At 39.7% G+C, this 70,747-nt stretch overlaps 7 protein-coding genes and 1 long non-coding RNA gene across 9 annotated transcripts; 2 read left to right on the forward strand and 6 right to left on the reverse strand.

The window, feature by feature from the left end:
- Positions 1-2,115: 2,115 nt before the first annotated feature.
- Positions 2,116-6,982, reverse strand: LOC144209429 (uncharacterized). The gene is made up of 9 exons (XM_077735729.1): positions 6,759-6,982; positions 5,556-6,303; positions 4,767-5,009; positions 4,608-4,700; positions 4,322-4,518; positions 3,319-3,402; positions 2,953-3,023; positions 2,288-2,423; positions 2,116-2,216 (listed from the first exon to the last, which is right to left on the reverse strand). The coding sequence occupies exons 1-9, from the start codon at positions 6,966-6,968 to the stop codon at positions 2,193-2,195; spliced, it is 1,806 nt and encodes a 601-aa protein (XP_077591855.1). The 5' UTR covers positions 6,969-6,982; the 3' UTR covers positions 2,116-2,192.
- Positions 6,983-7,364: 382 nt separating this feature from the next.
- Positions 7,365-10,187, reverse strand: LOC144182520 (UDP-xylose and UDP-N-acetylglucosamine transporter-like). The gene is made up of 10 exons (XM_077710262.1): positions 9,961-10,187; positions 9,438-9,551; positions 9,231-9,333; positions 9,103-9,152; positions 8,917-8,998; positions 8,720-8,780; positions 8,479-8,588; positions 8,276-8,351; positions 7,883-7,958; positions 7,365-7,785 (listed from the first exon to the last, which is right to left on the reverse strand). Exons 1-10 carry the CDS (start codon positions 10,035-10,037, stop codon positions 7,557-7,559), a joined length of 978 nt encoding a protein of 325 aa, XP_077566388.1. The 5' UTR covers positions 10,038-10,187; the 3' UTR covers positions 7,365-7,556.
- Positions 10,188-10,473: 286 nt separating this feature from the next.
- LOC144181511 (vesicle transport protein GOT1B) lies at positions 10,474-12,310 on the forward strand. Its single transcript, XM_077710060.1, has 5 exons — positions 10,474-10,685; positions 11,442-11,533; positions 11,601-11,779; positions 11,859-11,940; positions 12,113-12,310. Exons 1-5 carry the CDS (start codon positions 10,661-10,663, stop codon positions 12,149-12,151), a joined length of 417 nt encoding a protein of 138 aa, XP_077566186.1. The 5' UTR covers positions 10,474-10,660; the 3' UTR covers positions 12,152-12,310.
- A 5,843-nt stretch (positions 12,311-18,153) lies between these two features.
- LOC144190375 (uncharacterized) lies at positions 18,154-43,378 on the forward strand. The gene is made up of 3 exons (XR_013324979.1): positions 18,154-18,258; positions 18,487-18,603; positions 43,364-43,378. It is a non-coding gene; the product is annotated as an uncharacterized LOC144190375 (long non-coding RNA).
- On the reverse strand, positions 22,318-27,272 carry LOC144192240 (potassium voltage-gated channel subfamily A member 1-like). Of its 2 annotated transcripts, none has more exons than XM_077711352.1 (2): positions 27,024-27,272; positions 22,318-26,591 (listed from the first exon to the last, which is right to left on the reverse strand). In XM_077711352.1, exon 2 carries the CDS (start codon positions 26,379-26,381, stop codon positions 24,903-24,905), a length of 1,479 nt encoding a protein of 492 aa, XP_077567478.1. In that variant the 5' UTR covers positions 26,382-26,591; positions 27,024-27,272; the 3' UTR covers positions 22,318-24,902. The 2 variants fall into 2 exon arrangements, with proteins under 2 accessions (XP_077567478.1, XP_077567486.1); XM_077711360.1 differs by having other exon boundaries at positions 22,318-26,665.
- Positions 32,159-33,565, reverse strand: LOC144181081 (shaker-related potassium channel tsha2-like). Its single transcript, XM_077709375.1, has one exon. The coding sequence runs from the start codon at positions 33,563-33,565 to the stop codon at positions 32,159-32,161; it is 1,407 nt and encodes a 468-aa protein (XP_077565501.1).
- LOC144209026 (galanin receptor 2a-like) lies at positions 38,809-39,720 on the reverse strand. Its single transcript, XM_077735175.1, has one exon. It carries the CDS (start codon positions 39,718-39,720, stop codon positions 38,809-38,811), a length of 912 nt encoding a protein of 303 aa, XP_077591301.1.
- Positions 43,379-43,848: 470 nt separating the features above from the next.
- LOC144188420 (parathyroid hormone-related protein-like) lies at positions 43,849-46,382 on the reverse strand. Its single transcript, XM_077710682.1, has 3 exons — positions 45,972-46,382; positions 45,739-45,858; positions 43,849-44,236 (listed from the first exon to the last, which is right to left on the reverse strand). The coding sequence occupies exons 2-3, from the start codon at positions 45,840-45,842 to the stop codon at positions 43,849-43,851; spliced, it is 492 nt and encodes a 163-aa protein (XP_077566808.1). The 5' UTR covers positions 45,843-45,858; positions 45,972-46,382.
- Positions 46,383-70,747: the final 24,365 nt, after the last annotated feature.

Below are 70,747 nucleotides of genomic sequence, written 5' to 3' on the forward strand. Positions count from 1 at the left end.
CGCAGCCTCCTGGTGTCTTCTTCCATTCACAGTCTCTTGTGTCAATGTGAGCTCTTCATCCTCTGCTCACCACTCTTAGTGAGGCAGTGAGTCAACACCCCCGCTCTCTCACTCTTTTACACACACACTCGGAACATGACAAAGCTTTTTTTGTGAGTGGTTAACACGTCTGCCTCACAGTTCTGAGATCGAGGGTTCAATCCTAGCTGGGTTCTGACCTTCCTGTGACTACTTTATATTTTTTGTTACCCCGGGAATGCGTGGTTTTTCTTTGGGTACTCCACTTGCCGGCATTTTTATTAAATATTTTGTTTATTTATTTTATTATGTATTTTTTGTGGGAATTCCCTGGTCATTTTATGTTTATTCAGGTTTTGGGGAATTTCTGAATCACTACCTGTTGATTTTGACTATTATTTGACTTAGTATTTGATTTCAGAGTACTTTATGGGGTTTTTGGGTGTTATCAAATATCTTAATTTAATATCTTAAGCTCCAGTTTCTTACCTAAGTCTATAATGTCTCGTGTCTGTCTTGTTCCTGCAACCAAGAAATGTCTTCAAGACAGGATGAAATAAAGTTCTAATCTAATATAAAGTACACTTGTGATAGGTTAATTTTAGTGTACTTGTAAGTATGCATGGTGCTTTTTTGTTTTAGCATTCCCACCACACACAACAGTAGAAAGTGAAGAACTAATTTAAGGTATTTCTAGGAACCTCAGTCCAGGTACTATAGTGTATGCATAGAGATTACAAGCGCTGAACTTTAGCCTCCAAGGGTCCAGGATGAGGAACATAGTGACTCACTCCCCACAGCCGCTTCCTGCGACTCCTTGGAACAAGAAAGGAGAAAGTCACGTTGTGGTCGTCTGACTCAGCGTGCGGGAACGTACGACCGGGAAGTGCCCGATCGTGAACGTGAACGAGGCCTCGAGAGGAGGCGGGACGTGCGGGACGCCAGGGCCTCTCGGCACCGTGCCTGGAGACCTTCCACAACCTCGTTTTAGAGTCATGGCTAAAGAATGCCAAAGAATGTCGGGTGAGATGCCTTCACTGTGAGTCGGGCCTTTTTCACCTGTTGTCAACACGTGGATCTTATTTCCATTTTTCTTTTCTCTAGGGAATTTCCCGATTTTTCCACACCACTCTTTGAATTGAATTGGATGCTTTTATTGTCATTATACAAGTAGAATGAGGACCTTTTTTTGAGAATTATTTTGACGTTGATGTCAAATGTTTATTGGTTTTGTAGGTATTTTTTAACATTTCTTGGGAGTTCTCCAAGGATCATATTTAGATCCATTGTTTTTTTTTCTTTTGTTATATACAATACATTTACCTTTTTAATGTTTTTCATTGGAAACTATGAAGATGCTAGACATCCAATTTATTTGAACACCAAGTCCAAGAGGACAGAACATCTAGTACCGCCATTGGCTGACTACGAGTGTCCTCTAAGAGAGGGAGAATAATAAAAAGGCAATTTTATATGAAAAAACATGTTTTGCATCAGGTTTTTTGGTCTGTACTCTGAAGTGGAAATACCCATAATCCTGATAGCTGGCGACCAGTCTCAGAAGTAATCCACCTTTATCCTTAAAGTCAACTGAGATAGGCTCTATCACCCTCAAGAGGACAAGCGACATTGAAAACGAATCCATATTTTGTTTCCCTTGCTTAATATTCTCTGTATTATGCATTTGTATGACCGTGTTTTTATTGCACTGTTTAATTTGAGGTTTGTTCCCTTATGAAATAGCCATAAAATTAGTTTTAATCATTCTTTAACAAATGTGTGAACTTTGTTTTTCTAGTATACACACAAATAATCAAAATGAGGATACTAGACAATACAGCAAATTAATAAATTGAACATTTAGTCGTTAGTTCCCAAAAAATCCTGAAAGCAATACAATTGTCTTGTGAAACAGTTTATTGAGACCAGTCCCATTTTCAAGGCACATGTTGCATGACATACACAAATTATGTCGAAGAAGTTCTACAGATTAATATCAAGTACTTGTGAAATGAAATACTAAGCTATTAAAACACCTTCCTCACATAGGTTGGGCACAATTGGGCAGCAAGTTGCATTTTGTGTAATAAAGGAAAGTAAAAAGTGTGACATGTTAACCCTCATTAATGGTCCCTAACTCAGAGATGTAGTACCCTTAATAATAACGATGAGTTTTAACCTGCAGTGCTCGGTTGACTCTGTAGAAGAAAGAAAAAAAGGGTTATGGTAGTTCTTTTTAAATAAATGTTGAATGGCAGATGATTCCTACTTTTTTAGCTTGCTCCACACACTGCATGTATGCAGATGCAATTCTGGAGCAGGACAGACTTTTTCCTGGATTCTCTTGGTAACATTTCAACACTTGACTCTGCATATCTCCACAAACTGGCTGGATGTTGAAGCGCCTAAGAAAAAGGATTTGATTGAAATATATTACAGATCTCCACATCTTTTAAAGTAGGGGTCGGGAATGTTTTTGACAGAGAGAGCCATAAACAATTTATATTTGTGTTATGTTATTTCTTGGGAGCCATTATTAGAATTGAAAATAAAGCAAAAATACATGAAAATGTTGGATTTTTTTGTCATTTTTTTATTTTCTGAGTTTATGGGTGTGATAAAAAATGTACACTTCCGATATGTTCATCTGAGTGTGCACCCATGGAAAGAGCCACATTTGGCTCGTAAGCCACATAGAGCCATAGGTTCCCTAACCCTGTTATAAAGTGATGGTCATTTTTCTGAATGAGAAGAGGCGCTAAGGACTAAATACTAAGTGAAAAGTGTGATTTCATCACTTAAAATATGATTTCAATCTAGGACAGGGTGATATTTTTTTTCCAATTGGGCTCTCTATTTTGTAATTTTGTGCATAATGTTATGTAGAAAAGTACACCAATATCTGGAAACGTGTATTACTGAATGGATCCTCACATAAATCGCCGGTGTGCGTCCTCTTTGCCTTTCTGGAAACTCTCAGCAGTCGCTTTGTAGAACTGGGTGCACTGAGAATATGAAAGGTCACAATCAAAACAGAGTAAAATAACCAAATGAGAGACAATAAAACTTTAAAAGTGATGTAAAGTTTCAATTTATTTCCATGAGGAAACATATCTTTGAGTTATAAATACATTAAAATAAGAGCTTGCTCACGGAATGACAAAATTAGTCAGCCCAAGTACCAATGTATGTAATTTTTTTTCCTATTATGTGGCTGTAGTTGGCTGACCACAAAAATGATTTCTAAGCCCTGGCGCCCTCGAGTGGCCAAATACGGATATTGCATTTCCAAAGACTTACCCTTGCTTCAAGTTTGGCAACGTGTTCTTTGTAGAGAGCGTCTCGTTCCTTGAGGGCTTTCTCCTTCTCCTCCAGTTGGTGAGCCTGCACCAGTCAAAATTAGTTGCTAAGTAAGTTAGTAGTAAGTAGTGACCATGGTAATAAAAATATAACAACCACTAAACTCAAGCAGTGGTAACTTGAAACAATCATGTTATATGGGAGACAAGCTTAGCTAGCATCAAGCTAACGTATTCATGAAATGAGGTGAAATTAGTGATTAGTTGAACAGTTATGTGTTTAAACATACTTATTCTTCTTATTTTTCATTCATAAAGTTTAAAAGGTGAGCAATAAAGAGCCTGAAGTAATATGGAGACTAAGTGACTTTTGTGACAGGAGGAAAAGCTAGCTACCTAGCATTATGCTAACAAACTCGTGAGGTAAAATCACTGTGTGATTGTTTACAGTTGTTTTTAATTTATTTAATTAATCCAATGTGTAGTTAGGGCTTTTAGAATAGTAAATGACCAATAACAAGCTTGAATTTAAATTGTATAGTTAATTCCTCAACAAACAGTTTTTAATTGTGAAAAACAAATGTCTAATTAATTCATTCCTAGCCAGCCCAGGTATGTTAGTATTTTTTTTTTTAAATAAAACACAACCAATAACGGCAATAGACATCTGTTTCGCTTTGACAGTCAAATTGGATTGTGCGTCTATCGCTGTCAATAGCAACCAATGGACGATGGGATGATCAGTTAGTTTGGACAGTCCAAGTTGAAATGAAATTCTAAGCACATTGTTGCTTCTCTACCATCCTACCTTCATCTCCATCCACTGAGACGGGAGCAGGGCGTAAGAGAGAAAAAAGGGAGATAAGACAGGACAAAAACTAAATCTTTGACTTGTGTCTGTGAAGATTGTCAATGAGGAATTTTGGAGTAATCCATTAAGGTAGAAACATGACAACCTGCGTTTCACTTGTGTGAACTAGACTGGCGTGCGTGTGTGGCCTTACGTAAAGCTGCATTGTCAGCCGCTCGTCTTCCGTCCTGTGGCGCTCCTTGGCGATGGCTTTGCTAATGTTGGCTGCCTGCTCCGGTTCGTCTGCCTTCAGTGCCGCTTTCACCCGCGCTGCCACTTCAGCCGCAGCCCATGATTCGGCTGCCGCGTGGGTCTCCGTCTGCATCGCTTCCAGCCTACAAAACAGGTACGCTGTGAGGCCGACACATTAACCACTCATTCGCTGGGCTGCCCCAATTAAATTCAATTCAATTACTGCAATTGTAGTTCTGCCCTCCTACACTCCATCGCCCCCTGTAGCTCTCTTTCCATCTCTTCCTGTATTTTCTGCCTCAGGTCCTTCTCAAAATCTTCCAGGTTCACCACCGAGGCAGCTTTTGGAAGCAAAATCACCTATGTAAGTAAAGCTGTTGTGAACTATAAGATGGTGGCATGCTCACCAGCCGCTGAGGGCCCCGCTGAGACAAACGCGCTGACTTCTTTCTCCACATCAGGGAACAGCAGCGTGGTGGCGGCCGGCTCCTGTGCAGGTGGTGGTGGAATACTTTTGCCGGTTTCCTCATGAGTTGGCGCCACCACAGCCAGGTCCACACCAGAACAAAGTGGTGGAGACTGTGGGTGTACAGGAGCCAGAAGAACGGACTCCAAATGTGATGGACAAGGTGGTGGAGTCAGAGGCTCAGCTGGATGGAGAAGAACGGAGTCTACAGGTGGAAAAAGACAGTGAGTACCCCTTGAGTTAAAGTTAAAACATAATGAAATGAAAACCGATTGAACAATACAGTCACTGATTTACTTTTGAAGTAATAACAATCATTGGAAAACAACACAAGAAAATGTGGATCAATATTTAGAACAAAGGGATGAATAAAACTGCATCTATTTTGCTTAGCTATAGTCCAGTTACACCTTTCTTTTACCCCAGCTGGCACCGGCACAATTGCTAACTACCAAATGGTAAAAAGCAGCTGGATTTCAGTGCCAAATTAGATTTCCACAAAATGATTATTATTATATTTTTTTTGTCAGGGTAACCAAATGGTGATCGGACCTTATTAAGACTAATGGAACGGATTTGAGAATTTACATATAAAGTACTGATCTACTTATGAAATTTCAAGTTAGGAAACATTCTGGAACCAATTAATTTTGTAAGTACAGTTATGACTGTATCTTCAAATTGATTAAAGGCCAATGCCTAATCTCAAATCAAGACGTAGCAGGCTCACCTGAAGTTTGCACCACAGGAGGAGGAGGAAGCATACTTGGCTCAGATGGAGACTGGCAAATGGGTGCTACAGGTGGATGAATAGATGGAGCAAGCTGTGTTGTGTTTGAAGATTCAATATCGACTGTTGGAGTTGTAGCAGGTTTAGTTGGAAGAACTGGCTCTACAGGAGGAGGCGAAGAAGGCTCCGCTGGAGGCATAAGAACGGGGACAACACATGGTGGATGAGTTGTAGAGAGTTCTGGTTGTACTGGTACTGTTTCCACAAGAGGAGGAGGCTTAGATGGAGGAGCTGGCTGGACAGGAGAAGGAGGTGAAATCGGTTCAGTTGGAGGTACAAGGACAGATGTTGTAGGTAGAGGAGGAGGTGAAGCAGGGACAACTGGATGTCCAGGATTTACAGGAGGAGGAGGAATTTTATTGGGCTCTGCTGGAGGTAGTAGGAAGGAGTCTACAGCTGGAGGAGGAGTGGGCTCAGTTGGAGGCGCGGGTGCATGTTCTTCGGGTGATATAGGGGAGTGAAAAGTGACACGAGAAGGAGGGCTTCCGGGTGCAGTAGTTGCTTCTTGAGGAGGAGGTGGTGGGCCAGTACTGAAACCAAGAGGAAAAGGCTGCTTCACAGAGGGAGACGGGATAATAGGCGTTGTCGTGGTGACAGAGGTGGAGTCAGCATGAAGTGGAAGATTCGGAGATGGTGACCAAGGATTGATCAGTTTCTGTCTCATTCGTTTGATGACTCTGTCTGACAACTGACAACACACATAAGGTGACAAGCGTTATTATTGCTACATTTCAAAATAAGTTGAACCAACTATACACGACAGTATTTTATGCACACAAGGAAAACTTTGTGACTCCTCCTACTTTTGAGTTTGATTAATAAGATGCACATGTATATTGCTAAATTTCGAGCAGATGTATTTTTCTCAATGTAAAAAGTACTATACCAATAAAGTGTTTTTTTAACATGGTTGCTGAAGTATTTATTTTCCAAGCCTAGTGTATGTAACTCCCTCTATAATTAGCTTCAACCCTGTACCCCAGTGTCCCTCCAGGGTCATACTGCTGAACAAAAAGCTATTTGATGGAAATTAATAGCAATAACAATCGTTATCATACAGGTATGCATACCTCTCGATATATGTAAATGAAGATGAAGACGAATTGATGCTTAATGAACCAATTTATAAGGCTTCCAACTCACCCGAATGCCCTCCACCAAAGTGAGGCCTGCAAATTCTCCATCAGCAGGATGGAGATGACTCGGGCTGTTTCCACCCATGAAATAACAATTTGATCTCCACGAATCTTGTTTTGAAAATCCAAACACTTGGCACGTCCAAAAATCCAAATCAAGCAAAAATATCCGCCCTGTCTCTCCATGCAGCTGAGAAAGAGTAATGTCAGTTCCCATTGGTTGGTAAAAAACGTAACTTAACCTCGTGGTTTATCATTGGTGCTCAAACCATTGCGCCCGGAAGATAACTTTGTGTACATAGTAATTTGAAAGAGGAGTCTCATTGGCTAAAGACTCATGCCAATCAAACTTGTGCCTTCTGATTGGTCTTTAGTTCTTCCGCCTGAAGTGTATAAGAACATCGTGTCCTGAAGTCCTTTTGCTTCAAATCAATTTATTTAGAGTTGTTATCAAAACAAACAAAAAAAAATACACAAATATATATATATATTCAAATATATACATACATACACATGCACACATACACGCGCACGCACATGCACACGCACGCACACCCATTCAATCGCTGCATTGATTTATATGTTATCAAAACAAACCAGTGATCCTGATGACTACAGGGCATTTTTCTGTTTTATCACTGTCAGCAGTGGAAAGTACACATTTTAAAATGTACAGAATAAAAGTAAACAGTGGTCAAAAAATAAATACTCAAGTACATCTGTCTGAGAAATCTACTTAAGTACAGTAGAATTACCACCATATAGTGGCTAGTCTAGAATCTAAAAATGTCCACAGCAGCCATGGTCACTCGGCCTTCTTCTTTGCCCCAGTGATGCCGCTCAAGACTTCAGTGTAGATTAGCGTGCCCATGAAAACAACTGCAGTGCCCACCCAATGCCACGGAGTGAAGGGATTTTGGAAGTATAGGATGGAGAAGATAAGGCTCAGGAATTTCCTCAGAGTCACCACCAGAGTGACGGTGAGTGAGGCACATTCGGTGGTCAGGATGAACACTCCACGGATGCATACGTACCTTAGGGGTGGTTGGTTAAGGAAAATAGAGTGAGGAAAAGAAAGACAAAACCAATATTTGCATTTGCATAAAGAAACCTGAGAACATAAAAGGATACTGTGTGATGACGTTGACAAAGAGGTAGAGCCACATAATCGGAACGTTCATTTGAATGACAGGAATGAGCACAGGGGCTGGAAAATAAATTGTGATCATTTTCTTTTTCACAGGTCACATTACAGTCATTGTAGTTCAGTGCATTTACAGCAATATTTTTTGCTGATAAATGTTATGCTACGTGTGTCAATGCATTTGTTTTGAAGGGCTATTTTTTTCTTGTTTAATGGTCTCTTTAGTGCAGAATTTGACTACACGTTTAACATAAATCCAAATTGTAATTCTCCCCATATTTTCATTTAGAGCAGAGATTTCAGACCTGACAGCAATCCATGTTTTTCTTTTATCTTTGTGGGGCTGAAATTTTATGATCCTGTCCATAAATGTGACTCACAGCTATGACTGAAGTGGATGCAGTGGTTGTAGATGTCTGTGGAGAGGAGCAGGAATCCCGGCAGTGGAAGGAAATGCTGCAAGGGAAAAACAAAAGAGACTGGAATTAAGATAAACCCAATAGGGATTGTATTGTCCCTCAAAACAAACTGAAAAAAACATACCGGTAACATAGCTGTATCCAAAATTTGACAAACTACTCACGTTATAAAATAGAGCCTCTTTGGAGTGTTTTCCAAACTTCTTGTACAAGGTCTCCTGGAAAATTCCCATTCGTGCTGACATGAGCAGAGCAAACGTCAACATGGCAATTCCTGAAAAGACAATGAAGATTTTTTTTTTTGCCAAGTGGCATAAACAATAGTCAACAAAGTACTGTGGAACCTTGTGTTACGAGTATCCTAGTTTACAGTTTTTTGCAGTTATCAGTGGCTTGTTTACTTACCTATAAGCCAGCGCATGAAGGCATAAAATCCTTGCTCTTCTGAACCCTCGTTAGCCATATTCTGCAAAAATAAACAGCCCATATATCTGCGATTCATATATACATTTCTTTTTTTTTTTTTTTACACAAGACTCCAAATGATCACTTAAATTTGCATTCGATGGAACTTTGCAGTGTAAACTGAGCAACTGTCTCACCACTTGCTTTGCTGACATGATAGTGCAGATGAAGATGCCAGCAGAAACTAAAGCAATGGACAAATATTTGCTGGGTGGATACCTGCCAAAAGACCAAAAGACAGAGTACTAAGTCAAGTAGCTTGATTAGAGCTTGGAGAGATATTTGGTAGGGAGTAAGAGGGACAAAGATTAAGTGATGCGGACCGTTTCTTCAAGATGATAATACCCAGGATCATGTTGGCAATGAGAGATCCCTGCAAAACCACAACACATCACACAATATTGGCACTTCAAGGTGGCGTATTATGAGAACCTAAATCTATTTATCTTACCGATCTGAAGATCATGTGTAGTGGCATGGCGATGTTGAAGTTGAGAGCGTAGTTGTTGACCACGCTGACCGTGAAGAACATGCTCACCATGATCACATAGTTCCTTTAAGGAAATATGACAATAAAATTAGGAAGCAAACCACATTATGGTCCAAAATTGATGTTCAATATTCATTTCAATTAAATTTAATGTTTTAAATAGCTTACTTGATGGCGATGACAGGCTTCTTGGTACCAAACCGTGTTTCAAAAATGAATCCCTCCAATGCAATGAAAACAAACTGTGCAAATGTGACAATGTTGCCAGATCCTGGGAATTCTCTGAAGACACCAAAATAGATTAAACATTAAAAAAAAAGCTTTTGCATAAGATGACAATAATAAGAGAATATTTTCATTAGGAATTTTAAACTTCCAAGGATTTGTATGTAATGATATGTAATGTAAATGAATCTCAATCAAAATAACTGGCAATTAATTTGATTATCGATGACGTTCGGCAATGGTTATTTAATGTTGAATCAATTATCCTATGATACAGCCCATTTTCTTTTCTAATTACATAAATTGAATCAAGAGCTTGTTTATAAAAGAAATCCAACTCTTAAATCGAGGTACTACTTGCATTATATATGGAATCGATCCTTTCAATAATGTGCTGCATTGCATAAACCATCTAAAGTGCAAGAAGTCCTAACTTGCCATGCAAGTATGTTTGCGTGTCACTAACCTGACAAGCAGCTCCAGGGTGACCACATTGCTACAACACCCAATAAACACAAGAATAATGGCAAAAACAGTACCCATGGCGGTCCGATTGCACGGGTCAATAGCAAGCTTTAAAAGTGACGGGTTAATAAAGTCATGATCATTGACAAGCTCGCATTTGACTCCACTTTAGCGGTTGCCAGATTCCTTTTAAATATTCTACTGAACACGTCAAGGAATACGCGTTTCCGGGTCCACCAATGCTTAAGGGAGTTGTAGTCCCCTTTTCCACCCAATGATATATTTTTGTGGGGCAAATTTCTGGTCATTTATGATACTTTAAAATGTCGTCATGTCTGTAAAAAAAAGTCTAAATATTGGGGAGAACAGTAAAAAAAATGTTGCAAAAAATTATATTTGTTTTAAACTGCGCATTCTGTTTGGCTAAGACATTCACTCTGTTTGTGCATGTGGGATTTCTCCATAGAAATTACATTTATGGAAATAAATGTGAAATCTGCATTGAGTTTGTCCAAAATAGACGATCTTTGGACACGAGGACGTGGCGTCACGGAACGCGTCGTCTCGTTCGCTTGCAGCTAGCTTCTCTCCAACCAATGCCCGAGGAATCAACAGTTTAATCCCCGCCAACGTCAAGTGCCACGGGCTTGAATTTGCCTGGAGCCTCTTTTACTAAAATACACACGCCAGCTGTGGCCATCATGATTTCGCTCACAGACTCGCAAAGTAAGAGTAGTGGCTTTCGCGCTTCTTTGTTTTTGTATTTTTGCGTGGAAGCCGGTTAGCCCTGCATTAGTGTATAGTTTACTGAAACGCTATTGGCTGAAAGGCTCGTGACATCACTGAAAACGCGGAAGTAAACGATGCTGCGCTATGAATTTTACATATTTAACAAATATATATCGGTATATTTTGGATTTTTATTCGCTGGTTTGAGGAGAAAATGCTTGTTTTGTTTAAAAGAAATTCTTAGATAATTTATGTTTGTTATGTTATTTGTTTAAGTACTCTTTTTATATTCTTTGTAATATTTTATTCACAAAAAATATTGATTGTCAGTGGTTTGTCGCAGACAACTGGTTAGGGTGAAGTGGCAGTTTTTCTTTTTTTTTAAATTAATATTATATATGTATCGTTTTTTTAAACGAGTGTTTCAGGGGTGCTGCTGCATTTTTTTGTAAATATTTGAAGGTTGAAAAAAGGGTAAAACCTTATTATAAAGATGTTTAGTTTAAGCTATTCATTTGTCAAATACCGTGGAGGTTTAGTGTAAAACTGGCTGATGAATTAAACAGGAGTTATTTTCATGCAAATCATATTATTTTGGTTAAAATAGTCCTCTTAGCTTAATGCTAAGATATAATGAGAAATCCTGTAGATGGGCGAATAAAAATAGTATTGATGTGGTATGTCTGCGTTGGTCAATGTTACACATAATTAGTTCTGTCCTTTCATGAACATATTTTCACTCTTTTCTTGCAGAAATCGGAATGGGGCTGACAGGATTCGGGGTGTTTTTCCTGATTTTTGGAATGATGCTCTTTTTTGATAAAGCTCTTTTGGCCATTGGAAATGTAAGTTGATCTGAAAGTTCCCGATTCATACAAGTGCTTCCTCATCTTCTACTTTTGCCTTCTTCAGATTCTCTTCGTCGCGGGTTTGTCTTTTGTCATCGGCCTCGAGCGAACATTCCGATTCTTCTTCCAGCGGCACAAAGCCAAAGCCACCAGCTTCTTCCTGGGAGGAGTGTTTGTCGTATTGATCGGCTGGCCCATCATTGGCGTGGTTCTTGAGATTTACGGCTTCTTCCTTTTATTTCGGTCAATTTTAAACACTGTCAAGATTTTCATCTATATTCACATACACTTTTCTCAGACTTTGCTTCTCTGATTCTCACAGGGGATTCTTCCCGGTGGCTGTGGGTTTTATCCGACGAATCCCGGTGCTCGGCTCTCTGCTCAGTTTACCAGGGATCAGGACTGTAGGTATCCCGGGCTACATAAAACTAACCTTGTCACTTTGTATGTAAAATACGAGTTAAGTGAGACCCTATGGCTGCCCATCACTGATAGACCCTCGCTCCAAACTCCTTTTTCCAAGACACGTCCCCATCAAAACATCTTTATTGACCTTTGTCTCTTTTTCTCTTTCAGTTGGTGGATAAAATTGGTGAGAGCAACAACATGGTATGACATCAGAAAACACATTTTTGTGCTACTATTTATCTGGATATTGCCAAACTGTGACTGATCCTGCACATCCTAAAACATTCCTCATTTTTAAATACGTAAGAAAACATTTTGCTTGTTTTTTTTCTGGACTGAACCTAGCTAGGGCACCCGGATTGATCTGTAAAAAAAATTCTGAAAAGGTCCCCCCGAAAAGCATTGCTTTTTCTTTCTTATCTTTTCCTTAAGCTGCATTTTCCATGGATAGTATTCATATATATATATATAAAATAGTGTTAATATGGGTGTGTCCTACACATTATTCATGACAACTTGCAAAATTAAGTAAATGTGTTACATACTTCTCTTCATTGTGACGGAGTACAATGAACTTTTGTATTTACGGTTTGGGACCTAAATTCATTTAGTGACAGATTTTATTTACAATAATTATTTTCTTTTTCATTCCATTTTTGTATCTTTAAGCCTAGTTCTTAGTGGTAGTTTTTTTTTTAGCATTTATTTAGAAAGTTGCACCCATGATGTTTAAAGTTACAAATGTATATACTGTATACATATTACCATGACATTACCACTCTGTTGGTTAAAAAATGGGGAATATCCCAGACAAAAATCAAGTATTGTCTTCCGAAACTGTTTATTAACACCAAAAAGTAAGTGCCTGAATACAGGACATGTGTTATGTATGGGTCCAAAAGAAATGAAACTTTGAAAGAGTGATCTTTATTTTACATATAATACACGAGTGCATCATGTAAGATGAGAAATGACTGTACCAATATTTGTTTATATTTTCTTATTGGACAGTGAGAAAAATGTTATGCTGTTGTTGAAATACTGTACATGTCTTCAGATTGCAGTCGTATGATACAATGATGACAATGTTACTGTTACTCTTCTAAAATAAAGTATGTCTTTTGTTTTAGAAATATCTGTTCTGTATTTTTAATAATATATTTTCTTCCTTTCTGTGTGAAATATGGCGGAATTCAGAAGTAACCTTTTAGTGTATGTCTAGTATATATATATATATATATATATATATATATATATATATATATATATATATATATATATATATATATATATATATATATATATATATATATATATATATATATATATATATATATATATATATATATATATATATATATATATATATATATATATATATATATATATATATATATATAATTTTTATATATATTTACATATATACAGTAGAAAAAACATGAGACTGGTTTTATAATGTAAGTGTCCTAGCATTTTGTGTTTTCCTGTGTCTCTCCTAAAACAAATCCATTTTTTTATTTCCTAGGACTGAAGTCATTTGAGCTGAAGTCACCGACTGATCCATTTTGTGGTTAAACTCATCTTAATGTGTGTGACTCACAAAAGCAAGGTACACTAATTAAGCTCTAAATGAGAGGAAATATATAGTCATCGTTCAGAAATATCCCGGTCGTCATCACAGAAATTGTTTTCTGCATTGTCTAATTGATGAGAACAAACAGATGGAGACAAACACAGCTTTTAATTCATCTTTCTATTTTAAATGTCCCTTCATAGCTGTCATTTGGTCAAATGTTGATAAAAAACAACAACATTTTTTAAAAATCCAGCAAATAAATGTGAAAAGTTGACAGGAACTCAATAAGGTTAGTAAGTATTTGTACTATATTCCTTCTTGACCTCCCCATAGACCTCACAAATGTGTGTGATTAATGTGGTAGGTCAGTTTTCACAGCTTTTGTCAAACATGTCAGCAACTGTCCAGTTGTGACGTCAGCTCCTTAAATTTGCCTTCATAAACGCAAATTGGCTGCTCTTCTTCATTTTGACGAGCAGCGAGCAAGAGGGAGAGTGCAAGTACTAGATCGTTACATACAGGTAAGATTTTTTTTTCATACAGATATACTTGTTGCTGTTATTTTTTCTGTTTATTTTTTTGCAAAACCAACCACTAGTGTTATGATGAGGAAAATTAAACCCATTTCCTTGTTACTGTTTTGTCGATATGTCAACTTTATATGAACATGTATGCATTTTAAGTCTTAATGAATTACAAAAGCAAGCAAAGCTGCTTTTATTCTATTATTTTAACATTTACCCTTGCAGACATTTGCATTTATGCTTGAGATAAATATTGTATATATTTATATATATAATATATTTTCAATTAAAAAAATATAACACTATAAAAAATGAAATATTCAATAATAGATCAATTTAAATATTCACGACAAATGTCTATATTCATACATGAGTATTATATTTCATGTCTCCCTCAATATTTTGATGATAGCTTCAATAATACAAAATATACAAATTAAGGAAGTATTTCAAATATAACACAAAAAAAATAGAAATAAAAGATATTTCCATCTAGAAGGTAGGTTGGAATTATTCTCATATAAAGAAAATATTTTCCATCTTGTAACTATCAGCTAAATCCATAATTTTCAAATCTACTGTTAAATAGTTGCTCCAATTTTCTTATTTTGGTGTTTTATATAACTGTCCAAATGTGTATTTCAGCAAGATGTCTTTAATAGCTGTGTTACTGATAGTGATGTTGGCGTCTCAGTGCTGTGGCGCACATCAGGTAAGAGAACATAAAGTACACAACATTGATATCATATAATGGCATTTATTAAATGTGTATTTTCTCATTTTCAGCGACGGAACTGGACACCACAAGCCATTTTATACCTCACAGGCACACGTAAGAAAAAACAAATGACACCTTCTTCTATATAGGGTTGAATTTGGAATGATCATCTTTTCTTAATAATTTAGCCATGTTTGCTTTTGGGCTCTGTTACTAATTGTTTCTGAATTAGCACCATATATAGCACAAAAGCAGAATAACTCTATTGGAGATTGGTGTAGTAATTTTATTCTTATTTGTACAGATACTCCCAAACCACATGACAGACTCCTGCTGACATCCTTAGTGTCCTCTTTTTATGGGAAACTCTTACAGCAAAGGATGAGTAAAGGTAAAAATGTGACCCTGCACTGCCAAAAAGTACATGTTAAGTTTTTAATCATATGTCTCTCCAACAGGAATAAACAAGCGACTGGATAATGCAAATAAATATGAACTGCCTTTGGAATAGTTTGTTCTTTGGAATTTCCTGATTTACTGAATGGCACCTTCTTCAGTGTTTGTGAACTTGTAAAAAAAAAATGTAAATAAATTGAAAAAAATCATTCAAATATAAATTCTGCTTCTGTTCAGCTTTGATAGCTCGATAAGGCAAAATTAGTAAGTAACAACGTGTAAATAGTTACTTCCCACATCTGCTTTAAATGTTACAATCTAACACTTTTGTCACGATGTGTTATAACCAAAGCCCTGCGGCGACTATTTAGTTGTTAGCGGTATGTCGTGATCAACATGGAATGGGGTCTGTCCCTTGCACGATGCAAACATGATTGATTGGACATGGCAACCAGAATTGTATTGAAATCGAGGCTGTCTGTCGTGAAGACTTTTCCATGTCAGTGTAGTTGGTAATTAGGCCCTTAAGAAAACAACACACACATACAAACATTATGGGCAATTTTGACTGTCCAATCAGCCGACCCTGAATGTGGGAGGAAACCGGAATACCCGCAGAAAACCCACACAGGCCCGAGGACAACATGCAAACTCTTAACAGAAGAACCGACTTGGATTTGAACCCAAGACCCCAAAACTGGGAGGCCAACTCGCTAAACACTAATCCATTGGTTGTCAACCTCCTCGTGCCCTGCGATTGGCTGGCCACTAATTCTGGGATAGGCTCCAGCATCACCCACGACCCAAGTGAGGATAAGTGGTTTAGAAAATTAACACCAGTTCTACTTTTCTCATTGAAAAAGCCCTTGCAACCAATACAACATTGTTGTTGGTGTTTTATTTTATGGGAACTAAAGTAAATGATACTTCATTGAGGGTCCAAATATTGAGTTTGGAGTCATGGGTCATCAAACAAATTCAACTCCCAAGCCAAGTTCAAACACTGCATTGAATTTGAATGAAACCGTTGAGTGCATGTGAGACGGATTGTACGTGTCCACTCTCTAGAGAGGTATGCGAGTGCTTTTGCAGGATATTTCTTGCAGCGTGCACAACTCTCAGCTGAGTCTTTCCAGTAAATTCTGCCTGCAGTTGGCTTAATGTGCCCTGCATGGCGTGGAAAGCTCACATGCTTCTCCATCAATGGCCAATATGGAATGACTAATGGCTACACTGCACTGTACACTATGTGAGCCCTGTCACAATAGCATTTTAGGTGTATACAGTCTTTTCACATGCCTATAACTAAGATTTAATAAATACACTTCTTGATCATTGTACTTGTGTACTTGTGTTTTTGCATAAGCACCAAAACGTGAAGTATGGTATGTCGTGATTATAGATGTGGTTATATTAGAGGTGATCTTTGCGTTTTTTTCGATTATCGCGGCCATGTTTGGTCTACATAATCCGCGTTATTTGAGGGATTACTGTATTCATGTTTGTACTTGAATGAGTACAGTTTGAAACTTGTTTCGTGTTAAATTCCAACTTCTTTGGTGTAAAATGTATATTTTTCTGCATTGTTTTCATGACGTTAGCTCCATTTTCTCATTGCGCTGACGATACACCTGCGCACCGGACATCGTATGTAAACAGATACATCGCAAGGACGTGTGGGAGGATCGGTCACACTGTTCCGTCCAGTATCCGTACAAAAGCAAGGTTGGGAAGAAACTAAAGATTAATGTACTGGAGATATTTTTGGTACCTCCACTAAGGTTTCAAATTATATTTTGTCCACATATTATATTAACACTATATCTGTCATGTGACCCAGTTATTTGTAATTGTCATCAACCCCTGTTCCGGTATTTAAAAGCCGTGTTTGTGCATAACTCAGGATTTTAATGAAAAAATAGCCATACAAATAATGAAAACTCGGGGGAAAAAAATACGAACTTAACAGGCCAGATGCACACCGACAATCAGGCAAACCTCTGTCAAAAACACAGGGTTTAAATACATAGACTTGGGTTGATGACAACCACAAACACCCTGTAAAGGGAGCCAAAAGGGACACACAAAGAAAACACACCCATTCACCCAAAACCCCCGACAAATGAACACATGACACATGGTCTTAATTAAGGTGATTTGCTTTCGCTGGCCGCAAAAAAAAAGACGCATTGGGCCAGATCTGGGCCCTGGCCCTGGAATTTGACACCATAGAGCTCAGTGCTACCATGGCATGATGAAGCATAAAATGGTCCAACAGCAACTCTAAATTCAGACTTGCGTGCGTACTGTACAGTAAGAAATTGTGAGCCGTCTGGCGCTTGCCTTTCAGCTCGCCGTGTGCATGCCAGGAAATGACGGTTGTGCTCTTAATTATTAAACAAGTGTGTCAGCGAATGCAGAGACAAAGTGTCTCAGTGAGAGGACCTTTAAGAATGGGGGCTTCCAAAGACAGAAGGGACAGTGGGTTGTCCTCAATATACTGTCCACTCAGCACAAAAATCAACTCAGCTGATACCGTTGAAAGGAATAGACGTCCAATATATTTTAAATGGGAAGCCTGACATTGAATCATCAACTATTACTTATTTATTTATTATCATTATTTATTGATTTGTATCTGTTTGTTTGTTTGTTTTTGTTATTTGTGCACTTCCCTACTTGTTACAACATAAATAAGCACTTATTGTGTGACTGCTTAGTTATTTGTGTGTGTTGTTATTTGTGCACCTCATTGAAACTTTAAATCTCATTATACTTGTGTAATTACAATAAAAGGATTCAATTCAATTCAATACAAATGCACTTCAGATCTCCATGAGATGGGCGTGGCAAATGAGACGTCTTAATTCACAGTTGCAGTGCAAGAGTAGTACCAGTAGATGGTGGTAGTTTTCCACTCAGCTGGTTTCCCAACCTCCACAGAAGAACAGTGATGAAGAAAACGTGTGCAGAAATGTTTTTTATTTAGAAGCACGTGAATGGGGTTTTCATACTAAAACTATTGAATGCAAATCTGTTTGTGCAGAAATGAAATTTGCATTCATTTCAAAGGGGAAATCTATCTTGACTCATTTGAGATGTGAGTGATGTCTTATATGTGATATGATGTCAATAATAGGAATTTGCATCTCAAAGTAAAACTGAAATAACTTTTATTGTCCTTTTGCAGTGTCACCGAGTTAAATTCTGTCACATTTGAGAATATTTCCTAACTTTTACTGTCCTTTTGCAGTGTCGCCGAGTTAAATTCTGTCACATTTGAGAATATTTCCTTTAGATTGTATAACATATCAACCTTTTTTTCAAGGTATTGTGCATATCTGCTGAAAGAGTGAGCAGTGGTGGCTCTCATTCCATGATGAGGTCAGAAAAAGAGAAAAAGAAAGAAAGAGACTTGTCATCCGCCGTTCTCAAAACATTACAAGTAGGAATGAATCATTTTGCACCAATTTTGTGTGCGTGCGTGTGTATGTGTGCTTGCCCACTTTTTCTGGCCCGATGGTGGCATTTCCTCAAATGCTTCTATTTAAATAATGGGGATATATATAGTCATTTCTCATAAATAGTATGCATTTCTTTTACTAAATGAATCCTAAACAAAACATTGGGAATATTATAACTGAGTTCTTGCAAAATTATTAACACCTGCACATTCAATTGTCTGTCTGTTTATATATTTATCCATACATATATTGTATTCCACAGTCTATTATCAATTCTAGTCTGACAGGATGGTAATACGTACATTAGCACAGTCACCGCCCACATACACCCCCCCCCCAATTCTTTTTTTCATGTTATTTATTTTTAAACCACATTGGTTTTCATCACCATACTATATTATGCATTTTGCTTTCTTGCAATGCATGTGGGCATTTTTCACGTATTTGATATTGCATTGTTTTGTCATAAGTGTTGGTCCTTATACTTAAGTCTTCAGACTATGAGTATCGTTGCTGCATATCGTCAAATTAGGAGCATCAACATCTGGCTTGGCTAAACAAGTGGTAGAAATCAAGCTGAATATTTCATGTGGACAGCTGTTAGTTCGTCACTGAGTTGCATGGAGATGATCAATACGAGTACATTTGTCTTACATGGCAAGCGTATTGATCCATTGAAATGCTTCTTAGAGGACAACATGCTGACACAGGGATTCTTATAATTATGACTGTATTCTTTTGAGATGCAAATATATTCCCTCTTGATATTGAGCAGCTCTTATCTTCTATAAATACGTAAAAAAATGTGCTAATAATGTTGCACAAATGGTTTTGGTAAATTAATGAAGCTGTGCGAACATAACCTCAAAATATGCCGGGTCTACGGGATAACAACCAATACCTTTTGTATCACAACTGACTGACTTTTAATGTTCCAAATCTGTACTTATTTCTATGTCAGAATTTTGTGTGTGTAATTATAGTTTTTCTCAGACTATAACATATTTTTAAAAATCTCTCTCAAACTAAAACTTATTTTTTTCAGATCATCACAATTTTTAGCCTTGATTAGAAGTAAAATAACCTCATTTTTTAAATATAATATCCTCTCTTTTTTTCTGGCCGGACGTTTGGTCGCCCGGACGTTTGGTCGCCCGGACGTTTGGTCGCCCGGACGTTTAGGCAACGCACGTTTTGGTCGACCAAACGTTTGGTTGCCGGACGTTTGGTCGCCGGACGTTTGGTCGACCAAACGTCCGAGTACCCTCTTTTTTGTGTTCCATCTATTTTCTGATCAAAAGAATTTTCTCGTGACATCACATGAATACATCCATTTGTTGTGAAAATGTCAAATGTATCACGATATCACATGAACTAAACAGCAGCTGATCCTTAACAATTTATTGGAGTAAATAGAAGATGAAATTATAAGTAATCTGTTAAAGAAGAAGAAAAAAAAACAAAAGAAATGAGTACCCTTGCATAGATCACAGACCATGCCCCTGTCTTCACATACTATAACATAATCAGTCCTCAGTGAACACAACATGACAGTGGTGCTTGGATACAATCAGTTTGCTTTGCTTGAAAAGAAAAGTTCCAAAGTCCTTTTTTTAAATTATTGTCCCAAAGTGCCAACCGTCACCTCCGTCAAACGCCTAACTGCCCAAAGGACAAAGCGGCGTCTTCGTTGTATATTTTCCTGTAATTTTCATTTGAGAAAGTTCAGTGTGAGGAACTAGCCCTTTAACGTCCTTGCTCGCCTTTTTATGCTAGCGAAACCCTGAACGGACGCCACACTAGAAGTGCCACTGGCCTGCGTGCGATGAGGTCACAATTCCAGCAAATTGGGGCTTACATGGGCGCAAGGGTTTCCTTGTCCAAATGCTAACAGGTGGAATAAAGAAAACAAACCATGTGTGATAGTTGAAAGGCAAAGCTCATGCACTCTTCTGCGGACCATGCAGTGCGTTTCCGGAAGAGATTCAATACATTGGAGCAGCTTCAGTGACGGAAATATGCACAAAAAGTAAAAAAATTACCCCCAGGGTAACATCTGGCTCATCCATGTAGGTGTGTCAGAACTGAAAAATCAATATAAGCAATACTGCCAAGCATACTGATCTTGTTGTTAAATCCGACTGCACATACCTCCACATTTTCTCATTTTCTTATAATGACAATATTCCCTCCCGAACAGGTTTATTACACTGCTGATAAGTAAATATTGCGACGTCGTTCCCTTTCTAAATATCACTTTTTTTTCTTCGAAACTAATCATGTGAAAATATATATATTTTGTTACCCTGCCCAATGATTTTAGAACACAACACGATTGAAAAGGATTTAAAAACGAAGAGTAGCTAAAAATGTTCCTGTTTTCATTCTTCTTCTTTAGTCAAATGTTCACAGTGTCGTGATAACCCACTGCCACCATCTAGTGGTGCACAGAACTATTACCTAAAAAATAAACGTAAAACACAAAAATAACACAGGAACCAAACTGTACATTAAATAAATAAAAAAAAATGGTAACATAAGGCCAAGCCAATGCAAGAGAAATCCTTGTTTACAACAAGTATAAGGACAACTTGAGATACAGTAAATTGAGCAGCTGACTGAATTGGGAATCGTAAAGAAACATTGCCACTAAGGAGGTGATCGTTTTTATGAGGGTGACAAAAAAGTCATTTGTTTCAAAATAGCCAACAAGGAGTTAAAGCCCACTTTACGTCTCAATTGCTCAATTCTACTCGGAAGCACTTGTTAGTGGCGTTTGGTGATGGTGCAGCAATGTTTCAGCCGTGCTGCAGATGTGAATAGCTCACACACTTTCAAGTAGCTCTCGCCCGCAGCTTTCAAAAATAGGTTTTTAGCTATTTTTTTTCAGGGTAGTTGGACGCTTAGCACCATTCAAACACAATCGGAGCAGCTCAAAGGAAAGAACTGATCCATCGAAATGACAGAATCACATGGATGCAATGTTGTCCATTGTACAAGGTGTTCCAATTGGTGATACATTATAAATGTAAAGTATAATACCAGGACTCCACACCTAGCTGACATTAATGTAAAAAAGTAGCGGGGATAAACAAAATGTGATTCTGCTCGAGCACCATGAAGGGCAGCCACTGCAGCAAGACTGTGACATTCAAATAACACTGCAGTCAATCTATTTTTATTTTATTTCTCTCTCCTATATATTAGGGATGTTGGTGGAAGAATACATAAACAAAACCTGTCATTGTCATCAAATTAGCCTCCACTTCATACTTAATACTAGGTGTATTTTATAATTGTTCTCATTATTATTATCACTCTTGTTATTTGTTTCATTTTGCTACCTGCCTTCCTGCAGTAAGCTGAGCTTGTTTGCACCAAAAACATGACTACTGTAATCAATAAGTAATATGAAGCGGAATATAATAATGTATAACATTTTAAATATAACTTTTAAAAAGGGAATACGTTTCTAGAAATATAGGGACTGTAATAAATCTGTATATATATATATATATATATACATATACATATATATACATATATATATACATATATATATATATATATATATATATATATATATATATATATATATATATATATATATATATATATATATATATATATATATATATATATATATATATATACATATATATATATATATATATATATATATACATACACCAAAAATAACTAATTTGCATAACTTAGTGTGCAATTATGACAAATAATTCACTTATAAAACAAATTGAAATGCTATCCATAAAAACTTGTTACAGTCTTGCTGCAGGGAGTTTCCTTTTTAAAATATATAGTTAAAAAATGTACAAAATACAAATTGCGAAAAATTCAAAAGAATCACATTTAAAGGACACAGAAAAAATACAGATATCCAGGCATTGTTAAAGAATTTAAAAAAAAACAAAATAAAAACTTCACTCAAATAGAGAGCATGTGCAAAGTGTGCCCTGTTGTGTGTACTGTACTTTAATGCCCGACAGCTGCAGTGAATCATATCAAGCATGTGTGTGCGTACGAGTGTGTGTGTGTTTCTGCGTGTCACACACACTTGTGGGGAGCTGCTGTTGCCTTTAAGCAAGCAACGTACCAAACAGCCCCCCAGGGTGGAGGCGGGTATGTCTTGAAATGAACATTCTGATTGTGCGCAGCTTTAGTGACAAAACGATGAAAAGATACACTATGATGTAGATGCTTTTTTTCATTTTTTTTTTCTCGTTAAGTGCATATGTAAAGACGACCATGATACTTTGGGACGCTCACATTCAATATTGCTCAGCTGCATTTTTGTGTTATGGCTGAAGGAAGCAAGAAAACAAGGTAAAAAGGAATGAAGGAAGGATTGATATATGGAAAAATGTCATCTACAGGAATGGATGAAAGAATAAAAAAAGGAAAGAAGGGATAATGTATAGTAAAGCAGGGAAATGAGGGAATTAAGAAAAAGAATTTAAAAAACTGAAGAAATAAATAAGGAACAAGGGTGGAATGACAATACAGTTAAGCAAAGAATGATGTAAAGAAGGAAGAAGACAAGGGTGGAAGGAAGAAACATTGGAAATAATTCAAAAAGTTTGTTTTAGAAAGGAATGAAGAAGCAGGGTGAGAATTAAGAACAGAAGGTAGAAAGGAAGAAGGAAAAAAAGGAAGCCCTGCATTGAAGCTTGCTTGCTTGCGCCTGTGCGACAAGTTTGCAATGACCTCTCTGAGGTAGAGACCCTGGAAGGAGGTGCACAGCAAAATAAAATAAAAAAAAGAAAGAAAGAAAGGCAGACATGAATAAATGATGACGCAAACCTGTAAATATTCCCTTTTGATTTGGATTGGTAAACATGGAAAGTACATTACGCCGCTGCTTAGTTAAGCGTCATGAAGCCAAACCAGCTTGTGCGTGAGAGCCTGGATGCTCTTTTGTTTTCATCTTCGCTCACTTATCAGGCTCAGGATTGTTGTTCATATCCTTCATTTATGAATTAACTAACTAAAATCTTAATAAGCAGCTCTGTTTAACCTCACACATCCAATGACTACGGAGAGGCACTTCCACTTGTCCTGGTGTGGTGAGCGGAATTAAAGGCACTAGCAACTCATGTCCCAAAAATTCGAATAATTCCGGAAACGTACAGTATACGTCGTCAATTTGGCGCCCCGAAACCAAAGCCGACGCGGAAATGGAAGCTCATTTTCTCATGGAATCAAGGCTCATGCACTGCGCTATTGTAACTTACTGTATGGTTAAATGCAGATTGGATAGTGGTTATTTAGATTTCTTAAAGTGACTAAATTGTTGCTTCGGATATACTTGAATGCAATGCATTTTGGGTTTCCTTAAGTTTCCCTGACCAAAAAAAGGACACTGCAGAGTGCCTGAGTTGCAACAAGCTGCATACTCATGTCATGCATTAAATATGCCAGGATACAAAAGTACCTAATGTCGATAGACCATAATGCAGATTACTTTTTCCTCATGCTATGATCCCATTTTTCAAGTGTCTGCTAAAAATTGAACCTTCCCCACTTCCAACGTCAACCCAAACCTGGTCTGGTGCATTAGGTGGGAGGGGGCGGGAAAGAAAATAGAGAATTGGGTGACGGACGACCAGGGGTAAAGGTGATCCAACCGAAGATCCTCTCCGTTATGGCAAGTGAGTATACGTCTGGTTACATGCGTCAAAATGGAAAGTCAGTCATCATGCGTGAAACTGGTGGGTGCTGTGCTGCATCTAAAAGGCATTCAGATCACTCGGCCGGCCTACGGTTCCACTGCCGGTGGTGTCCTGCAAAGCAAACAGATGTTTTCATCCATGTCGGTCGCTCTTCCTCCCATAAGGTGCTTTTTGCGGAACAGTTAGATCCTTCAAAGTTAGGGCGGGGAGGAAGTGAAGTGAGAGTGGTAGGTGGGTGGGTGGCAGCGGTAGTGGCGGTGACGATCCAACGTCTGCTGTAGTTTCTTTTTTTACGGTAGCAATGACTTTTACGCTGCATTTGGTTCTCAGTATTCCATGCATTGCGCTGCCTGACACCAGTCGGCTCTGCATCCTAACACCTAATTGTGTATATGTGAGCTTATGAATACTTCTTTATTTTGAGGAGACTGATCTTTGGGGGTACATACTTGCAGGGTTAAAATAATTGATTAGCCTATCTAACTGTTTTTCTACTCTTAGATTGTTAGCTTCTCTATAGGGTATTTAGCAGGCCGCAAAGAAGCCTTGGCGAAGCTAACCTGTGGTCTACTCCACTGTGGTCTTGGAGCTTAAACATCTGTGAGCAGCTTGTTCTTGTTCACACAGTTCTGGTTGGCTATAGTGCAGTTGCCAGTTCTGAGGTTGGCCTCCCGAAAGTTGTCGATACTGTTGTTCAGGTCACCGTCAATCTCCATGTACTCCGATTTGCTGACGACAGAGGAGCTGCGGCGACTAGAGTTGCTGTCGGATGGGATGTTGGGATTGCTGACGTTGAGCAGCTGAGCCTGCTCCTCTCCCTCCGTCTCCCTGTGGTAGAAGTAGTTGAAGTTGGACACGATGACGGGCACGGGCAGAGCGATGGTCAACACGCCGGCGATGGCGCACAGAGATCCCACGATTTTTCCGCCAATGGTTACCGGCACCATGTCGCCGTAGCCCACGGTGGTCATGGACACCACCGCCCACCAAAAGGCGTCAGGTATGCTTTTGAACAAGGAATCCTCGTCCTCAACCTCGGCAAAGAAAACGGCGCTGGAGAACAAGATGACGCCAATGAAGAGGAAGAATATGAGCAGTCCTAGTTCTCGCATACTGGCCTTGAGGGTCTGGCCCAAAATCTGCAGTCCTTTGGAGTGCCGGGAGAGCTTGAAGATCCGAAACACACGGACAAGACGGATCACCCTGAGAATGGCCAGCGACGTGGCCTGCTCTCCCATCCCTTCGGTGTCGGGGTCTTCAGCCAGTTCGGTGCCGAGCGTGATGAAGTAGGGGATGATGGCCACAATGTCAATGGTGTTCATCATGTTTTTGAAGAAGGCCGGCTTGCTGGGGCATGCCAGAAAGCGGACTATCAACTCGAAGGAGAACCATATAATGCATAGGGTTTCGATGACAAAAAAGGGGTCTGTAAAGATATTGGGTTTGTAGTAGACGGTGATGTTGCCGACAGTCTCCATGCGGCCCATGGGGTCCTCCTTCAGCTGTGGTATAGTTTCCAAACAAAATATGACGATGGAAATAAGGATGACCATGACTGACACGATGGCGATTCCCCTGGCCATGCCCGAACTCTCCGGGTGTTCGAAGAGGAGCCAGATTTGACGTTGAAACTCCTTCTCGGGCAGGGGCCGCTCCTTCTCCCTGATGAAACCCTCGTCTTCTCGGAACCTCTCCATGGCATCCACCCCTAGTTCGTAGAACTTAATTTCCTCCGAGAACATATCCAAGGGCACGTTAACGGGCCTTCGCAACCTCCCTCCGGATTGGTAGTAATATAGAATGGCGTCAAAGCTGGGCCGGTTCCTGTCAAAGAAGTACTCATTTCGCAGGGGATCGAAGTAGCGCATACGCTTCTTAGGGTTGCCCAGCAGCGTCTCTGGAAACTGGGAGAGGGTCTTGAGCTGCGTCTCAAACTTGAGACCGGCAATGTTGATGACCACCCTCTCGCAGCACTCGTGGTCGTTGTGGTCGGGTGGCGGGTAAGCATCCTGGGGGTGGCCCGGCACGGCCGAGGTCTCGTCTACGTTATCTCCCGCGACCACCGTCATTTTGGGTGCGGGAATGCAGTTAATCTGGCAGGGCGGTTGTGCGGCTTGGGGGTGGATTGCGCCTTCCTCGGCTTTTCCTGCGCCCCTTAAAGTGCTTGAAATGTCCCCCACCCCAGGGACACGAGGGGCTGCTAGGCTGAATTTGCCTCAGTGCGGCTCCACTGCGGTTCTCGCTGACTTGACCATTGCTGTTCTCCAACACCGCTGCCTCTGCCACCCAAAGGGAGAGAGAGTGAGAAAGGGAGAGAGGGAAGAGGCAGAAGAAGGAGGAGGTGAGGAGGACGCTGGTGGGTGGGTGGGTGGGTGGATGGATGGGGGAATAATGGGATCAAACAGCGAACACAGAAAGATATTCGTTGGCTCAGCATTTTCTCCACTTTACTTATTTATTTATTTACTCCTCTCGGGTTCAATTAGTGGACCGCTTACACACGTTAGCAAATGCTTTGCAAAAAAAAAAAGTGTCCCCGTCACTCCACCTGCCTCGACACTGCAGTTTCCAGGCATGACACGACTAAAGTTTGGAGCTCAACGAGTACACGAGGGCCCGCCAATTTTTTGACGCATAACATTTGGCGGCCGAGCTTCCGCACGGTTACTTTCAAGCGACAAACATTTTAGAAACACTTTAGTGTGTCTTACCTTGGGTTGACGTTGGCGGACGGACGGGGGGATCTCTGAGGGGTCTACTCTGGTCGTAGCACCCATGTGAATTGTTTCACATGGCAGGTCCAAATCCAGTGGCGTGATGGGAATGGAAAAACAATAACAACAAGAGTAAAAAAAAAAAAAGAAAAATAACAATCACATGGCTGCCGGCCGGGAGAGTGGAGGAGGAGGAGGAGGAGGAGGCAGGATGCAGGCAGGAGCTCACTCTCACAGTGCACTGCGGGAGGAGATATGGCTTTTTGAGTGTGTTTTTTTTCACGCTGCAATTCAAAAAGAGAGGAGGGTGGGGGAAGGTGGGGGATGGAAGCTGGTACGTGGGGGGGGGGGGGGTGCGCTACATTAAAGGAGCCATAAGCCAGCCCTTGACGTTATCCAGGCATCAGCAGAAACCGGTGGAGAGCCAGCGAGTGAGTGGCTTCCATCCACGCTGGTGGTGATGGTGTGCAAGTGTGTGTGGTGTGTGGGGGGTAAACTGATTTTAAAAAAAAAGGGAGAAACGACAACAAATGCAGTTGAAGGGAGAGTTTCAGCGTAATTACACGCATGTGGACGCATCGACGGATGGATGGTTGATAACAAAAAGGAGGAAGCAGCAGTGAGTGAGCAAGAAGGGGAGAGGGAGAGGGAGAGAGAGAGAGGAGGAGTTGGAGCTTTCGACGCAATGCAGAGCGACTCTTGAAAGCTGCACAAGTTGTGTATGCTTGCACCATAGCACAGCCAGCAGGCACACTATAGCACAAATGAGGAAAGGAAACCAGTCTGATCCATATTTGTTGATGCACAATATTTGCTCTGGCTTCTCTGTTGAAAATGATTGTGTTCAGGGTACAGGCTTGATACCCAAATGACTGTTATTAGCTACATACAGTACATTCATAGAGAAAGCCAAAATAAAAGGGCATTGGGATGCTGGAAATCTGAGGGCAAGCAGTCAGTCATATTCATTATGTTGTGAAAGTATTATCAGTAAACCAACCTACCAATTATTAGCCCAGTCAATTAATAGGCTTGTATATTACATTTGTATGTGTAGGCAGATAAAATATTCAGTAAAAAATGCTTTGGGTTTTTGCTTTGCTAAAATTACAATGCATCCTTATTCCTGTTAACCCAGTATCTCACTGTGGCCATTTTTTAAACTCCTCCACAGAATAAAAAAAAAAAACAAGGTTTACAATGGTCTAGATGTTTCCGTAACAATAGTAAAAAAATATGATTACTTTTCTTAAAATAACTATAAACTAAAATATATGATACAAATACAGTAATTCCACAAGGGACTAAAATAAATACATTGATAGAAACCTATGGATTACATCAACCCTTTTCTTTTTTTTTGACTGAGCACATTTTGGAGAGCATATGCGTTTGAGAGAGAAAATGTGAGAGAGTAGTGGGTGCATAATTTACATGTCTATGCATGTGTGAAAAATAAATTTGTGCAGGTTTGAAGAGAGTGAGAGTGGATGCGTGTGTTCCTCAGTGTGTGTGTGTGTGTGTGTGCAAGTGAGAGAGTATTTTTGACATCCAGTATTGAAGGGGATCGTGTGGTTATGTGTGAGAGAGGGAAAGTGTGTCTGTGTGTGTGTCATTGCTGACTCATCAGGAAAACTTTGGCCAAAAATATGTGGCTATATGCAAGCTAGGACAAAATCATTCCACCAATGTCATTTTACAGTCACTTGTTCTTAGTGAGTGCATTTGTGTCATTTGAGGTGCAATCACTGCTAATGGAAACGAATAAAATTCATTTCCACCCGGTCAGTGACCAGAGGTCAAATCAACCTGTCGCCATTTATACATGATGATCAACATTTCTGATCCAACATACTCTTTCCTTTTGCTTTTTTCGTTGAAAATTGACAATTTTAAATATGAGTAATTGGAGAAACAGTCCCATGTCTATTAGAGTTGACCTTGCATTGGTCAGCACTACTGATTTGGCAGATAAGACTGACTTGACAACAAAAATGGGTCTATTTCTGTCTCACCCATGCAAAGCAAACCCAAACCATGTCTATTAATTTGTTGTGTAGTGATCCAAGCCAATATAGGCTTAACATAGAAGCTCTTCATAGAAGAAAAAGTGCATTTCTACTATACTGCCGGAGAAGCCTAGGGAAGGTATGGTTGATCTTGCACACGTGTACAACCGCACAATACACAAACAGACAACTTATGCAACTCAACTGTCACGTGATCGTTATATCAACGCATTCCATTTGTAAATAGAGTCCACCGAAAGCCATGAATCTGTATAAATTCACATATTTATGAAATTATTGTCATTTTTCTATTTTTTTATTGCTTAAATTACCCTACTGATATGCGCAAGATTGCGGGTCTGCTTGGGAGGAGGGTCACTCACGGACATCAGTGGTCATGGTCTATAGTTTCCCATTTCATTGCGTAGATCTTATTGCCCAAATCAATGTGATCTGGTACTTTTATGTATTGTGTGTGTGTGTGTCAACCTTCCACAGACCAAACCAATTTCAAAATATGCATTATTTAGTGGCATACTTGAATTCTTGGGTGTCATGTTGATTGTTGTCAGCTATTGGTATCTACTGTCTTTTTCTGTGTTAACACTTGTTCCAAGTAGCAAAGTTATGAGTAAGGCCGTATTTTGTCATTTTCTTGAGGCTAACACAGTAGCAGTGTTGAGTGTTTTGCTTTTAGTATTTTGTAAGTATTCCATAAGTGTCGAATTTGTCATGATTCCATATTTCATGAAGTTATTTGTCATGAAAATATCATTTGTATTGTAGTTAGGGAAAAATATCCCCAATTGTTGTATAGAGAGTCAAATAGTCTCAATATATGTTTTTGATTCCAATAATAATGCTATTTAAAATGTCATTTTTGGTGTCATTAAAGGGAATGGAAGGAAACCTTTAATTGCCAAAATGCCACTTATTTGGTGTTTGGAATACAACAGTAGGGCAAATAAAAGCTGAATGCCCCAAATTTCAACATAATATAGGATTAGACATTCATACAATTTCCTGAAAAAAATATTTCATATCCCTGATGACTGAGCATTGATTTATTTTAAAAAATCTTAAATTAAGTTCACATAAACATTAGAAAAATAAATATTAGTATTACATCCACAGCGTGCTCTGAGAGGTATTTTTTTGTATTTAGCAAGTTGTGCCAAAATGTAGAAAATATGTACAATATTTAACAACAACATATAAAAAAATCAAAATTGTAGTCCATTGAGGCAATTTTTTTCGACATTATTCTTGTGATATGTCGTGATGATTCACAAGAAAAGTTTTCATATTTCCTCCTGTAAACAAGCAAATAAACAAACAACACTAAATCATTTGGATAGACAATCAATATGTATAGTGGCATCCTTTCTACTACTTTGCAGTCAAAACTATATAATCATTTACTATCTATCATCAAGCTATAATAAATGCTCTATTAAAGATATATAATCAACAATAATTTCCTAATGATAGAGTGGACATGTTAAGCTTGAATACATCCTGCGACCAACATAATACAATAAAAATGGAAACATTAGTATTGGACTAAGTATTTAGTCCACAACTGTTATAGCCTCGACTGAAGAAAGACACACATGCAGTCAGTTTATGTATAGTTATGTTAACTTACTCATATATTGGGCTATAATTAACATTCAAGGAGGGTGCCATTGGGTTTGAGTAGTCAGTATGTCTGCCTCAAGGGTTAAATCCAGTTCTCTTGCTCCCAATTTTGTATGAGTGTGTGTAAATGTTGTCTCCGTCCTGCAGTTTTTCGTGTACCCCGCCCGCTACCCGTAGTTTGTTGGGCAAGGCTCTAGCAACCCTACGAATCTGGTAACGATAAATGGCGATGTAGTTGTAAATCTTTCAATGACCTTTCCTTACCAACTTGATTCAGTAAGCAAGCCAACCTTGTGCAGTTTAACAACATTTTGACAACAAACAACCATGTTTATTTAAAGCATTTAATTCCATTAATCCCTTTGGTTTGTTTGTCTAACATTGTTATTCCTTTAAAATCGGTCTTGATATTTTTTTGAGGAGATTTTTATAGTTTACATATTCTATACATTAATGTGAGAGTTTTTAATGTTAATGCAACACTTCCAAGTCCTCATTTTGCTCTAGTTGCACATCATCAAATGCACGTCATTGTTGTTGTTTTTGGTATTGCTACTACACTAACTGTACTATGCTGAAGTGCTGAGAGCAAGCATCCACAGGATGGTGCTCTCCCAACGCTAATATTCTGCACAAGGTCACAAGGAAATCTGCAAAAATGACCTAGCCACAAGCACCATGTAGTGCGCTAAAAGGTGCAACTTGTACGCCTTTATGTACTCAAAATCTGTCAACTGCTTTAAAGATAAAGTCAGATACAGTCATGTACAACAGTTGAATGCCCAGTATTGATTGAATATCTTATGTATATTTATTAGCAGAGTCGCTAAAGAGCCAGATAATGTATTTTTTTAATGAATACTATGCTTTTCCCTTTTTAAACCGAAGCAAAAAAGAACATGAATGATGCCACTTGGATTTTATTGGGATCCTACTTGGATTGTTGCAGTATAAAAATCTAAATTCATCCTTTGACTTCGTTTGACCGATGTGAAGTGATTGCAATTCGAATTTGACAATTTAGAGGAGTGAGAAATATTGAAGTGAATTGAATGAAGTTATTCGTTTTTCTATATGTATTGATTTTTAGTCATTACTTCATGATTGAAAACTTGTCCAATTGCTGATGCACTTGAACTTTGATGGTACTACTGATTATGTAAGACCTGGTAAGTTACGATTGACATGACAACAACACAAACAGTAGGCTGCCGAAAAAAATAGAATAAAAATGTCCACATTCTTGTTCAGGAACAGCCAAGATAAAAGCTACCACTTGAAGAGATTGGAGTGGTAAAGATACATAAATCTATTTTTACTTTGAGACATTGCTTGCTGGATAACTATAACCATTCCTGGTTCACTTTAATAGAATTCTAACAGAATTCTAATAGCTAATCATGTCTTATAGTGGAAGAAAAGAAGGCCTATGATGACAAGAAAGGTTCACGTGACTTACCATGAAACTATTCGCACGTCTTTTCATACATCGGTCAACTTCCCTGTGTATATCTCAATCTGCGTCAGGCTCTCTAGGTCGTCCTCCTGGTAGGACTCGGTCTTTGACAGGGACTGTTCGCTTTTGCTAGAGTTGAAGTCACCGGAGGATGTTTGTGGCTGTCCACAAGTCACGTGCACGTACTGCAAGTTATCATCATTATCATTCTCTCGATGGTAAAAGTAGTTGAAGTTAGAGACGATGACTGGGACTGGGAGAGCAATGGTTAGTACGCCGGCTATGGCGCACAAGGATCCTACAAACTTTCCTCCAATAGTGGACGGACACATGTCTCCATAGCCCACCGTCGTCATGGTCACCACCGCCCACCAGAAGGCATCGGGGATGCTAGAAAAGCCTGATTCTGGGTCTTCTGCTTCCGCAAAATACACTGAACTGGAGAACAGGACCACCCCAATGATGAGGAAGAATATCAAGAGACCCAGCTCCCTTAGGCTGGCGTGAAGGGTCTGCCCGAGGATCTGAAGACCCTTGGAGTGTCTGGAGAGTTTAAAGATCCGAAAGACTCGGACCAAACGGATAACCCTGAGAATGGCGAGTGATGCGGCTTGCTGGCTGCTGCCCTGGTGCTCAGCTAGATCCAACCCCAAGGTGATGAAATACGGTGCAATGGCCACCACGTCGATGATGTTCATGATGTTTTTGAAGAATGCTGCTTTGCTGGGGCATGAGAGAAACCTCATGGTGAATTCAAAGGAGAACCACACGATGCAAAGTGTTTCCACCATGAAGAAAGGGTCTGTAAAGGGACTGCGCACCCTCCCATGGGTGCTCCCGTTAATGTGGAGGTCCTGCACCACCACGGGGACCTCTCGAAATTCGGGCAATGTCTCCAAGCAGAATATAATGATGGATATCAAGATAACCACCACAGAGACTATCGCAATAATCCGGGCGGGTCCAGAACTTTCTGGATACTCAAAAAGGAGCCAGAGTTGTCGCTGAAACTCATTGTTCGGCAGAGGTTGGTCCTCCTCCCTCGTCAAGCCCTCATCATCTCGAAAAAGCTCAATGGTCTCCTCATCAAACTCGTAGAACTTGATCTCTTCCAAGAAAATATCCACGGGGACGCTCACAGGTCTTCGCAGCCTCCCCCCAGACTGGTAGTAGTACAGGATGGCGTCGAAGCTGGGCCTATTCCTATCGAAGAAGTACTCGTTCCTCAGCGGGTCAAAGAAGCGGATCCTTTTGCGCGGGTCCCCCAGGAGCGTGTTGGGGAAGCGTGACAGGGTCTTCAGTTGGGTCTCAAAGCGCAGACCTGAGATGTTAATGACCACCCTCTCGCTGCATTCCTGCTCCTCTGAATCATCAGCTAACTGAGGAACAACCACCACCGTCTCGTCGCGATTCTCCTGGGACACCACAGTCATCTTTTTACCCCTCCAGAAGGGTCGCCACTCACCTGTCAAGTGTCCTTTCTCATGCAATTGTCACATGCATGTGAAGTCCTGTATTTCCAAAGAAACTTCCCCCAGGAGAGGGACTTCTAGCCAGTACCACTGCGTTTGATTTACACTGTTCTCTTGTCAGATTGGTGCCCGGCCGGCCCTGTCGGACTGATCTCCCCCTTGTATTAAAACACACCAATGGGCAGAGGTGCCTATCATATTCACACCATTTTAAACTGCTCGGCCCTCCCCAATTTGGAAGACCAGATGACACTTACTGCCTGCCTCTACCGCTGTCTCTCCAGTAACGTTCGGCTTCAATAAACACGGAAGCTCCCACTATTGATGTTCTTCTCATTGACAGTCCCAATGCCCGAGAGCCTTATTCTCGTTCGTGTTTCTGAGGGTGCCTGTGACAAATGTGCTCCCTCCTGGTTGCCAGTCCCTCATTCATGAAATCATGGTGCTATTCCTGTCGCAAGGGGAACCCGTCGGTGTCCCCTCGCTCACACTTTAAGAAACAGGACCGTCACCGCCATGATGAACTTATATTTAATGTGGCCAAAATAAGCTAAAATGGTTATGAGACGTGATTCCCTCCCCAACTGACTGGCGGGCCTTTGCCAATGGAAAATGCTAGCTTGACAGATACTTGAGACGTAGGGGCAAGGTTGTCTTCTTCAGGAAGCCCAGGGCCAAAATAACACAGCGCTAAAAGGGCTCAATTGTACAACCTGGATCACAGGGGGCAGTCGGTGGTAGGAGTATGTAGGTTGGGGCGTACCCAATGAAGACAAGTGTCCTGGTGATTTGGAACTTGGCTTTTCCACTTTCACTTCAATTCAGTCATAAATCTTGGTCATAACTGTTGTCAATCATCCGGCAAGATTAGTCTTGATCCAGCATTCTTCTGCACTCTAAGCATCCAGTCTTTCCAATATCTTCACATGCGCAATAGGGTATAACTACAACTTTTTGTTATTGTTTGTGTTAAGTGTCGTGATCTAGAAAATATTGTCAGATAGAAAAATATGCAGGCAGCTCATTGTTACGTTTATTCTTGACCAGGTGTCCTGCATTCTCTGTACAAAGTTTCCCAATTCTCATGCAAAATGAACCAAAAACACACTGTGTTTCTGCGTGTCACCAAAACAAAATTCATACTTGGTGAAGCAGTATGTGGCTCAATGCCCAAGATTGTTCTTGACCTTGCATGTTGCATTTAGCCATGTGCTTTTATGATAGCATATGGCTGTCAATCAATCAATGTTGCTAAAATTATACACCCATCTCATCTGTCTAGTACATGTCATCACACACTTTAATAGTCTGTTATTTGTATATGTGTATGCCAGCATGTGTGTGCTTACAACAATAACATAGCACTTTTTTGGCTTGGAACAAAAGAGAGTCTAGTGTTGGTGTAAGGAAGCATTGCCGCTTACTAGTGGCTGCAGTTCTAGCAATCAGAGCGTGTGGATTTCGTTGAGCGTATCCAAGGTAACAAGCAATAACAAACAACATTGGAATGGACACGTGATTTATAATCTGGTAGGACGGGCGGGGTAAAGGCCGGTGTTATATTGGGGGTCTTCAGTCACACATTCATTCCGATGTTTTGCTGTCCTTTGTATGTGACACATGGACAGCCTTTTTTTAAAGAGAAGTAGCTCATCAACTGAACTGAAATTACATGACAGCAGTATATCCACTGGAAATCATCTTTTTTTTTACATCTTAAAAAATATATATAATTAGAAGATATAAGGTATTTTCTGTGTTCTGCTTAGAGTTGCATAGGGACTGAGATTGAATCCTCAATCTCAGGAATGGGAGGCTGACGTGAACCCTTGTGAGGATAAAGCGGTTCAGAAAATGAATGAATGAATGAATATAATACAGTGCTCTTTTTTTAATTAAATGGGAATTCTTATAAATGGACAACAATTTAAGATTTGAGTATTTTGAGTTATGAACATCATCACAGTGAAAAGAATTCCTCACTGAATTTACCACTGTATTTATGAACAATATTTATCACAGTATTTGTTTTGGCTGTTACCATTCTAGTCAGAACGAATACGTCATGCACGCATGCAGCCTTGGCTGAAGGTGCACATTTTCCAGAAGCTTCCATACGTGTAGCAAATGTAGACGGGTTTGTGCATGTAATGACGTGTTACCCGGCCGGGAAAGGCGCACATGCCAGGGAGGGAGATGTATATGATGTGTGTGCCACTCAATTTCAGGACATCCCTGGCCCGCAGACCACACAGCCCCCACCCTCGTTGTAATACTATATCATAAAGCAGTCGTGGGAAATACCCAAATCCCAATACTTGCTTACTCCAAGTTTTTTTAATCACATTTCAAGAGTTTTGTCTGTTGAACATTTATTAATATAAATCTTAAAATCCATGTGAATTGGGAGGAAAATGTTTTACACTTCTGGAACTTACTGTATTCATTTTGGCATGAATTGGTCATAAGATATGGTCTGAACTCTAATTGCAAAGATAACCCAAGTATACAGAAATTCGAACCACCGAAAGTTATTATTATTAAATTTGTTGACATTTTGAAATTGATTTAGATTTGATTTTACAATATATATATCTATATATAGGTCTATAGATAAATATATATCTATATATATCCTGGCCTAAGATAACCTTCACTTACCACTTCTCCTTCTCTTTTACCATGCTATCTTCCTAAATTGGCACTGGAGGATGTTATTTTTTTTCACCGAGGTATCGAGGCGCCCGGCGAAAAATGAAACTAGAGTGAAATGCTTCCTTGGAATTAACTCGCCGTATCCTTGTCACACGCTTGCCCACCAGGCTTAGCTCCTCAGTTCTTGATTAAGCCTTGGACTTTTTTTAGCAGATGATGTCGTGCTTGATACGTGCCAGGGTTGGGGGAATCCAGTCTGAGGATGGTGGTGGTGTCTGTGGACACTTTTAAATCTTGCTAGTTTTTTAACACTTTACTGCTATGATAACAGGTGCAGTTAGACTTGAGTTTGATGGGTTAAAGGCTAATACTTCAACAACAAGGACAGTGATTGTATAGTTGAAGAAAAAGTAAAACTTATAATGAGGAATTAAATTAACAATTGGAACTGAATATAAAATACTCCATCAAAATGAGAAAGGACTACATAGAATAATCTTAATTATTTTTTAAATTTAGTCAATTATTTTGATTAATTTTTTGGGTAAATTAGAATACAAATAGTAGCTAGTGAATTCATTAAATTCATCGAAGGTCAGGTAAAGATGTAATTTCTTACCTAAGAAAATCATATTTGTTAATCAAAGCTAAAAACATTTCTAATCATCCATGATCTATTCGGTCTTCTTCTCTGTGCGGCGACTTTCCACCGACGGCTTTTCCTTTTCCTGGCGAGTTGTCGAAGAACTCGCCGCCCGATCGTCAAAACATCGTGCCTGTGCAAATAATCGCGAAAATCCTCTGAAATGAACGGCGCTTTGCGATTATTTTCTTTCAAGGTAGCGGGCGAGGGAGCGGCGTGTTGACACTGGCACGCACAAGGCTTCGCTTGTTCAAGATCGTCGATGGCTTTGCTCTGCGTTTTTGCGCTTCGTCACCCGCATGGCAAAGCAAGCCAAAATTAGGAGTAAAATCACAACTTGTTTCTCTTGAGAAGCCACAGTTTTCAGTTGCTTGGCGTTCGTTATGTGTTTATGTTATATCTTGCCTATTCATTTTAGAAACTATCAATTACTAAGTAGTTGGACAAGTACTCATTCCTTATCTGCACTCTGGTATCCACTTTTCACTTCATTGGCAAACATTTAATAGCTTTTTATAATACTATGAACAAGGAAAGGCCTTTTTAAAAATTTTAAATACATGACTGTCCGAGCTAAAGTCAAAGATAAAACTCTTTTATTACCATGTCATGTAACTTTAATTGCACTCTGACATTGCAGTTAATATTCAAGCCATGCAGTTTAGATTATTTCCAATGGAGGGATTTGGCTGTGTCTGTGGACGTTGTATTTTCAGCTTTCAGTGGTGCTGTAACCCAATCCCGTCCGAAGGCGGCGACTTTCAGGGAGTTCTATAAATAAACAGGCCACACTTGGCGACACGGCCCACGCAGTGATTAGCTCATGGCAGCGCCCGTGTGAGCCCGGCGGCTCGCTCGGCCGCAAGTATTTTCTTCCACTCACTCGAGGAGTGTGTGTCAAGAATGCGGTCTCATAGGAATCCGCAAACTTCGCTTTATATTGTGTGTAGGGCTTTTAACACAAATTTGCTAATGAATGCTGCTTGTTAAGTGTCGAGCGGTTGGCTTCAAAGCTACCTGGCTTGCACGCATGTCTGCTTTGGTTATATTTGACAGCGTTGACTTTCATTTTATTGCCAGTTAACGCCAGCAAGGACCTATTTGCTTTAGACATTAACTTCGTGTTCTGCTACATAGTAGTGACATTAGGCTGGATTTGAAGTCTGCTGGAAGCTTTAACTGCGCAAACAGTTACATCTTTACTCAAGCTAGACCCTTAAAAAGGCCTCATTCTTTGGGGGTGGTTGGGACGGCACATGAAATACACTTAAAAATTGGGTGTGGAATTGTTATTGTTATAACCCTTCAGACAGTTATTACTGTCTCCCATATTGCTGACCTTTCCACTACTCTACTGTAGTCAGATCACTGTCACATCTCGCCAATTGTTTTAAATGGTGCACCAGCTACTTTTACCATTGACAACAAATACAGTATATGGAGGACCTTCCTTCAGGTTTCTGAGTTTTATCTACTGGTTGCGGAATTGTTATTGTATTACCCTTCAGACAGTTATTACTGTCCCCCCATATTGCTGACTAATGTTTGCGAAATGAATTTTTTTTGCCAAAGCAATTACAATCAAATAACACATGTTCTTATGCTTGATTCATGCAGCATGAAAGATTTTAAATATTTTAAAATAGGGAAAAACATATTTGTGTTTATTTTCTTATTTCACAGAAAAAGATCACATTTCAATAGGGATACATTTACATTTTCTATCCCTCCAAGGTTAAAATTAAAGTTTTCAAAGAAGTGAACTGAATATTTCTAGAATTCGGGAAAACACAGATATAAAGTCCCTATCTCTGAACAGCTAGGCACAGGTTTGAAAAGTCAATTATTTCTGACGATGCCCTTCGTTCAGTTGAAAACCAAATCGGTGTCCAAGAAGGCTAGCTTACTAAAAACTGTCTGCATCCACACTGATGACTTGTGGATGCACTCTGTTCCTTCGACATCCGAAGAGCCAGGCCGCCCTCCGGTGGCGGTATCGCTTGGCCAGCAATACATACAGCACTGGGTTGATGCACGGGTGCAAGTACTGCAACACGGTACATAAGAAGTAGAAGAGCTCCCATGCCCATCCGTGGTGGTACAGGCCCAAGTAAAAGCACAGCTCCAGGATGTAGCCGGGCAACCAACAAGCCGAGAAGGTGGCGGCGGCCAAGAACACCATCAGAGAGGCCCTCCGTGTGTTCCTGGTACTGGATGTCGACATCACCGGACTCCTATGGAGAAAGAGAGCCAGCCGAATGTAGTTGAAGGCGATCACCAACATGGGGATGAAGTAGAAGAGCACAAATTGGCTGAGGACCACTTGGTAGTGATGCTCGTGGATGGTAGGCAGGCAGAAGGTGAAGCTGACAATGCTCTCTTTGGTGGCGAACATCCGTAGTGGAAGACTGATGAGGAAGCTCAAGGCCCAGACTAGTACAAACATGATGATGACCAGATCCATAGCCGGAGGCCGGTAGGGGTTGGTGATGATCATCGCACGAGCCACCGACACTGTACAAAGCGAGTAGATGCTGGCTGCCAGGCTGAACGCCAACATGAACTGGTAGACCTTGCAGGAAATGTTGCTCAGGGGCCACGACTGGCTCATAGCTGAGTGTAAGGTGAATGGGATGAGCAGCAGAGTGAGGAAGTCGGCCAAAGACATGCTGAGGAGCAGGATGTCCAGACGATTCTTGCGCAACGTTTTGTACTTTGCAAACAGATAGAAGACCAGCAGGTTGGCGCCCAGTCCGACTCCCAGGATCACACCACACGTGCAGGCAAACACTAATCCGTAGGTGTTGGGGACCGCCATGTTTACCTCTCGCTTGACTTCATCTGCTTGAAAAATGAAGTGTAGACGTTTTACATTGAGTGGCAACAATGCACTTAGGTTTGGACACTTGGGCCTATCTATAGATTAGAAGAAGTATTTGAAGTTGTTAGTAGCAAAGGTCTTGTGTGTCTCAACTATGACAAATGTTAAAGTAAAATAGAATGTAAATCTAACACAAAGATATTCAAGAGCTTAATTCCATGAAAGTTTTTTGGCCTTTCATGATTCACCCGGAATAATAGTAGAGAGAGAGAGAGAGAAATTTAATTCAAGACAGATGTTTTGCGCTTTCATTCCAAAAGGGAAATAGGAGTTACTTTACTTTAAGTAAATATATTTTTTTAAAAAGACTTGTTTTGCTGTTTCTCTGTCCTTGGTATTTATTGCAAAGTGGGTGGGTGTTGGGTTAGAAGAAATGGCAAAATAATGGTAAATTGATATCGGAGCAAATATTTTTAGGCCATATTACCCAGCCGTAATTGCGTGCGTTCAAAATGCACACCAGGAACTACTTATGGACGAGGTTTGGCAATGTTGCTCACTTCCTTTTAATTAACAGATGCCGAGTCTAGTCTGTCTAGTAAATTACTGTCAAAAGTCATAATCTGGTGCCGTATTACATCAAATAGACATATTAATAACAGATGTGATATGATAGCATATGTGTGGCGGCGAAGGCGCCACTTTTTTTGATGAGCTTAGTATTCCTCAAACTTGAAACATTCAACATAACTGGTATGTTAGGAACTTCAATGTGACTTGCCAACACTATGATGAAAACACACGTCATCCATACAACATCTTCAGAATACTAAGATACCGACCGGCAAACGTCAATACAATGTGACGTATTTCAACATTTCTCAAACACTCAAATAAAATATTACACAGGATTTTTTCCTCATCAAAAGTATTTGTAGCTTTCAAAGTCATATTTGTAGAACAAGATTCTTGCTTTTATCGTTTCATTTTCATACCATAAATCCTCTTGCAAATATGTAGACATAATACACTTACCATATCATCATTGCCATTGTTTCCAACAACACTTGATGGCTAATTTCCTCACAGTCAGAAAAAGTGGGACTATTCATCCCTATTGTAGGCCACCGGCTCTTCTCACCTCTCCGGATCACTGTGTGATTACTCAAAACGCGGAACAGCAAACATCACTAGGCTCCCATTGATTCTGGATGAGTGACTTTAAAGAGGAATGGCTAAAGCGCAGCTGTTAGGACGACAAACACCTGCTCCGTCTTGGAAACTTGCTGAAGACAAATGTCTAAAATGTCTGGTTCGCCACTAATTTTTGACTTATATACCTACATTATAGCCTTATTTGGATTTTTAATAGCCACATACAATTCCTCATCATTGCTCCATCAATATTGATCTATTAACAGGACATAAAACAGTATACAAAGCTGAATTAGAGACGTGATCTATCATCTATGTTTATTATTTACTCTTTTCATTTACTATAATTATTCTTCTCAGGGAAGGCATTTTGACTGTTTAAAAAGAAAAAGTTGCATTTTTAAAGAAAATAGACTATTTGAACTTCATATAATAATCAGTTAAGGGAACGCAAATTTCCTCAGAACCTCATATCGATCGTTCTTTTTATTCCTCCCTTTTTTTCTGCCGTTTGATTGATTTCCCACCGCTTTATCGGCCTTTTACAATGACGTGTTGTTTAATGGCTGTTACTGTTGAGCAGTGTACCATGCCTTGACTCAACACACTTCTCATTTTCAGTGTTGTTAACTCACTCGGTGCCAGGTGGAGACTCCGTTAAAAATGGGAGGGTTGGCAGTAGTAAATCACTGGTTAGCCGAGCCCAAGTCGTAGGTTAGGTTCCTTTAGGTTAGGTTAGAACTTTATTTCATCCCATATTTGGGAAATTTCTTGGTTGCAGTAGCAAGACAGACACAAGACACAAGTCATTGTAGACCTAGGTAAAAAAAAAATGTCTTACTTTACCTAGGTCTACAATGTCTTCTGTTAAAATTATTAACTTATTCATTAAAAAAAACAATTCTTCATGAGTACATATTTAATGATTGCTGAATAATTGGACACACGTACATTAAGCTCTCAGTGCAAGTCAAGAACATTACATGACTGTGGCAGACTTCTATAAAAATAAACTATAGCGTGATGAGAGTGGGTTGGATGAAATATCCAATAAATTACATCCACTAGATATCTTTAGTGGGCCCCAAACAAAAAAAAGAAAGAAAGCAGGACCATCGAGACAACAACAACAACAACAACAACCACAAAAGAACATGTACATGATATACGTAACTAAAGTGCATTATGGGATTCAGTCAGCAGCACCACAATACATTCACCAAATAAATATACACTTTCAAGATGAAATAAATTATGGCGGCGGAGGAGGAGTTGGAGCAAATGGATTCAGTGAACGGTTTGTTCTTTCCAGGTTTGATTGGCACACTTCTCCATAAAATTACAAAACTGTGTGTTGTTGCTGCGTATGAGTTTGCCATTAAAACACTCAAATACAAAACTATTATAAAAGCAAACAGGCCACAAAAGCGGCCTCGTCTTGCAGGTGGAAGCCTGCGTCAGTGTCATAAGTGGAGTACACACATGGGGGGTGTTAGCTCAATTTGAAATTGGCCCGACATGACATTTTTTGTCGTCCACAATCACAATCTGAGACATTTCGGTTTTGACCAGACAGATGAAGATTTGATAAAACTAATAATAAAACATTCATGCATTTTCTGAACTGCTTATCCTCACAAGTGTCAGTGCTGGAGCCTATCCCAGCTGACTTTATAGGCATCAGGTGGAGGTCTACCTCAATTGGGCCAATCAGTGGGCACAAGGAGATGGGCAACCATTCACACTCACATTTAGAGGCAATTTAGAGTGTTCAACTAGCCTACCATGCATGTTTTGGCATGTGGGAGGAAACTGAAATTCTAGCTTCTCTGAAGAGAGGAAAATCTCCAAATTTGGACCAATTGTCGAGATGCATTAGTCATCAAAATTAAAAGACGGTATTATTTTTGCTTCACATTTCAATTGACTATGAGCATATGATTCAAATGATTTTAGAAGATAAATACTGAACAGGTTAAACATTGACAGCCCCCCCAACCCCCCACACACTTACTGAACAAACATTAATACATGATCCGGCTTCTAGTGTAGAAGTATAAAAAGGGAAGGAAAATGCCCAAATTTAAAAAAATGATTATGAGATTGTGTGTATCTCGTTTCAGAAAATGCAAATCACAAAACAAAACAATTTACAATGTTATAAGATTATAAAAGTTGAACCAGCTCAACAATTATGGTCTCACTCATTACACACACACACACACACACACACACACACACACACACACACACACACACACGAATATCACAACATGATATTTGTTGGAAATCTTTTCTAAGACATAATCGGGTCTTTTCCTCTTTAATCAGAATAGAGGGGAAAGTTTCCTGAAATTACGTTTGTCCTTATAATATATGAAAAATTCTGATGTATCACAACAGGATGTTAAGTACTGTCTGAACTAGATCATGTACTGTAAAATGTTACTGTAATTACTAATTGTTTGTTTTTTTGTTGTTGCAGCAGACAGAGGAGAGAGGACAAAAATCACCTTTTAACACCCATCACTCCAGAGACTTAAGTTATGAAGGTAATCTTAAAAAGACGTACGAGAATTGTGATTTTGGTCAAATTCATTTTCAAAATGGGCAGGTGAAATGGGTAATTGTGTATTCCGCGTTAGACATAAAAATACATAAACATAAATTTTGCCCCACATTTTGAAATAATTGTCAACAAACAAAAGATAAAAATGCAAGTAAAAAAAAAACAGTTTTGTGATCGTAAATAAGTTTCAACATTTACGATTGTCGATCTGTTTTCCACCCAGGCAGGAATGATAATCAATCTGAGCATACAAAATACTACACCAAAAGACTTTTAAGTCAGAATTGTCTTTCAGAGACATCTGAAAATCTGGCTTTTGGTGTGATTGGTAAAAAAAAACTTGGGACCAGTCGTGTGTATCCCGCCGTAGTGCAGCACGGCTTTGATCCATTGGTAGACTGTCACTCTTGCGTTTGGGCCGAGCGGGTCCTCCTCCGCTTCTTGTCGCCTTCCCTGCGCCGTCCCAGCTTGGTCTTTTTTTTCCTTTTGGTGGCCACCTTGAGCGGCTGATCCTGGTCCTTATAAGCCATGGCCTTGTTGGTCTCCTGCGGCAGGACGGGGCCCTCGCGGTCCACCCCGAACCTGTGAGGCAGGTTCTTGGTGGCCTCTGGGGTCTTTTGGTGGAGCTCATTCCCACTGAAGTTAGGCGTCCTACTGTGAGTGGGTGGCGCCCTCTCATCGGCCGTGTGCACCTCCTCCAGGAGCTCTTGCAGCCACAGGCGACGCTTCAGTTCTTGCATGCTGCGACCTTTGTCGTGCATCAACTGGGCGTGGCTCACCGACCGCCGCCTGCCGTCAGAGAACAACTTGGCGTTAACACACACGGATAAATCTTACTATCAGCTCAAACTGAGTCTTTGCTAGGTTTTTTAAAGGCGTTATTGTCAGGAATTTTGCCAAGTTCTAAGTATTATAGACAGTGTTTGTGTAAAATTTGGAATATATGGCTCTTCAAGTACATATCTTAATTGCCTAAGGTATCTGTTATAGTAAATAAGTATAATTCTTAGACTTTTATGGAGGGTCAGTTCGTGCAATGAATAAAAAATACTTTTGAAAAACAGTTGGACGGTAAATGTCCACAACTGAGTACCACTGTGTTCTCAGTTATGAACATTTCACTAATAATAATAATAATAATAATGATAGTCGTAATAATGCTGTATCACTACAAAATCTACAATTAACAATTGACTTCCATTTTCATGTGGTTTAGGAATCACGTATAACAAACATTTGCCAATGACTCACAGCCATACTCAATGGATATTCGCCCAAAAAATATTAATGCAAACGTGTGTCCAGATTTGACTGCATTTTTTACACAAATCTCTGGATTGAGTGCAGGGTCTTCAAAAAAGCTAACACATTTTGAGATGTACTGAAGTACCAAAAAGTTAAATTTAACTTTTATAGTCAATTATTCACAGCATCTTGGCACATCAAAGGGCAAAAATACATGTAACAATACAATGTTCCACTTATATGAACTTTAATTGAGCTTGAATTGTAAAGAAAACATGTCACTGGACACACTCTCAAATCGCTTTGCTACATTAAAAATCGAGTAAAAACTAATTACTTTGTGATAGCTTTGAAATATGCGTAATAAATATTAATGAGTATTTTTTAAATGTTCTATTTTAATTTCTCAATACCAGTTAAATAATTCTCTATTCTCTAAATATGCAATATATTTCCTCATCCATTGTCATATTCTTTGAGGCTTCTTGGCTCATGCTCATGTTTTAGTGCAAAATCTTTATTTCATTGAATACCAGCTATAGAAATTTCACGAAAAGGATTTTTTTGTGGTGGCTAATGTCCTACTTTTAATGACTTTCTGACAATTTTTTTATTGACTGGGCTTTTTAGTATTTTTTTTTTTGTGGTGCTGAAATGTTCCAATCACTAAATTGGGATTTTTTTCTCTGTGGATTACAGTTCTTAACTTTGCATCTCATACAAAGTTGTGACTTCGCATCCTCATGTTTAGGTGTAATCAACAGAGAGATGGTTGAGACAGTTGAATACAGTAGAGGGCAGCAGAAACAAGTTTAAAATTAAACCCATGACCACAAAAAGTCTGGGAATGTTTCTGTACTGATGAGCCGTTCTGTATCAACCAGTCAATTCAATTTCCATTTGACGTATGTAGGAAAAAAAACGGTGGCTTAGCTAAAAATAAAAAAATGTATGTCTTACATGAGGCAGATGACGAGTAAAAGACTACCAGCGGTCTACAACATAAGCAAGTCAATAATCATTGAAACTTTTTGAAAAGAACTCACATTCTGCTACTTAGTGCGTCAACTGGCCTCCCGTATGGCATCGCTGGAGAACACAGCAAGAACACAGCCAAACTCCATTGATGAAGTAGCACTATGGAGCACATCCTTCCACCCTAAGAACTATAAAACACACCATTTTTGTTAGGAGAAAAATGTACTTGATAAAAGCCAATCTGTAATCGAACTGACTTTTTAAGTTCCTAAACTTGTAAAAACAACTAACTGCTACTTACATGATACTTTTGACAGTGAAAATCCCCTACAAAATCCGTCTGGAAGCTCCCACAGATGATCTCCTTGTTAATAAAACGATGTGAGTTTATTTGGGCTAATACAGAGAAGCCTGGGTAAAAGTTCTGTGTGTATCCATTGGTGTGAAGGCAGCCTGGGGAAATCCCCCGCTAGTCTTTTCCATTCATTTGCCTTCCAACGGTGTGCGCAAGAGCTATTTATTTCTCCCTGATGTCCCAATTAGAAAAAAAAAAGCAGGATAAAGATAGTCGCCCAGCAGCAGTAGCAGTAGAAGCAGTAGAAACAGTAACACTAAGTCACCCAAAGTTTCAGGCCAACCAGCTGCACTCCAACTTGAGGTGGTCTCATGAAGAGCAGAGCATCTTCTGCGGTGGTCCGCACACGAGCTTCTAAGAGGCTTTTTCACTCTGACTCAGCCTGTGTGTGTCTGAGAGAGAGGGGGGGGACTCTAAACTCCTCTTCGAGTTTGAAGATGCCGGTACCTCCTCGGCTCTGACCCACAGAAGTTCTGTCCTTAACACCCTCCCCGTTCCTTAAAACTCGCACCCACCTCCTCCCATTTGCACTCACCTGCACAGATAAGTTGGTGGTGTCCTTACAAACTGCCCCACTCAAATGCTCATGTTCTTCAAACTTGTTTAATTTTGGAGTCCTTGTGACACCTAAGACATGTAGCCAAGGGGCACCAGGTTCGATTCTTACTGCGTTGCTGAATGGAGATGGTCAAATTTCACCATGTTTTTAATTTAAACCTGAACAAAGAACAGTTGTCAATGACTTGAGTTTTAGCCCAGAAGAACTTTTTATACATTAATTGTCAGGATAGTTAGAGATGGCAGAATTTGAGGCAATATCACCCTAAACTAAAACCACATTCCCAATTCTACTTGTTTCCTTCTTTAAATAGTCTACAACTTCATTGGTGATCACTCCAAAGTATTGGATTAGGTAATGCTCACCTCATGGACAAATTAATCAGAAAATGACCTCTTTCTGAAATAATCTGATAAATCTAGCAACCAAGCACAGAAATATTTGCGTATCCCAAACCACACTGATAAGTTACCCTTGACCAATGCACTATAGTCAGGATTGAGCCAAAGAAGTAGGACTACATCTCACAGATAGTTTTACTCACATATAAGTGTCTGCTTTTGGCAGACAGTTTTATCTGGTTTGACAACAGAGCATTTTTGGGAAAACTGCCAATTCCCAAATGCTCGTTCCGTCACTGTAATAAAGTGTCTTGTCAGATCAAAAAGCAGGTCATGAGTGACAGGTGTTCGACCACCAAGGTGGTCATGTGTTACCGTACAAGGCGGGAGGAAGGGCGGGCTTAGTCCAAAGTATACAACGAGGCCCTAACCACTTCCCCAGGGGAGAATGACCATAACCTCAGAGAAATCCAACCCATAGGCTCTCAGTGGCTGCCATTCAGTGGAACCCACGCTCCCCGCCACTCGTTACCTGAGCAAAGTGGCTCACCGCCACATGGTTACAGCGGCTTCTGAGGTATCTCTCCATGCGGGCTGGGCAGAAAACTCCATGGACGAAACCATAAAATGGCTCAAGATTTGACCCAAGCAACCTTTAGACCAACACAGGAAAAAACACAGTATGGTCAACTCTTTTTGATAGATAACCACTTGATCATGCAATATTAGATTAAAATAAAGAGATACTCACTGAAGTTTAGCGCTCGCCCATACAGACTTTGGCATCTCCGTTTTCATCCAAAAGACATTCTGCTTCGTGGAAATCCTTCTGACCGTTCCCTTTATTTTGGAGAAAATACCATGGTTTGCGACTCGTCATATGTCACTTTATTTTGAAATTAGCATTTACAATGCTCTTTCAATTTTTTCTCTCTCAAAATGTCAGTTTGAATTAACACTATAGTACATCAGGACAATAGATAAGAGGTTAGGACATCTGCCCGGCGTTATGAGATCAGTATTTCAATCCTGGCCTCCGGCCTTCCCTGTGATTGTATGTTTTTCTCGGTGCTCGGACATTTGGTCGCCGGTCTTTTGGTCAACGGTTGTTTTGGTCGCCGGTCAAATGGTGACAGTCTACTGTTAAAGCCAGTTCTCAAAATTATATTCATGAGAGAGTTAAATATCTAAGAGAGAGAGTTTAATATCTAACAGAGAGAGTTTAATATCTAAGAGAGTGAGTTTAATATCTAAGAGAGTTTAATATCTAAGAGAGAGAGTTTAGTATCTAAGAGAGTAAGTTTAATAAAAAGAGAGTTTAATATCTAAGTACTGTTCAATATCTAAATATCACTTTGGACCGGCAACCAAAAGACCGGCGACCAAACGTCCCATCATGGTTTTTCTCTGTGCCTCTGTGGGTTTTTTTCTGGGTACTCCGGTTTCCTCCCACGTCTCCAAAATTATGTACGTTAGGACACACCAATTTTTTCCTAGGTATGAGTATTGGTATGAGCATGAATGTTGTTTGGTTCCTTATGCCCTGCGATTGGCTGGCAACCAATTCAGGGAGTCTCCCGCAAACTGCCCGTGGTTGGCTGGGATAGACTCCAGCACCACCAATGCTTGTGAGGATAAGCAGTACAGTAGAGGAATGAATGAATTTCCACTTTGTTGTTGGGCAATTTGCGTTTTGAGCATTGCAGAGGGTAATGGAAACCCAGCTAATGTCTCCTTGGCATCCATGACTCCAGCAGGTCTTGACGATGTCGCAGAGATTTTTCCCCAATGAGACAGAATAGTCTCGGTGACGAATCTGAAATGTCTCGGGAACATTGCAGGAAAACATCTCCCAAGAAATATAAGAGTTACGCTGACTCCATGATGATCCAATAAGTGGACACTCAGGCTACACTTTAGTTGGCCAACTGTTCTCCAGCCCTAAGAAATAGACTTTGGCGTCACGACAGACTAATAAAATCAGTTATGATTTTGTCCGAATTTTAGGAGACGCAATTCAGTCATAAGGAGTAATAAAAATGATTTTAAAAGGATATTACGTAGGAACAATTTTTTTATTTCAAATTAAAAAATATTGTTCTCATCCATGATATATATAACAAAATTCATTGAAACTTTACTATCTTCTACAACATAATGATTAAAAGACTCGTATAAAAGAACTGCTAATGGACTGAATATAATGTTTAAGTAAATTACAATACTTAATTGTGATGTGTTTTTAAAATTAAATAATTAAATACTGTTGTTAAAATCAATATCTTAAAACCAGGGGTTATGTTTTTAGGAAAAAATGAACTTGTGAAATGAATTGAATTGAACTGTATGCATTTATTGTGATTAGACAAGTATAATGACATTGGGTTGAGGTTTTAATTTAAATTTCGACTTTGGAGAATTAAGTATAGTATTTTTTATGTGTATTCTAAAACAAAATGCTTAGAATTCTTAGCCGAAAAATGAATGCATCTTGCCCATCATGACGTGAATACTGATTTATGATGGCGGGCACTCCCATAAGTGTGCAAAGTGTGACAGTGACATCAGCTCCCATCAGGAAGGGAGATGCTTGCCTCTCGCTAGGCGTCAACCAGTCTCCGATTTTATGAAAAACACCGTCTTGAGAGTCGAGAGCTCAAACGTTAAAAAAAAAAAAGAAGAATATTAGAGTGACTGTTTTTTATAAGCTCAGCGGTCCTGGTCACTTCACATGAGCTTTGGACTGCCTAATGGGGGTTGGGGTTGTAGGAAAAAAAAGGAATTTTGCCATTCTTCCCCTGTTGACTTCCACACTGCATGCCAAGTGATGTGTTGTTTTGTTTGGTCTGTCATGGTGACCGCCACCTGCTTCATGTGTCTTCACATTTATATAACTCACAAACACATTTTTCTAATGTTTTTGAAATGCTCATTTTGGAAGGTCACTTAACAATGTGGTCATTTTGACCTTTTTGGTGAATATGTAGAGAAAGGTATTCATCAGACCCCAATTTCACATTTTCTTGATTATTATTTGTGCGTCATTTTCCGATTACTGCTTGGTTTTGGCCACCCAATGTTGTAGTGCAGGGGTAGGGAACCTAAGGCTCGGGAGCCACATGTGGCTCTTATGATGGGTGCATATGGTTCTTAGCTAAAATATGGAAACCATTGGTGAGAGTCCCGAATAGGAACGTCACGTCAGGACTGTGTCATTGATTTCATTCATACACATTGAACTCATTGATATTCATTGATTAGAATTAGCGTAACAATGTTGTCAAAGGAATTCAGAGACTTTTTGTACTTTAAAAGTGATAAAATGACTGCAAAATGTCATGTATTTTGACTTTTAAATTGTGAGTATGGCTCGTAAGGAACAACATTTGAAAATAGGAATTGTTTATGGCTGTTTTTCAAAAAAGGTTCCCAACCAATGGTGTAGTGGTTCTTTTGTCTGACTTTGGCTTGATTCCTACTTGGTGGTGGTGTGATTGTGTGTGTGAACTGACTGGCGTCCAGTCGAGGGTTCGTTCCACCCTTTCTTGGAGGCTGCTTCCTCAAGATCTTCTTGTTAAGAGCGGAAATGATGGTTCTGACGTAGGTTTGCAATTCTTTAAATGTTGTCCTGGGTTACGCTGATGAGTCGCGGCTGTGCTATTGTAGTCATTTGTGCCTGCCGGTCACTTCTGGGATGGTTTACCAGGTTATAAAACCAAACACAAAGCAAAGACAACTTGTGTGATACTTAACGCAACATTGTGCAGAGGTGAATCCTCTTGATAAGTTGGCAGTTTAAATTTAACTACAGTTGGATTGTAACTTTGTGTGGACTGGGAGCTGGCAGTACATTTACCCAACTTCTGAGTGATTTGTGCTTATGACCCTCATGAAACAGCTTCAATGGGAACTCTGCCTTGAGCTTTCTTTTTTTGGTTTTATCGCCCACACTATCTTTTGCTTTCAAAATCTCCACCTTTTTGCACTAATATTTTGATTGTATTCAAAACATGTGCTGCTCACCACAGTCACAATATTAGGCAAACCTGTTCATTGTCCAAAAGTTGATAAAAAAGCAATAGTCAGGTTCATTATTTTAATTTGGAGAACCGTGGCGTCACTGTGAAACTAAACTGCCTCATGGGAAAGTTGTATAAAAAGATAATCCGCATAACTATAAGAATATGCGTGTGACAAAATAAATTTCTAAGCCTTTTTTTGTTTTAACATAAATGATTAAAATTGTTAAGTAGATATAAACAGCCTTGTGCAGTTGCTGCCCTTAAAATAGGCTCCAGCTCCCCCGTGACCCCTGTAAGGATAAGCGGCACAGAAAAGGAATTAAGAAGGTTATCTTTCTCCAAAAAATCAACATTTAATACAAATAAAGTCAGAGTTAAACTCAAAGGACAAGACGAAAGTGTAGTATTTGTAGTAGTAGTTGTTGTAGTAGTACTAATAGTTGTTGTATGTATAGCTACACATATATAGTGTATGTGTACTATATGCATATCTATATCAGCCTATCCTTGAATGTGTTTGGACTTAGACTTAGAATATTTGTTATATTTTGCTCAGCTTGAAATCAGAATGTTATGTAAATAAAGAAATTGTTGTTATGAAAAAGTCACATCTTTGGGAGAAATGGCATAAGTCCTCTCCTCCAAAATTGGCATCTTAAAAATAAATCCATATTTTTCTCATGGGAAAAAGGGAAAATAAGACCAAGTCAAATGTTTCCCAAATTATTACTTTTTCTTTCCATGAAAAGAAAAGTATCCCTTTATGGAATTAAGAGAATTTTACAAGACTGGAGTCAAAATCAGCAATGTAAAGTCTCTTAATAAATACACTTAGAACATCCCAAAAAGTTAATGAGTGTTTTTGTGGTTGTTGACATGTTAACCAAACATCCTATTCCTATTTCGCACAAGTCAAAGAATGAGGGCATTTTTTACGTTCTGCAGAACTGTGAGTTTCCTCCCTGTAAACAATCCCACACACACTGAGGCGATTCATCTCCTTTCTCTTGGCTTTTCAAGAATAAAACCCATTGGATTTTTTTCCTCATATTGCTACTCTAGCTACACTACATGCACTGTATTGTTTTTGAACTAGCTGGAATAACTTGATAAGGAAAGTCCATCAAGTATTGGCAGGAAAATGGATGGATTAGGCGAATGGATGGAGGCCAGATGCTGGAATGCTAAATGACTTGTGAGATTCACGATGTTGCCACCTAGCATAATTCAATTTGGGGGATGACTACATGGTGGAGCCCACCACCAGGCCTCCCGCTGTCTCTAGTGCAGTTTCCCTCTGTTTTCAATGATTGTGTTTTTTTTTGTGTGTGGGTTTGCATCAAATATTTTACCTGTGAAAAAAAAGTTCATTTCTTGGTAGATGTTAGTGTATGGCACTGTTTCCCAACCTTTTTTTGAAAAATCTCAAGGCACACCACTAGCTGAAAATCTTTTAATTTAAAACTGTTTCCTATATTCACATTATAAGGATTCTCATCAAAGTTTTATTATCGGGAATTAAATAACCCCAATCCCAAATGATCTTTTTTCCCCACCAATTTAGCGTCATCAGAGTTGATGTCCGCAAAATAAGTCACATTTCTTTAACCTTATTTTAATTTCGACCAATATTACAGAAAAAGTCATGTGCTCAGAGAGACTATACGTCGCCAAAAGTTGATGCCCCTGAAACCAAACAACTTCCGATTCACATACCGTAAAAATAGGAAAATGTCTTAAATCTCGTAATATTACGACTTTTTTCCTCCAATATTACTTCAACCACCTAACATTCCGCGAAAAGCCGTTTTGACTTAACGTCGAAAAAAAGTGGAACCCCGGAAAACCAAAGAGCTTCTGGTTGACTTAACATAAAAATAAACAACAAAATGACTTTAATCTCATAATATTACGATTAGAATCTTGTTATAGTACAATCGATAATTTCATATTACAATTTTAACCTCGTAATAGTAAGATTTTAATCTCTTAATATTTCAATTTCTCTCTGGGATTATCTGTGACTTCTTGTAATTTCTCGCGGCACACCTGAGCATCGCTCAAGGCACACCAGTTAGGAAACACTAGCGTATGAAACTGGGACCAGGAAAGCTCCTTGTGTGTGATTCATGCTAAATTGCACTCAGAAAGACTATCCAATACTGCGCCCCATTCATCTGCTCCCCTGAACCCATTGCATCAAATCTGGCGCCTTGATTTTGGCTGCTTGTTCCCCTCTGTCGCTCCACCCTCTTATGTCATCAACAACTTTCGGGTGAAGGCGTCCTACGTGCAATGTAGCCACTTGCGTCACAGTTTGGACTGGGACACTGGCCTTGTTCAAGTGATTGCCCTTTTTTTGTTCAGCTGAAGTGTGTGTTGCACAAATAAGTGTTTAAAAGTAACATAGCACATAGCAAAAATGAAGTTGAAACCAGCATGGGCCAGTGGATAAGTGGTTAACTCGTTGGCCCAGAGGATGAGTGGTTAGAGGATTGGACTCACAGTGGCTTTAAATCCAGGTCGGTCCACGTGTGGAGTTTGCATGTTCTCCCTGGGCCTACGTGGGTTTTCTCCGGGTACTCCAGTTTAAGCCCACATTCAAAAGTAATGCCTGGTAGGCTGATTGGACACTCTAAATTGCCTCTAGGTATGAGTGCGAGCATGAATGGTTGTTTGTCTCCTTGCACCCTGCGATTGGGGGGGGGGCCCTCAAGATCAAAATCATCTTTTTTGGCCAATTGTTCCAGAAATACACATGGAATTAATCTTTTTCAGTTACAACCCACCCGAAAACATCAGAAAAAAAGTCAATGACATATATAGGAGAAGACAGGCGACGAGTCTGCCAGGTTGCTATCAGTGCCCTGATTTCTTAGATAAGTCAAAGGAAAGTATGTGTGTAGAAGAAGGGAAAAAAACAACTCCCAAACTATGTTCATATGATGGTGGTGGTGGGGGGGGGGGGGGGTCAGAGAGCCTGGGGGGGGGGGAAACACATAAGATTATGAGTAACAGAATAAGATATTAATCGGCACAATGAATGGACAACTAAGGCTAAGGCTAAAAAAGTATTGAATCTTGTGAGTGTCAGTTCTGGTGATCCAAAATTGTAGATATTGAAGAATTTTAACAGCTACAATTGACAGGCATTTTACATTCAGATCTGAGAGTCGGAAGAAAAAAAATCCCTCATAAGATACTCAAAAATAGTTTCTCATGATAATTGTTCAGAGAATCAACGGCCACGCGCCAACCTTTCGTATTCGGCAAATAAAAAGTTCAAGCGATTCCCGATGGTCGTGCTGTACATAACGTGCTTGTATATAAATCCATTTCGACCAAGGCCAAAGGCCTGTTATGACTAAACTTTTTTTATTTTATTTTTTTTAACCGTATGTAACGGTGAACACGTGGCTGAGGTGTATAACTTTTTATGTTCCAGGGGGTACGTAATATTTGACAGCGCGGGTGAAGCTCGGGCCCACTCTGCGATTTGTTGACACGAGAAGTCGGGGGTTTATTATCCTGGAAAACCTCAGCTGAAAAACGACGTTTTCACAATTGCTCCGGCCCACTCCTAATGGCTTTTTAACGGCAATTTTCAGAACGCTCGCTCGAGATGATTGGACCGCCGGCGCGGTACAGACATGCATTGTGGGCAGCTGGAAGAGTTTTGGGCTCATCACTCACGACGACCAATCGTAACTGTCACCGCTGGAATGCTCCGTGCGCCCTCCTCGGCTTGGGCTTTTCCTGGCTCCTATGACTCAAGAGGTTGGTGATTTTCAACCATGGGAACACGCGCTGTAAAATAACACAATAAAACACAAAACAGTAAAACAGCATTACAACCCACAGTCTAAACACAACAACAACAACAACAAGCAACATGTACTAAAAATAAGCAAAACACCACAACATTAAAATAAAGATGCCAGAACAAAGTAAACCTGTCCAAAAGCCTTTGCGGTTACTAGAAGACAACAACATAGACCACAGTGAGGCTTTGAAATAGAATGACACAAGTTTGACCAGATATCAGAATGGGAATTGTCCTTATTGGCCAAATACTGAACACTATGTTAGAAACACATAATGATACACTGGACTTCAAAACCATTACCATTGTTGGGGACAAGGTGGATATGGTAGCAGATTCCTGGGTACCTGGGCAAGCGTTACCCAGTAGAGCAGGGGTCGGGAAGCTTTTTGACAAAGAGAGCCACAAACAATTCATATTTTCCAATGTTATTCCTTGTGAGCCACACTACGAATTTTAAGGTCAAAATACATACATGTAAACGAGTGTCTTTTCAAATTTTTTGTCATTTCACCACTTTTAAAGTGGAAAAAATTTATATTTTTTAAAAGATTCTTAGGCTGTTGCCAATTATTGAGAGGATGCGTTCCAGTAGTCTACTCACTCTACTGCAAAAGAAATGAAGATTGAAGCAGTTCTATATGTATTATCTCAGTTCTGTCACCAGCGATTTCCATATTTTAGCTCACAGGTTAGCAAAGAGCCAGATGGACCCATCAAAAGAGCCACATGTGGCTCCCGAGCCATAGGTTCCCTAGCACCGCAGTAGAGGGTATGCACCCTCTACTCCTGCCTGTAGTGTGCTGTAGCACACGGTGCTTGTTTACCTCATTTATATTGTATTTGAAAATGCATATTGCGTCTTAATCCCTGTGGAGAATAACTATTATTACTGCATCTTACTAAGTTTTTATACAACTTTTTTTAAACAAATTTTATGAATTTATTAATTAATAGTGGAATAAAATCGCGATGAGTTTTGCGATGAGTGAAGACGTGATAATCGAGGGATTACTGTAATTCTGTATACAACTAGGATACTCAATGGAGAATACATTTGGTACCAAGTCAATATATTACCCTGCTGTGTTAACACATATGGCGTCTAAGGGAATAAGAAAATAACATTTATCGGAGCGATGGCGAGGTGTTTAAATTGTGACACTTTTATTGAAAGTTACTGTCATGATGAATTCAATATTGAATGTCTTATTCAAACATTTCCAACATGGGACACTATGAACAGGTTAGGTTTCTCCACATTCTTTCACAGTTACGTACATGCACGTTGCTGGAAAGTGTGCATCCACCTTCGAAAATGCGCATATCCTGCACATTACCTAACCGGTGTTCAGGGTTAGCCAAACATTTTTCGCCATTTATTTAATCCGAAAGCACCTCCGAGATTTGTCAGTCTTGCTATTCGGCTGCGTGATATATGATCATCCTCCTCCGCCTCCTCAAAGCGGCTTCTGGGCCCACTTCCTTATTTACAACTAAGCTTTTTTTTTTTTTTTTTTTTAATGTTAACCATAAATGTCAGGCTGCTGGAGACAGCGAGTCGGGGAGGTCCGAAGCAGGACAAAAGCGTGTTGTCCAGACTCAGTCTAGAGTGCAGGTACATTAAATCATTATTTTTCAGACAGGAAATATCTGCCAATGCACATTTTGCCTGTGAAATATGTTTCTAAGATGAAATGATTCCAGCTTGGCAGAGCTGTGCTCACGTCTCAACGGGAGAGTACTTTAAATCCAGTTCTGCTTCTTTTTAGGGAAACCTGAAGCAGAAGAAAAGTTGTTGTGCATTTTTTTTCACTTTTTTTTTAATCCAGGCCAATACTAAGCTCCTGCAGCCACAATTGAGAAGTAAATAATGTAAAACAAACTCAAAAAGTTGCCACTTTACCTTGATAAGTTTGTGGTTTAATGTGATAAGTTTCACATTTTCATCAAAGTTTCACATTGTAAAGTGATTGACGTCAAGATTTGAAACATTTGCGATTGACTCCGACAATGTGTAATTCTCTGAGTAGGCTTTTTCAAGACTACAGTTTTTATGGTTTCCATTTAATTGAACAGACCGAATGTTATATGAATATGTAATTGCGCAAATTATACCATTTATACCATAAGTCACAATTTTTTAATGTAATTGAGTAGTTTTTCTCTGTGAGTAGGAGCTACATGTGAATAGAAATACAGCCATCTGTATGTGTGCATGTATTTATGATAATATTTAGAAAGATGGATCTATATATAGTCGTATATTCTTTGTTTGAAAGAATAGAAAAAACATTGTTTGTTTCCTCAGACGCCAATTTTTTGCACTTTTATTGAATATTTTTAAACTCGAGACAATCAATGAATCGCCTTTCAATAGAAAAAAAAAACCCAAAAGAAAATATCTCTTTGGAATACTGAACACTTTTTTCAGTACCTGCATAGGTTTAACTTCCCTCACATGCATGCAGAACTACAACGTTAAGGTATAGGTGTTACACATCATGTTCAGAACCTCTTGTCAGAGTTTGAGAAGTGTTTTAAGTGACCTATCTGTTCTGTATCTGGTGCATTTTTCTGTATAGTTCATATGGAGGTCAGGTATGGCTATTACTCATCATGTGTGTGTGAGGTTGAGAGAGGGCAGTTTTGTGATGTCTTGTCGAATGGCTAAGTGACAACAAGGGTAGTTAATACAAGATGAAAATGATCTGTGGAGCTTACAATGTTGACACTGGACAGGTGGATTGCGGGAGGTTGGTGACTTGAAAAGTAGCCCTTTAGACAAAAATGCTTAGACACTACTGCTCTAAATTGTTGAACAATCAAAATTTAATTCAGGGTGTCCCCCATGGTTAGTTAGGATGGGCTCCATTACGCGCGCGCCCTTGTGAGGATAAACGGTACGGAAAATGATGGAATGAATCAAACAAAAACGGTAACTGTACGCAAATTAATCGTATATGCTTGCTGGAATTGACACAGGATCATTTTCCTTCACTACTACATCTTCACGCACTACCTGTTTGCATTCTTGCGGCCAATAGAAAACAGTGGAGTTGACAGATGGTTTGTTGTCATGCTTTAAGGCAACATTTATGAAGTGCATGTTCTCACTTTATTTCCCACAACACAGTACTAAATTGATTCTAAACTATGCATGAAATAAATCCAATTGTGTTTGTTGTCATTTTCCTAAAGCTTACCAAAGTGGTTCAACCCAATACTTTAACTTTTACACCCGCAATAGATACATCTGCATGTAGATATGTCACATGACCGTGAGTTGAATATTATATTCAACATTTATGCCAGTTAAGAAAAAGCAAGAAGTTACTTGCTGCCCCTTATTGACTTGACCTCAAAGGCAGAGAACCATGCCCAGCAGCTCGAAGAAAACCCCCACACAGCCACCACCGATGGTCTGCCTGCCCACGACCCATCGCCCGAGACATTAGCATAAACCTCAGCCGGCCTGCCAAGCTACACACATTGGCAGACACACACATGCATACAGCCTAGCTTCTCGTCCCGCTGCAAAGACAGCTCTGTCTGGAGCCGGTGCGGGTGGGGGTGCATGGGGGGGTGCAAGCTTTCGGTTTGTGATGGCATTTTACACGAGACGTAAAACCCCACTGTGGTGTTTTACGCCTTTGTGGCTTGCGGTGATCCCGTGGCATGGCCTGTGGAACGCTTTTTTTTCTGCATGCTGCAAATCGCTCACAGTCCGTTGAGGACGAGGGGAAAAAGTGTCCGTCAGCGTGGATTTTTGCCACCGTTCGTGTCAAATTTAGGACTTGCGAGCGACAGCCAGTTTACTGGTGACATTGGCGCTAAAGCCAATGATCTATGCTGCATATTTCTTGTTGAAGTCTTCAACTAAATTGTAAACTGAGAACTAAAGTGGGACATTTTTCAATATCTAAATGATGGGGTTTCTAATATAGTGGTAGTCTGTTATTGGACTATTGCACCTAACATTAGGATAACTGAATTTGCTTTTCTTGTTGTTATCTCTTTTAGATGCATCCATTGGGTTGGAGTTATACTTTTAAGAACTTTACTCCAAATATAAAAAAACATGAGTTGGCTCATCCTAGTTTGCTACAACTCCAATTTTAATGATCCCTTGTCTTGCCTTATAAGTTCAAAACAGGTTACATCCATATTTTTTCCTTTGGAAAATTTGGATGTGCCAATTCTATATTTTTTTCTACTGTCAGAATATTACAAGCACTGCAAGAAAAAAATGCAGATGTTGCCATGACCAAAACCCCTTTTTTTTGACTGAATGACAGACACATTTTCTGATAAATTCACAGCAGGATAGAATTAAATGTGCGGATATGCTGAAGTGATTCAACGTCTGCATGATCTCCATACTGTAAACATCCCTGTGAGTGAAACCAGAGCTGCAGTGAAAATGGGCTCCTGCTTTACACGCTTGACAGCTCCCTGAGGTTTTTCACACGGTCTCAGTGAAGATAAATTCAATATTTCAAAAAGAAAAAAAAGTCTAAAGCTGACAAATCAATAGAGGGATGATTGAGGAGCCCACACGCGTGCGGCGTTACGGTAATGGGGGGGCCGTCTCGCTCTGTTTACACAAGTTAAGAGCAGGCTCAAATCATTAATGAGTGCTTTGCGTCCAGCGTGTAACCACAGCTAAGCCAGTGGGTCAACAAGGTTGGCCAGACTAACCACTTTGTGTGCATTTGTGTGTGTGTGTGTGTGTTTGTGTGTGTGTGTGTGTGTGTGTGTGTGTGTGTGTGTGTGTGTGTGTGTGTGTGTGTGTGTGTGTGTGTGTGTGTGTGTGTGTGTGTGTGTGTGTGTGTGTGTGTGTGTGTGTGTGTGTGTGTGTGTGTGTGTGTGTGTGTGTGTGTGTGTGTGTGTGTGTGTGTGTGTGTGTGTGTGTGAGCTTGACTGTGTTGAAATCGTTGGAAAAATACGTCAAGTAAAACTTCAGAATGTAGATAATGTAGAAGTTGCGTGAGAATTTACTGAAAAGATGACAGTGGACAGTGGACAGAAGGTCGATGGAATGTGGGAGAAAGAAGTATATAAACTTTTTATTAGGAAATAGATAGTGGAAAGGTTACATATTGCAAAGTTGCTGAAATATGTGGAAGGAAATGTCGCTCTCAATGTCTTGATTGTTTCAAGGGAAGGTTTGCACTACTTTTGATCATTTTGAATGAGATGGACAATTTAAAGTTTGTTTTAAAATTTTGTTAAAGAAGAAATGTACGGTAGGTCAAATATTGGTTGGTTTTATAATTTCATTGTGTAAAATTGGGGAATTTTACTCAAATATTTGAATTTCCTTGTACATCCTGAATTAGTGGAAAGGGTTTGAATTAATAGAAAAATCTGTGATGAAGGAAATATGGGAAATATCTGCATTGATTTAATAATGTTACCAATGTGGAATTATTTTAAAAAAAACAGCAACTCTAACAATCTTGTTTTTTTAATTAAATAACAGGGAAATTGTGGATTTTGCCATGATTTTAGTAATGTTCATAATTCATTTTGGAAATGATTTGAATAAGTCAAGAAAGAAAGAAAAAATACTTTTATGAAATTTACAGACAGATAAAATGACCCTCCATTTTATGTGAATAAACTCAACAGTTTATTATTGGAATGATATGAATTGGTGGAAACCTGTGGAAAGGAAATATAAAAAAAAGGGGGAAAAAAATCAGCTTCCACACAATGATAAGAATTTCCGCGGTCTGCGTGTATATTTTAGTGCCATCGTAATACGCTCCTACATCAGCCATAAACACGTTCTATATTTAACTACGCTCTATATATTTGGACGAATGCACGTGACACACAAAGTGTCCTGTTTCCACGCCACGTACTGTACCTGCTGGGACCTTTCAGTGGGTATCCAAACACCAGAGAAAAGCTTCACTTTGACTTTCCAAAGGCTCCCAAATGCGCAGTGGAGTGTGCCAAGTGCACTTCAGCACTCGAAGCTGATCCATTTACTTTAAATGAGCTTGTCTCTGCTGGTTTCCTGGCCAATTACAGCACAGTCAACTTAGCTCCCCCTGTTTATTTATCCATTGCTTATTTTCAATGGCGTGGAGTCAGCACGCAGACTTGTCCAACCGTCGGTCGTTCCTGGGACACCCGGTAGGGTGGCGGGTGCTTTGGGGTGGTGCCGCTGTCTGTGCTTTGGATCCATTTATCATGCATCCAACACGGGCCACCCTGTTGGCGCGGGTCTCGTTGTTTGAGTAACAACTACGCCTGATGGAATTTAATCGTTTTTTTTTAAGTGGGCATGCAACTTTATAGTTTACCCCGTCCTGCACTAAGCTCTCCTACAAAAGATGTAGAAGAAGAAGCTGAAATATATGTATGTATATCATAGCAATTGGTTCTTGCCCTGTATATGTGGGTTGCTACTTCATTTGGTTTTATGTTGCAGTTCCTGCAAGGCGTTGCATTTCTTGTCTATGACGTTTTGCATTTTATATATGTTTGCATTTATATTATTGCGACTATGACGCTGGTTTTGATTGCAGTGCAACTTAAGGACTCAAAGATTCAGTGTGCCGTTGGTTTTTGGCCTTGTTGCTTAAGTGATGGTAGATTTTTTTCATGAATAATTGTACATTGATGTAATTAAGCAAGTGTGAACTGCAAACACTGACGTGTATAAGTATGCACTTGTCAGTAAGTATATTACTATAACATTTTCAGCTGAAATACATATTTACAGAACACCATAAGATGCGTGTACAGACTACATACAGAACAATATCTCTGTCTTTAATTTAGTAAGTAGTGGGTAATGATTGGAAAATACTCTTCAAGTCTTACTGGAATGTGTGCCTGACCAAAATGATTCTGATTAAAAAACAGTGGTCCCAGTGGGCCCAGTGGTGTGGATTGAAATTGACAGTATGGCGGGTCAACCATTCATAGTCACACTCATACCCAACGGAAACTGGAGTACCCAGAGAAAATCCACAAAATCCTGGGGAGAACAGACAAACTCCACAAAGTATGATCGAAACCCACCTGGGATTAAACCCTTGATCTCAAAACTGTGAGGCGGACATGCTAAGCACTCGGAACCGTGCCGCTTATCCTCCCCCCCAAAAGTGGAATAAAAACGACTGTTTTGGAAAGCGCATCTGAGTAGATTTGCTGGAGGCAGATGTGCAGAGATGGTGATAATCTAATCCGATGTCGGCTCGGTCTTGTCACTCAGCAGCATTCTGTCTTTGACCCCCGTCTTGCCAAAGCCTGGTGGCGTAACACTATACTATTTGTCAGTGCAAAATAGTCCCACCCTATGAGCGCAACTCTAAAATAAGCTTGGCTTTCACCAATTGAAAACACATGCCGGGCCCCGATGATGTAAATGTTCAAACGTGTTAATTCACTAATGAACAGTGAGTCCATTAGACATTGGATTACATACTCCGGGCAGGAGATAAATCAACACTGAGTGTAAGTCAAACATGGGGTTGGGGCCAGGCGGCTTGTTTTCTGTCCGCCTGCGGTTTTCCAACCGTCCCCGTCCGTGAAGCCCATTTTGCTCGCGACGGCCAACGCGTTCCTCCGATCTGCATCCCCTTGTAACGGGCCAGTGTTTGCTTTGTGCTGCACGCGCTCTGCTCACAGGCCCAGCTTTCATTGCTTCGCTGCCAGTGCTGGGAAGTAAGCGAGTACATGTTTCCTTCAGTAAAAGTCGCATGTATTTCTATTTTGCTGATTTTTAAACAGTCGTTACAGGCTGAAGGCCTGTCAAGTCACCATTCAGGTTGTTGTTGTTCTTGTGGATACTCATTTCGAAGTCCCAATCCACTCTCATCCGTTAACCGATTACCTTGAAACTTGATAGATATATAGCATGGGCTAGTTTGTATTGATTCTTGGAGCTTGTTTATTTTTTTTATTTTTTTTCTAATATATTTTTTAGCATCAGGTCTGAATTCATCCCAGAATTTTTCTTGAGTTAGGAATTTGTCAATAGTGTGGGTTTATTGTCTGTGACTCGTGACTTTTTAATTTGAGGTCAGATTGAAATAAACTAATACACAGTGGACACAGAATACGTTGTTATACCATTTCGGGGCCATATAGCGAAATAATCCGTAAAGGAGCCCTGATCCAGAGATGTGGATTCAGAGGGAGAGTTGCTTGGATGGACCAGTGAGTCTACACCACTTGTGCAGGTGAAATTATTGGATTGATTTTGTTCTTGAACACTAATTTAACATGATTTTAAAGATGAAGTTGAGCTGGTAAGGTTATTTTTTGTGTGAAAAGTGTAAAACTGAATAGCAGAGATGTAAAAGAGAACTTGTATGTAGTTTAGAGTTTGAGGCATCACATCTCTTCATCAGCATTATTACAGCGTGACGCATATTCAGTCACTAACCACTCTGACGTGGCTGGCAAAATTATCCCTAAGGAAGTGGCTCTTGCGCCAAATAGCCGTAAATGGTATTAAATTGCTTAGTTTGCATACTCAGCAATCTTTACACACATTCTTACCACCTTACCTTCAACTATATTAAATATAGTATTCAGAAACAAATCAAGAAAACGACTTTTCAGGCTCGATAAATCTCATTTTATCTTTCAACTTTACATTATTTTCAAGTACAACTCAATTGACATTATTCTAAACTGTAACATATGAAAAAAAACGGTTTATTTGAATACATTTTAATGTCCTTAGAGTGTGTGAGGGGAAAAACTAAAATATATTTTTAGAACGTTCTGTCTTCACTGTACTTAGCATGAGTATTTTCTTTTTCTGATGACTTATTACTTTCTTGCTGCTGCCTGAGCCTGAAAAGAAAGAAGAAGGAAAAAAAAAGAGGGATTAATCTTTTGGAGTTTGTTTTGTGAGTGGTAAATAAAGCTTGTGTGATTCAGGCAGCAGATCTCCTTTCTGTCAGATGGGCTTGTGTGGGTGGCTTCTGGAAACACTGAGGCACGCTGACTATGTTTGTGTTACACTGTCCCCAAGGAGAGGGGAGCCTTGTGGTTCGGATGGATTACGGGGAGGAAGGGGGGCTCGGGGGGTGGTGTGCGGTAGATGCAGGACTGCTTTAAAGTTCAGTGTTAATGGCGGGAGTGAAGTGGCTGCGTGGGTGTGATGTGTTCGCTTCACAGGTCGCTGGCACCGTTCCCCACATTCAACAAAAGTGCCGTTTTGGAGGTGTTATTATGGAAGGAGGGGTCTCACGACCCGGTGGTAGAATATTGGAGGTTTTCATTTTCAAATGCGTCACTCACTCATCTTAAATGTGGAGGTTCCTCGATGAAAGGACGGACTGGATGTTGGTGTCATTGTCAGTGTGTGGGTGAGGATAAATTGATGGGCAAATGATGTATTTATTCATGAGGGTGGACACATTACAGTTGTGAAAGGAATGGAAAATAGTTTGTGTTTACATGGGATTAAGGCGACAGATCATGTTTGAATGTAAATAGGTAAACATTAGTATTGAGGTATATGTTATTTGTTTCCATGACTCAGCAAACGGAATGTGAATAGACAAACAGATGTTTCAGATATTTGCTTCTATGCAGAGACAGATCTTTGTGTGTTTATGAATGGAAAATAAAAGTGTATTGCGGTTAGGTAAATGTAACTGAACAGATACCTATTGCCATAAAGTATTAACTGTAAATAGAGGAACTGGCATGGTGGAATTGTTTTTAAATGGACATACACTCAATTAGTTTGTATGAGTGTGTGTGGGTATATATAATTGGAAAAACAGGTGTTGACATTATAGGTACAGTACAGTATGTGTGAATGCAAGGAACCGTGTATTTGTGCAAGTGCGATTTCCCCACCAGGAGCGAATACGTTCACTGGTTTGCATTGCTCCTTCCTCCTCTTGGCTTGAGCAGAAGCTGCCCGGCCGGCCAATTTGCTCAGATGGAAAAGTCAACAATTGCGGCCGAGCTGACCGATGCCAAAGCGCATGACAAACGGCGTAGAACAGAACCACAGACACTCAATGAATTTGCCACATTACACTAAGCACACCCATTGCGAGTTGATGCATGCTTCGCAGTAGATGATCATAAAAGATGTCAATGGATTTATTAGGAGGATGACCTCAGCTATACAGATCCAATAACAAACTGGAGTCCTCACTTTACCACTGTCTATCGCTATAAATAAAGTTATTGTTTATGGGAGTGTGTATATGTGTGTGTATGTGTGTGTGTGTGTGGGCAAGCATGCCTGAGGCGTTCTGGTCGACATTCATAAGGACTTCCTTCCTGGCAGACTCAAGCAAACACCTGATCACTTAGCAAAGAGGAAGGACTCCAATAAGAAGGATCTGTGTGTTCTTTTGAGCTGTCGACATCCACTCTCAAATGCTTAACTGTCTGTGTTCTTTCCAGAGGTGGCAAAAGTATTTTGACTATGTACTCTGGTAGAAGTACACTTAGGAGTTGCAAGTATTCATTTTATAGTTTATTGTTAGATTGTGACTCAATTCGCTCAGATGATTTTTTTCCCAGTTTAACTTTAAGCAAAGGTTTACCTCCCAAACCATTAGGCAGACACCTTTGTGTATGTATACCTTCATTTGCTTTACCAAATAAAGAATGGAAGACAGCCAATGACGGACGACCATTCAAACTCATACCTAGGGGCAATTTAGACTGTTAAACCAGCATACCATGCATATTTTTTGATCTCTCATCTCATTTTCTGAACCGCTTTATCCTCATTAGGGTCACGGGGGGTGCTGGAGCCTATCCCAGCCAACTATGGGATAGCCAATGACGGACAACCATTCAAACTCATACCTAGGGGGAATTTAGAGTGTTCAACCAGCCTACAATGTATATTTTTTGGGATCTCTCATCTCATTTTCTGAACCGCTTTATCCTTAATAGGGTCACAGGGGGGGGGGGGGGGGGGTGTATGGAGCCTTTCCCAGCCAACTATGGGATAGCCAATGACGGACAACCATTCAAACTCATACTTAGGGGCAATTTAGAGTGTTCAACCAGCCTACAATGCATGTTTTTGGGATCTCATCTCATTTTCTGAACTGCTTTATCCTCATTAGGGTCACGGGGGGTGCTGGAGCCTTTCCCTCTGACTCCGGGCCATAGGGAGGGGACACCCTGAATCGGTGACCAGTCGATCGCAGTGTACGGGGAGATGGAAAACCAGTCACTTTAACTCTCATACCTAGGGCCAATTTAGAGTGTCCAATCAGCTACCATAAATGTTTTTGGAATGTGGGAGGAGACCGGAGAACCTGGAGAAAACCCACACAAGCACGATGGGAACATGCAAAGTCCTCACTGTGAGGACTCAAGCTCAGAAGTGTGAGGTGCACTTGCTAACCTCTCTTCCACCGGGCCCCCATCTTAGAGTATATATGTAAATCGTCTTCCAGTACGTGCAATATCAAGTACGTGTTAGAAAAAAAATATTTGTACTTTATTAATTCCCACCACTGCTCTCACTCGTGTTTGTATGTAAGAAGATATGACGAGTGTTAAGCGGGTCCAGAAAGAAATACACGAGACACTTCAAAAATTACAACTTTTCACGCCAAACGTAATAGAGTTAGGCGTTTTTCAATAACACGTGTGGCCAAGATACACCGGGGCCAAAAATGTTCATTTTTACGACCAGCATAACCTAATTTTTCACTCTTTTAAAGATCAGCTCTTTCTGTGCGCCGTCATTGCGTTGGACCGACTTGTCATTACGTGATGTCGAGCCAATGGCTTTTGTCGAAGGCGTTCCCAATTTGTTGTGACATGAGATAAGTGAAGCTACGCCAAATGTCTCCTCTGAAGGGTTTGTGACATATTGGCGGAGGGGGAAAAAAATTGTTTTCCAGCTCAAACAAACATGCACCACACGAGTATCAGGTGTCATTTAATAAAAGCTTGCGTTAAAATATCAAATGAAGTGCGCTTAAATCACTTGTGCATGTTATTAACTTAGCAAGTTGAGTTTATATGGTTTGTGGGTGGAGAAAAAGCATTTGAATGCAAAAGTGAAGCCGCAGCATGGGAGAGTTTTCACCACCGCAGACTGTCTGCTCTTCTCCACCTACTAGAATTGAATGTCACAATTCAACAAGGGGAATTTTTTGTTTTTTTTTTCCTTCTCTACAGCGACTCGCCCATATTATTTGGTGCCTCGCGTCACGATGGGAAAGTGTCGCCACCGATGATAAAAGTGTCGGATGAGTTATGAGCGGCGTCAGATGATTTCCATTGCCTTAAGAGTGTCATCATTAAAGAAAGATACAACAACAAAGCTAGATTTCCATATTGGATATTCCCTCTGAGTGGAGACATTGGTAAGTATGCAGTCAAAATTCCAATTGTGAATGCGCTTTTAGTTCTTTTTTTTTTTATAAATCCCTGAAATTTTGGGTCCATCAACTCTAAACATAAGTTGTTTATATCAAGGGTAGTTTTAATTTAAATTACAGTAAATATCAGATGGATATAAAATGGCAGCTCCCTTATATGTTAGTTTGAGTTCATTCATTAAGCCGTAATTGATTACAAAAGGGCTTCACGGATATAATTAACTTAAAATTTTAGGTGATATCGCATCACCATGTTCAATAAACAAGAGTAATAGTAATGTTGAAATAATTAACTAAATAAGCAATTAAAATATTTTGTGTTGGCACAACCCCAGGTGGGTTCCCACCTTCTTGAATAGAGCTCACATGGGTTTTCTTTGGGTACTCCACATCCCAAAAAACATGCACGGTAGGCTGGGTTGAATACTCTGAATTGCCCTTACCTATGAGTGTGTACGTAAATTGTTGTCTGTTTCTCCTTGTGTCCTATGATTGGCTTGCCACCGTTTCAGCGTGCCCCCCAAAAGTGGATGGGATAAGCTCCAGCACCCCCTTGAACCTTCAGGATAAGAGTTAGAGAAAATGAATGAATAGCGAGTAATCATGACAAATTACCCTCTAACTGATCTAATGCAAAAAAAGTGTTTTTACGTTATTGTTGTTGTTTTTTTAAATGGGGAAAAATGGGAGACCAATCAAAGGGGCTCCACTCTAAATACATTTCAAGTAGAATGGTGGGCAATTTGACGTCTCTCGCCGTCACTGGCAGCCAATGAGTCCAGAGGTGTATGAAGCGTATACATTCAAGGGTTTGGTCGCAAATGCAACGCTTGCCACTGCATGTGCGTGTGCATGAGGCTTTTCCACAGCCCCTCAGTTTGATTGGGGCGGCACGCACAGGAGGTCCACTGCACCTCCTCGCTGTTTTCTTTCCTTGCGCCCATAACTCTTAAAAACACACAAACACTTGGGTTGTAAATGACCTGTTCATCACACTGTGACAGCAGAGGTGATTCTGAACGCTTGGTGGGCCAGGTGCACCGATCGGGACGGCGGCGTGGTGCCAACAGCCCGTTGGCATGACGACGCGGCACCGTGGAAACTTCTGGAATCTGTCGCCGCCTGGCAGGGCCCCGAAACTCCCCGAGCCGGACCGCTGTTGGCTTTGCCTCCAGCTGTTTCTTTACAGACGGCGGCGGCGGCGGTCGGGGGGCCAAGATCAGCCCACACACGCGCCACTTACACGCACACATGCGTGTGCGCACACACGCTGAGCCTGAAGTTACACAAGCGTGCAAGCAAAAATACAACATTTTCTGTAATCGCCTTGTCTTGGCCAAGGACTTCAGAAAAAAAGAAGGAAAAAAATTGACCCGAAAATAAGTTTGCATGTCTGATTTCCTCACACATTCATATTTCTAATTATCCACCTTGTACAAGAAAATATGGTTTTATTTACAGTGTGTTTTATTTGTTATGGTTCACCTCTCTGTGGTTTATTTACTTTTTCAGGGTTTTTTTTCCTCTTCTCCCCCAGCTTAGTGCAGTTTGGTTTATGTTTATAAATACAACATTTGTTCTATTAATTCTAATGTTGGCTGTGCTGTCCGAGGCAGGAAAACCGCCTGCGTTAACTGCTGTGGTGACTCTCTGTAGATGGCGCTCTTTTTTTTCAGCTTCTATATTGAATACACAGTAGGCTATAGATCCAGTTGCAAATTCGGGTTTAAGAAGTTTTATTGAGCCTTAGTGGTAAAATTCAAATGGGCTTATATAAAACTATGTGGCAAACTTAAGTTTGAAGAGAAAAGTCATTTAAGAAGGCATATCCAACATAAGTGGGGAACGGTAAAACTCATTGACTGGCAATGATGGCAACAGACATTTGCTTTAATAACCACTTGATGACTGTTATTGCATTAACTATAGGTCATTTTTAATATGATAATAATGTTTCTAATACTTTTATCAATTGCAGTCCAGGGATTAGTGCATAATTACATCTCTAAATGAGCAAGAATTGCCAGTATTATAAAGTGCTTTGAACAACATTTAATGTAAAGCAGGGGTAGGGAACCTATGGTTCGGGGGCCTTATGTGGCTCTTTTGATAGGTGCAAATGGCTAAGGAGCCATATGTGGCTCTTTTGATAGGTGCATATGGCTCGGGAGCTATATGTGGCTCTTTTGATAGGTGCATATGGCTAAGGAGCCATATTTGGCACTTTTGATAGGTGCATATGGCTAAGGAGCCATATTTGGCACTTTTGATAGGTGCATATGGCTAAGGAGCCATCTGTGGCTCTGTTGATAGGTGCATATGGCTCCGGAGATATATGTGGCTCTCCACTAAACAGGTAAAATATGGGAACCTCTGTTGAGAGAGCTCAGTCCTGAATACATCAATCGGAGCATTGCGTTGATCATTGTGGCGCCGACACTACTTTTAGTGGCACTTTAAACATTTGTTTTTCCATTGCATTTCTCTGCATGCATACTCCCATTGATTATCATTGATTAGGTACAGCACGACAATGTTGTCAAAAGATCTCAGAGAACGTTTGTAATGGGGATATTACTACAAATAGCACAGATTTGTGTGTATTTTTACTTTCAAATTTTGAGTATGGCTCTCAAAGAGCAACATTTACAAATATGAATTTTTTTTATGGCTCTCTCCATCCAAAAAGGTTCCCGACCCATGATGTAAAGTATGATACTCTGCCAAATTATGCTAATCTGACAGAATATCAGACACTAAAGAAAATTTGGATTACTGCTCAGGGTTTTTTTCATGCATAATACATTCTTGGACATTGTTATGACTTTTTGTTATTTAGAGAATATTAACTAGAAATAAGAAGTAACGTTATTATAGTCTACAATTCACTTTCTGCTATATGTGCTTTGAAAGAAGAGATTCCCAACAAAATTATTCAATTTTTTTTACCAATACATACATAAATCAAAAGGATTATATAATATTACAATACCAAATATTTCAAATAAGTCTTAAGAGGGGGAACAAGGCAATGTGAAGCAAGCTTGACTATAAGCTAAGTAGGCTGATCTAAATCTAATATTTATTTGTATTATGCAAGCTTAGTGTTGTTGTACTTTGCTCATTCAAATCTGTTTTATATGCCAGGACTACTTATATTTCAAACACTTTTCTGAGAAAGGCCAAGTATAATTTCATGAGCCTCCGTTTGCTTTGATGTTTTTTCTTCGCCCATCAAGATCCAAAACAATGCCACTTTCTATTGCTGTTTATGTTTTCACATTGCCTTGCAATCTTTTCTGCTTGCTGCATTGACGTCACATATTTTCACTTAAAGGCTGAAATGAATGCCGGCGTGCAGTAAAACCAGGTGTTCTGATCTCATCTTATCTGTCATCTTAGAATCCTTCTTTTGTGCCAGAGTGATATCGCATGGGGAAAAAAAAGGACCAAAGTGATGATAATTGCGCTTTTTAAGAGTGCACTGACATTACTTAGGGACTTTTACCAATGCAGCAAATGGTGGCCTAATGAAAAAGGTTTTAGAGCTTTTCTCATTCATTTTCTGAACCGCTTATCCTCACAAGGGTCGCGAGGAGTGCTGGAGCCTATCCCAGATAACAA

This window comes from Stigmatopora nigra, chromosome 2, assembly GCF_051989575.1.
Source record: "Stigmatopora nigra isolate UIUO_SnigA chromosome 2, RoL_Snig_1.1, whole genome shotgun sequence".
In the NCBI taxonomy this organism is placed as follows: Eukaryota; Metazoa; Chordata; class Actinopteri; order Syngnathiformes; family Syngnathidae; genus Stigmatopora; species Stigmatopora nigra.

What these genes read in the sequence shown, in the direction of transcription:
- LOC144188420 (XM_077710682.1), bottom strand. Translation starts at nt 45,842, where the DNA reads ATGTGCTCCATAGTGCTACTTCATCAATGGAGTTTGGCTGTGTTCTTG. An exon ending in GACGCACTAAGTAGCAGAAT is followed by an intron (nt 44,237 to 45,738) that starts GTGAGTTCTTTT and finishes CTCTGACGGCAG; the next exon opens with GCGGCGGTCGGTGAGCCACG.
- LOC144181511 (XM_077710060.1), top strand. Translation starts at nt 10,661, where the DNA reads ATGATTTCGCTCACAGACTCGCAAA. An exon ending in CTCTTTTGGCCATTGGAAAT is followed by an intron (nt 11,534 to 11,600) that starts GTAAGTTGATCT and finishes TGCCTTCTTCAG; the next exon opens with ATTCTCTTCGTCGCGGGTTT. An exon ending in GGCTTCTTCCTTTTATTTCG is followed by an intron (nt 11,780 to 11,858) that starts GTCAATTTTAAA and finishes TGATTCTCACAG; the next exon opens with GGGATTCTTCCCGGTGGCTG.
- LOC144182520 (XM_077710262.1), bottom strand. Translation starts at nt 10,037, where the DNA reads ATGGGTACTGTTTTTGCCATTATTCTTGTGTTTATTGGGTGTTGTAGC. An exon ending in TCATGTCAGCAAAGCAAGTG is followed by an intron (nt 8,781 to 8,916) that starts GTGAGACAGTTG and finishes TTATTTTTGCAG; the next exon opens with AATATGGCTAACGAGGGTTC. An exon ending in CTTCATGCGCTGGCTTATAG is followed by an intron (nt 8,589 to 8,719) that starts GTAAGTAAACAA and finishes TTGTCTTTTCAG; the next exon opens with GAATTGCCATGTTGACGTTT.
- LOC144209429 (XM_077735729.1), bottom strand. Translation starts at nt 6,968, where the DNA reads ATGGGAACTGACATTACTCTTTCTCAGCTGCATGGAGAGACAGGGCGG. An exon ending in AGCGGGGCCCTCAGCGGCTG is followed by an intron (nt 4,701 to 4,766) that starts GTGAGCATGCCA and finishes TGCTTCCAAAAG; the next exon opens with CTGCCTCGGTGGTGAACCTG. An exon ending in GACGCACACCGGCGATTTAT is followed by an intron (nt 2,424 to 2,952) that starts GTGAGGATCCAT and finishes CCTTTTTCTTAG; the next exon opens with GCGCTTCAACATCCAGCCAG.
- LOC144209026 (XM_077735175.1), bottom strand. Translation starts at nt 39,720, where the DNA reads ATGGCGGTCCCCAACACCTACGGATTAGTGTTTGCCTGCACGTGTGGT.
- LOC144192240 (XM_077711352.1), bottom strand. Translation starts at nt 26,381, where the DNA reads ATGACGGTGGTCGCGGGAGATAACGTAGACGAGACCTCGGCCGTGCCG.
- LOC144181081 (XM_077709375.1), bottom strand. Translation starts at nt 33,565, where the DNA reads ATGACTGTGGTGTCCCAGGAGAATCGCGACGAGACGGTGGTGGTTGTT.